Genomic DNA, 72,089 nt, shown 5'->3' with positions numbered 1-72,089 from the left:
CCCCGAACCACCAAACCGAATCACTCGTGACAATTCCGTACATAGATTTCAAAGAACACCAAACAGTTGAGTTAATAATGAAGCGCTTCTCCAAACCTGAGGCGTCCATGAATCTGTTTCTAAGTAGGGAAATTATGAATCCGTTCCCATGCAATAAATCCCAACAAAGCTTAGCCATGAGAGCCAAATTAAAAAGTTTAAGATCTTTTATACCCAGCCCTCCATGCCCAATGTTCATACAGCAGATGCTCCACGGTACCGTGATGAACTTTCGCCGATCCTTATCCCCAGTCCAGAGAAAATTACGGATAGCCTTGTTGACTCTCTTAATTAGTCCACATGGCCATTTGTAGATCATGAACGAGTGAACAAGAGCACCAGTCAATGATGATTTGATTAAGGTAAGCCGTCAGCCATTGATAGAGACTGACCTCTCTAGAGATTGAAAAGGTTGAGGAATTTGTCAGTAAGCGGCTGCAGGTGCCGTGTTCAGGGAGCGCCTTGGAACAACGGAACACCGAGATAAGTGATGGGAAGAGACACAATCTTAATTCCCAGAATTTCAGCCAAGCGACTTTTCCGAGAAGCGGTAGTATGATTTCCAAATATAGCCTGAGATTTGTCCCAGTTAACCGCCTGACCAGACATTGATTCGTATAAATCAAAAAGCTCTTTAATGCACCTCATATTTCTTAGCGAAGCCCTGTAGAATAGCAACATATCGTCAGCATAGAGGAGATGAGAGGGAAAACCAACATCCTTGGTATATCCCATAGGTAGAAGCCTTCCATCTTCAACCAATTTGGAGATCCATCTGCCCAGAAAGTCTTCAGCCAGCCCAAAGAGAGTGGAGGAGAGAGGATCACCCTGCCTGACACCACAAGAGCAGCTAAAGAAACCTTTAATACCACCCCCAATAGAGATTGACATTCTAGCGGATCTTAATATCTCCAGAATCCAGTTCCTGAACTTGAGAGAGAAGCCAAAGAAATCAAGAACAGCTAGCAAGAAGTTTTAGTCTAAGGTGTCAAAGGCCTTCCTGATGTCTATTTTTAGAGCCAAATTACCCCCAAAGCATTTCTTTTTGAGCAAGTTGACACCCTCAGATGCTGCAGCTATGCATTGGTGAATGCTTCTGCCAGAAATGAAGCCAAACTAATTATCAGATGTAATTCTGGCTGTAATAGGTGCAATTCTGTTTGAAAGAATTCTAGAGATGATCTTGTAGTTGAAATTTCCCATTGCTACCGGTCTGAATTGATGAACCTCATTGGCACCCTCAATCTTGGGAATAAGAGAAATGATGCTCGAGTTCATTCCAGGAAGCATGTAACCAGTGTCAAAGAAACTGAGGACCATCCTGCACACATCGGGACCTACAATATCCCAGCAATGTTGGTAGAACACCCCTCCGAACCCATCTGGCCCAGGTGAACTGTCTCTGTTCATATTGAACACTGCATCCCGAATCATAGAAAAGCTCGGCCGCCTTGTGAGATCCTCATTGTCAAGGTCAGTCACACTGCATGGAATGACAGAATCAATTGCATCATAATTTATCTGCCTTACGCTGCTAGTGAAGAGTGTCTCATAGTAATTGACCATATGTTGCCCAATCGTCCTTTCATCATGCACGATGGCGTTGTCAATTAGGAGGCTATCCGGCAAGGATTGAACCTTTCTGATTTTTGCCGAGCGCTGGAAGAAGGAAGAGTTCCGATCCCTGACATTAAGCCATTTTTCTCTACTTTTATCCCTGAGAAGCATTTCTTGTCTGAGCAACTGAATCTCAAGATCACGTTGTGCATCATTCTCCTGAGCAATACGGATGTCGTTTAGGCCTTCTCTGGAAATAAGAGCATGTACTTCTTCCAGCTTCTTCAAAGCAGCGACAATGTTGTTTTCCACTCTCCCAAAGACTTCAAGATTCCAGGTTCTGAGCTTAGGTCGAAGAGATTTGAGCTTATGACAAAGCAGCAGAGCTGGTGGCAGCGAGAGAGAGCAGGAAGCCCAGTGATCAACAACAAGCTTGTGTAATGAATCATAAGTGGTCCACATGGAGTAGAATCAAAATCTTCCCTTACGGGCAGCCCTATTGAAACATGAGAGAAGAATCGGGCAATGATCCGATTTCGTTCGAGGGAGAACCAAGCAAAGAATTCTGTCCCAGCCGCCAATGAAAGCTTTTAGGCTCTGATACCACTTGTTGGTCCCTTATAACGTAACAAGTATAGTTCCAAAGGGGGGGGATAGGAACTATTTTAAAATTTGTTCGTTTAGGCTGACTTCTTTTTCTTTATGAAGAGAATTACACAGCGCGCTGAGTGATTTTAAGACACTAGCTTAGTCAACTAGTGACTAAGTCAGCTTCTTTCCTTAAGTCAGGAGATAGCACTTGAGTCTATTCCTGAACTCATATACTCAATGCACACAACTCAGCGTGACCTCTTTACTTAGTCAGTTTTCAAGCAAGCAATATATATATCAAAGGAGTTTAAGGCTAGAGAGATGTTACTCAGCAGATTTATCCAGGTTCGGCCTCTATGCCTACGTCCTGTCCCCGGAACACGTTTTGAGCTTTCGAATTCTCTACTGAGCTATTTAAAGGTAGAGCACCAAACCTTTTACAACCAGAAGCTGAGTATAACAAGAGTACCTTCCTCTATACCCCTACTCACTCCTATTCTATCACTAAGTACTATAACCGAGTACTCAGCCTTTCCTTTCTATACTTCTAGAAATGATAATGAGATTGTCCTAAACAACAATTGCTAAGACACTTTAGATGATTGGAAATCACTCTAGACTTTTACACAAAAGTATGGAAATTGGTGTAAGGTATTTGCTTTGCTTTTCTCACAGATTCTTCGAGTATGAATTTGGTCAGCGTGATTGCTAGTTGAAGATCTGCATCGATTGAAGCAAATGGATGGCCTTTATATAGTGACACTTGAGACACCTGGTCATTTCGAATTTTGAAATAACCGTTGGAGGGAAACGGCTTCCTATCGTTGTCACTCTGTGCGTGCTCAGCGTCGTTGGCCAATAGAATTCTTGCATCTTCTGTCTTCGTCAGTCTTTGGCAGAATGTTTCACCATTTATGGAAAATTCCACGAGACAGCTTTCTGTGCCTTCTGAACTTTACCCAAAGTAGAAATACTTAGTCTAGAAGTTGAACATTTTCTGCCGCTGTCCTGACTGCTTTGTCGTCCAACTCAGCAGCTTCATCTTGAAGCTTTTGCCACGAAGGCTTCTCGATCCTTCTCTTGCTGAGTCGTCGTTTTAGTTGATACGGCTCCGTTTTGGAATCTTTTGGGCCGAATGATATTGATATGTTGACTTGGACTTGACTTCCACTTAATGGGCCTTTGGTCTTTTTATTCTCAATGTCTTATATACAATTAAACTCAACATTGAACAAACACATTAGTGTAATAAATCAAAGCTTATTAAATTTAATGTGTTAGAATATTTTTACTTAAATAATTTTGTCAAATCAAAATCATGTGGAAAGGTGTTTCAACAAACTCCCCCATTTTGATGTTGGCAAAAATATTCAGTCGAAGAACTCAGTGTTGAGCTCCCCCATGATAGTTGACCTAAAGTAATTAACTCCCCCGTAAGGGTTGAGCTACTGACTTAGTTTTACTCTAAACATTTCAAGGTTTAATTGAATAAGTCTAAGGTCAGTTTTCAGAGATAGGTCAGCTCATGGAACATATTCTATTTAACTCAGTTTTACGCGGAAGGTTTTAACTATCAGAGAGCGCTGAGTATGATTTGTTCAATGAGTTTTAGTTAAATCGACATATAAGAAGTGGTCAACATGCATGATCAACATAGCAGTCATATCATCAAATAATATGGACAGTAAAGCACAAATGATTCAATGAAGATGCGTTTTTAACAAATTATATTAATTACTTAAGTAAGCATCACATATAGGTAGTCATTTCGAAAGAGATAGAGATGCATATAATTTGTTTTAAGTCAGCACAACAGAGTTAACAAAAAGAACAGATATAGAGTTTCAAAAGACAACAGCTAGCTATCCTATTCAATATAAGCTACGCTACTTTTGTTTGCCCTTGCCCTTCTGTTGCTGACTACCTGAAGCTTGCTGAGTTCTTGGGGCTTGATCTTTCTCCCCCTTTTTGCCATCATCAGGTTTGGAAATGAAGGTTGAGTCATTGGCATCTTGAGCGAGACGTTGAGAAAATGCCTTTAGCTTTTTTGAGCTTTCATTCATTCCGTCGAAGATGGGAACGCCATCATCGATAATGTCTCGAGGAATACCGATAGATGCGGCACTCAGCATGCTTAACACAACGGCTTGAGACTTGCCAATCCAGTGCATAGTGTCAGTGAGGATTACAAAAGCTTGATGAAACATCTTGAGGAGAGATGAATCATAATACTCACGCTGATCCTGGATTTTGCGCACATCGCTGTAGATGGCTCGAGAATACTTCAGAATCTCGTTCGTTTTAAGCTCGTCAGTGGCCATCTCTTGCCTATTCAAGTTCAGCAGACGCACAACCTCAGAAATTTGCTCAATGGAGCATTGGGAGGAGGTGGAAAGCTGATGATTCGTTTTCTCTTGCTTAGTGTGAAGTTGGCGAAAAAGATGTTGGACTTCGGCAGAAGTGGCATATGCTGAGTTCGCAGCTGACAGTTGATGAAATTCCTGTTGAAGAGAATTCATATGGTTGACAATGGTCAGCTAGAGTTCGGCCAGTTTCAGTATAGAGTCCTGCCGGGGCTGTTGAGATTGCAGTGTAGTTATAACACTCAGAAGGTCCTTCATACCTTTAATCTCGGTGAGAAGCTGAGTGATAGATGAGAGCGAAGTTGGCTCAACAGAACTGGATTCAGCGGCATTGGTACTTGATTTTTGGAGGTCCTGGATGAGAGCTTGAGTTGAGTCAACAATGCGCCTACCAGACTCAGAGGCAATGTTGTAGTTAAAAGATCCATCCAGTGTTGGCCTTGATGCCGGAAGTGGAGTAGAACCGAGTAGGGGCAATGTTTGGTTCTGCTCGACATTGGTCGGCCCAGCATTGTCAGTTGAGGTTGAATGATTCTGATTCTGCACATTTGCTTGGGGAAGTGGAGGATCGGCAAAAAGAGTTCCTTGCACGGTGTCAGGCTGAAGCTGACTTGGTGATGGAATTGGAGGAAGTTCAGCATCCACCTGGGCAGGAAATTCCTTGTCTTGCTCAACAGTTTGAGGAGCGGAATCTTCGAGCAATTGCTCGGCATTGCTTGGATTTGCGGAGGCATTCAAGTCGGCATGTTCCTTTGGAGAAACAGAGGCTTGATTTTCTAATTGCCCTTGGTCAGACTCAGGAGGGTTGGAGAAGTATTTGAGATGTACCTCAGTAAGGTCAGTGATTTCATCTATCAGCGGGGAGTCTCCCATTAGGTCAATGACCGGTTTTCGAACGACGCTCTTCTTTCTGAGTCTTTTAAGCTTTGGAGGAGTGGGATCACAAGTAATGGACTCGATAGAGTCATTAGGTGAGTTTTCCCCTTGAGCAACATGAGTAGTTTCTGTGTGCTCAGCTTCTTCTTCTTCAACCAACTCAGTGTTGATTGGTTCAAACTGCTCATCCTCAGTAGTTTCTTCAGTGTCATCCTGACCACTGTCTTCCTCATCTGACTCATCATCCAGTGCATCTTCTTCAGACTGGTCATCCAACTCTTCCTCATCAAGCTGATCGCCTACTTGATCTTGATCGTGTTCTTCCTCAGCCTGTTGCTCAGCGTCAATTCCTTGACTTTGTGCATAGTGAGAGTTAGGAGGAACGACGATGTTAGTCGGTATGGCTTTGATGGGTCTTAACTCAAAGTTGAGCTTCCTATTCTTCTTTTTGCTCAGCGGTTGCTCTTCAATGTCGTCCCTTTCCTCTGTCTCAGGCTCAGCTTCCCTAGGTCGTTTCGAAGCTGATCTAGATACACCCGGACTTTGCTGAGTTTGAGGTTGTGTTCCGGTATATACAACTTTGATCCTCTTTGGGGCAGAGGCAGCTCCTTTAGAGGTGCTTTGCACAGCTTTCCTCTTTCGTTGTGTTCTGCTCTTGCGAATCACAACCCCCTCAGTGTTTGCCCCCTCAGCATTCTGTTCAGCTTCCCCCTTTCCTTCCTTCGGCACAATTGGTAGGTCATATGCCAAACCAAACAGGGCAGCAGCTGTTATTTCAGTTCCCTGAATTCGAATCTCTAAAACCGTATCTACCTTGTGATCCTGGAGGATTCGAGTGATGAAGGAGCCCAGCCTAAGGGTTCCTGTACTTCGTAAAAACCCACCGATGATGAAAACAGGTATATTGATCGGCGTGTAGGTCAGCATGTGCCATATGAAGCACTGCTCGAAGTTGGTTGCTGAGTTGGTGCAGTTTATTTTGGGGTAGAGGAAATTTGTCAGTATATAATGGGCCATCTTTTGATGCTGACCCATGGACGTGCTCGAGATTTCACCTTTGTGACCCTCAGGTTTGCAGAAGGTCTTAACGTAGTCGGTTTTGTCATGATCACCTGACTTACGAAGTATAGCTCCTTCGTTCTTTAACTTGAACAGTGAGGCAAGGTACGCTGGGGTGATGGAGATGTTCTTTCCTCGAACATTAGTGGCTAGGTAGTTCCTGTCATCTTTGGCGACCTTCAGGTTGGCGTAAAATTCGCGTACCAACTCAGGGTAAGTATACTCACGAACTGAGAACAGCTCGGTCCAGCCATTTTTCTTGATCCACTCGCAAAAAGGTTGCTCGGCATCCACGAATCCGGGTGAGAACCAACGAGATTGATCAATCTTCCACCCCTCACACTCTCAAAGACTTTAGTGTAGGTGCGTTGTTCGACTTTCTTACCCTTGTCCTTCGTCTGCTATTTCCCTTTGCAAGAAGTAGCTAGGACAGCTTGAGCTTTCTTGCTCGGCGTAGCAGCTGTAGTGGGATTACGCTGGGTAGGAGAAGTGGGATTGTCATCGGAGCGATTTTGGGAGTGACCGGCACCGGAGATGTTCATAGAGATTTTTGTCATATTCTCAGTGAGGTTTTAGAGAGTTTGGGAATATTTTGAGAGAGAAATATAAATGCCAAAGATTTCTAAGCGTAAAGAGATCATAGTGGGAATACATCCACTATTTATAGAGGTATTAAGTCGATCCAAGACGTTGCGTTGTCAATTTGACATCGAGATTCTCAATCGACAAAGATTCTGGCATTTATGACATATACGGCGCATGTCTTTTCTAATTATAGCCTATACGTCATCCTAGGTGGCTATTGAATTCGCGTGTTTTGCATTAAAGTTTGCAACGGCTCTTTACTCAGTGTTAAGAATTTCAAGCGTTTAAAGTTCTGAGTAGTCAGTGTTGTGCAAAGGAATGGTTCTTATGCTTAGTAGGTCAGCTTGATATGATCACTTAGCATATATTTATCTACTTAGCAAGTAATAGCATAAATCATTCAGCATGGTAATTCCCTCAGCATTTTGAATATATATTTATGACTGGAATTTACTGAAGAGGATTAAACATACCAATGGCTTCTCTCAGTATGCTGAATTGCTCACGAGCTAGTGGCTTCGTGAAGATATCCGCAAGCTGCTCATCCGTTGGGACATAGGTCAGCTTGATCTCACCCTTGAGTACATGATCTCTAATGAAGTGATGTCTGATGCTGACATGCTTCATCCTGCTGTGCTGGATTGGGTTCTTTGATAGATCAATTGCACTTTTATTATCACATTTGACCTCAATTGTCTTTGTTAGAACGCCATAGTCTTCAAGCTGTTGCTTAATCCATAGGACTTGAGCAACACAGCTTCCAGCAGCAATGTACTCAGCTTCAGTGGTTGACAGAGCTACTGACGCCTGCTTCTTGCTGAACCAGGATACAAGACAGCTCCCTAAGAAGTGGCATCCTCCAGAGGTGCTTTTTCGTTCAAGCTTGTCTCGTCCATAGTCAGCGTCAGTGTATCCAACGAGTGTGAAATCATGAGTGTTGGGATACCATAAACCTGCATTCACTGAGCTTTGCAAATATCTAAGGATCCTTTTTACAGCTATGTAATGAGATTCCTTAGGGTTAGATTGATATCTAGCACAATAGCATACCGAGAACTGAATGTCCGGTCTACTCGCTGTTAAGTAAAGTAGAGAGCCTATCATATCTCGATACAATTTGCTGTCTACCGACTTACCATTCTCGTCAGCGCATAGGACAGTTGTAGATGAAGCCTACCTCAACAGGCTTTCACCCGCGGGAGGTCCGCCATGACTACTACGGTGCTGTTTGGACTCGAGGTCCACTAGAGAAAACGACTAGCTCGGTAGGGCCGGTGTCGGAGAAAGAGTTGCCACCCGGATTTTAGGTCCGAGAATGTTACTGAGATTCCTTGCGGGAAGCAAGTGGGTTCGGGAAGTTAGGTACACTTGGGGAAGGTTAATATCTCCTCGAAAGGAAATATTAAGCACCCCCAAAATCGCCCGGTGAACCCACCAGCCTCCTACTTAGCATTTCTAAATACAATCAGGCTATTAATAACTCTTTTAAGCTTTTTAAATTCGTTTTGAATATGATTTCTTTGGAAAAAAATCATTTTTTACGTGTCATATTGCACAATTATATACAAAAGAAAATAAACAACAAAATATTACAACTCCAAAAGCAATGAAATAGGTACAAAATTAAATACAATTACATCCGGGCATTCCCGGGTCTTCAATCCGCACCAAAATAATGTTTCTCCATACTCATATCAACCAAAATAAAAGATTAGAAGCAAATAACATAGTTGTACAATTAGTTATGGTGTAAAAATGGACAAAGTACTAAATTGAATAAACTTAAAAAGTTTATTTAAGGGCCTAATTGAAAGAAAGTGGAAAACTTTAAATTAAGGACCTAAGTGAATAAAATATAAAGTTCCAAAATAGGGACTAGAATGAATAAAAGTAAAAGTTCTAAATTAGGGACTAGAGTGAATAAAATGAAAAGTTCTAAATTAGGGATTAGAATGAATAAAATGAAACGTTCTAAATTAGGGACTAGAGTGAATAAAATAAAAGTTATTAGGTTAGAAATAAAAATAAATAGAAAAGAAAGATTTATTATAACTATTGGTGTCTGAACGATCATGAGATAAAATTTATATCGAGTTAATTCGTTTATCCCAAATCATTGTTATGAACGAAAAGAACCAATTAGATCAATAATATTAACTCGTAATATTATTAATATTAGATTCAAAAATAAAAGTAAAAAAAAGCAGATTAATTGAATAAAGGAAGAAAGCTCAAAACAAATGATTTAACTGGTAAATCATTGCTTTAGGGTTAAATTAAATCAATTTAAGGATCAAATATATACAGAAAATATATTTGATAGCCTATTGACAATAAAAATCAACAATGAAAGAATAAAATCAGAAGGGAGGAGAACAATCTACATTTCAGAGTATCAAATATAAAATAATAGACAGGATTTGTCCCTCAGAAACCTTTACCTAGGTTGTGGGATGATTAGAAAAATCACAAATAATGGAACACGGATGATGAACGCAAAAAACTAGAATTTATTCGGAGTGATTCGGTGGAATTTCGGCTATTTTCTGTCTAATTTTCGTCCTCCTATCCCCCCTCCTTAAAGCTGTGTAAAGGCTGCTATTTATAGGCTAGAATTAGGGTTTCGGATCAATTTTGAGATTAATTAAATGAGACAGGGGTTAAAAGGGAATTTTGGGCATTAGGTTTGTGAAAAAACCCTAAAAAGGAGCAAGGGGGCGAGCTGGGCCTGCTGCTGGGCGAGCTGGGCCTGCTGCTGGGCCCTGCGCGCGGCCCAGCGGCCAGCAGCAAGAGTCCAGCCGCACCGACGGATTACCGACGGTATTTCCGTCGGTAATCCGCCCCAGCATTTGTTTTATATGAAAATGATCTTATCGATCTCCGATTTTGACGATTCTTGTTCCGTTGGACTCGTTTTGACGAGACGGACATTTTTGTGTCTAATGGGCTAAGGCTAAAAATGACCCGAACTAAGGTTATTGTCCATTTTATCCCGAATTTCACCTAAAAACTTCAACTAGTCACAGATTCTTCGTTAGACCTCCGAATTGAGTCCGGAAAAGTGCGTTATGACACTCTCGGGGGACATGACTCACTAAGATATCCTAAAATTCAATTTGGTTCTCTGAAAACTTTGGTTTTGGATGAAAGATGGTTGACTTTGACTTTCTAACGAGGGATTTTTCCGTGATCCATTTCTGATCATATTTCCAATCATCTTTAAAAGGTTTTCATCACAGGGCTACGACTCCAGTGTCTACAACAGTATCCGTGCCCATAGGAGTAGATATTGGCTTGCAGTTTTCAAGATCATATTTCTTCAATATCTCCTTGGCATATTTAGTTTGACTTATGAAGATGTCATTTTTCCCTTGTTTGATTTGAAGTCCAAGGAAGAAGTTGAGTTCTCCCATCATTGACATTTCAAACTCAGTTTGCATCTGCTTGCTAAATTCCTTGCACATTGACTCGTTAGTGGCACCAAAAATAATGTCATCCACATAAATCTGAGCCAGCAGGGTATCTTTACCCTTCCTCTTAATGAATAAGGTTGTATCAGCTTTGCCTCTGACGTAATTTCTAGTCAGCAAGAAACTGGTCAGCCTCTCATACCAATCACGTGGTGCTTGCTCGAGGCCGTACAGAGCCTTTTTGAGTTTATAAACGTGGTTTGGAAACTTAGGGTCCTCAAACCCTGGAGGTTGATTAACATAAACTTCCTCGTTTATAACTCCATTAAGAAATGCACTCTTAACATCCATTTGAAATAATTTAAAGTTCATATAAGATGCATATGCACATAAAATTCGAATAGCCTCTAGTCTTGCCATTGGGGTAAAGGTCTCACCGTAGTCAATACCTTCTTGCTGACTGTAGCCCTGAGCTACAAGTCTTGCTTTGTTTCTGACCACGTTCCCTTGTTCATCCAGCTTGTTGCGGAAGACCCATCTTGTTCCTATGGTCTTCTGACTCCTTGGATGTGGCACTAACTCCCATACATCATTTCTTCTGAATTGATCAAGTTCTTCTTGCATTGCACTCATCCAGAATTCATCGTGCTCAGCTTCAGCGAAATTCTTTGGTTCCTGAACTGAGACGAATGCTACGTTGCTGAGGTATCTCCTGAGTTGATTTCTTGTCATCAGGGTATTCTCAACGGCATCAAGAATAGCACTCTCAGTGTCCTCTTGGAATTCTTATCTCCTTTGGTAGGTTGATGTCTTGCGCTGACTGTGTTTCAACAATCTCTGCACGAGTAGACTGGTCAGTGAAAATAATTTTAGGTTCACTTTTACCTTTAGTTAGCCCTTGAGGGAATAACTCAGCGGCTGGTTCTTGACCAGCGGGTACTGAGTGTGGATCATCCTCGGTCAGCGGCTGGTATCTACCTGCAGGGTTAGTTTCGTCGAACTCAACATGTACTGACTCTTCTAGAACTTGAGTTCGTTTATTGAAAACTCTGTATGCTTTGTTGTTTGTTGAGTAGCCTAAAAAGATAGCTTCATCAGCTTTTGACTCAAACTTAGCTAAGCTATCTTTGGTATTTAAGATAAAACATTTACAGCCAAAGACACGAAAGTATCCAATGTTGGGCTTTCGTCCTTTCCAAAGTTCGTAGGGGTTTTTCTTTAGTATAGGTCTAACTAGAGCCCTATTAAGAATGTAGCACGCTGTGTTAACAGCTTCTCCAAAGTACTTTAGAAGCCTATGCTCACTCAGCATTGTCCTGACAATTTCAACCAAGGTTCTGTTCTTCCTTTCAACAACCCCATTTTGTTGAGGCGTTCTAGGAGCAGAGAAATTATGGTCAATGCCGTTGGTTTCACAGAATTCAACAAACTGTTGATTCTTGAATTCTCCACCATTATCACTTCGGATGTGACCTAACTTAAGGTTTTTATCATTTTCAAGTTTTCTTACCAAATTTGAAAATGTCTCAAAGGTTTCATCCTTGCTACTCAGCAAGATGATCCAAGTGTACCGAGAAAAGTCATCTACAATGACCAAGGAAAATCTTCTTCCACCCAAGCTCAGCGGCTGGACTGGACCGAAGAGATCCAAGTGTAGTAACTCTAATGGACGCTTAGTTGAGACAATGTTTTTACTATGAAAAGATTGTTTGGTTTGTTTTCCAGCTTGGCAAGCGTGGCATAGTTGATCTTTTTCAAATTTAAGTTCTGGCAGACCCTCAACCAATTGCTTTCTTGCTAATTTGGCTAGGAGGTCCATGCTTACATGACCAAGTCTCCTGTGCCATAGCCAGGAATTTTCTTCCTTTGACACTAAGCATACAGTTTTTGAAAACTTCTTTTCTAAGTTCAGCATGAAGACATTATCAATACGAGGGGCAGTTAAAATTAACTCATTTGTTTTACCCTCGAATATTTTACATCCAGTGTCATCAAATATAACTTTTCTCCCATTGTCACATAGCTGAGCTACGCTGAGTAAGTTATATTTGAGTCCGCTGACTAGGGAGACAGACTCAATAGTAGGATTACCACCAACGGTTCCTGACCCTACTATCTTACCCTTTTTGTTGTCTCCAAAACTTACGCTTCCTCCTCGTTTACGCTCAAACGTGATGAACTGAGTTTCATCACCAGTCATATACCTCGAGCATGCGCTGTCAATGTACCACATCTTTGACTTCTCAGCACACTTCAGGCTTACCTGCAATATAGCTAGTTGCTTTTAGGTACCCAATTCTTTTTGGGTCCTTGCTTGTTAGGTTCAACAGGTAAAGCATCATATTTTATTTTATGACGACATACTTGGACAGTATGTCCATTCTTTCCACAGAAGTCACAGCTGACCTTCCGTTTAGGATGTCTCACTGACTGGTCAGCACCCCAGTGCTGAGCGTGCCAGCACACCTTTGTGGTGTGTCCTTTCTTCCCACAGAAGTCACACTGGACATTCCGCTGAGGATTCCATCTCTGCTGACTAGTAATTCGGTACTCAGTGTTCAGAGGATTATTTCTTTTATTCGGAACCTTAAGTTGGTTCTGAATTGATGTGACGTCCTTCCTCAGTTTCTTAGAATCTGATTGGACCTCAGAGATAAACTTTTGCATAATGCCTATGTTACTATGCAAATCTGAGTTGTCCTGAAGAAGATATCGAAGGTCACTCAGTTTAACCTCCTCAACCTCGTCACATCGCCTGCTGAGTGCTCTAACCTTTTTATTACACTTTTTGACAAGTGTGTAGATGTCACTCAGGGCATTAACCATTTCATTTCTGAGCAAGGGTAGTGATATTACCTCAATTGAATGTTCCTCATCGTCAGATGCAATGGAGGGGTCAGCATGCTCAGAAACACATGGCTTAGCAAGTTCATCAGCCATGAAACAAATCTTTGCTGACTCAATGGCATCAGCTTCAGATGATGATGAATCATCACTATCACTCCAGGTTGCCACCATTGCCTTCTTGCCGTTCTTCCTTTCTTTCCTCAGCGAGGGACAGCTTGACTTGATATGGCCAGTTTGATGACATTCAAAGCATGTAATGGGCTTTGAGATGTCCTTCTTGTACTTGCTGTCACTGGAGTCAGCTTTGTACTTATCAAACTTCTTGTAAGGCTTCTTAGAATATTTGTCATTCTTTTTTAACAGCCTTTTCATCTTTCTGGTAAACATAGTCATCTCTTCATCGTCTGTTGAGCTCCCATCAGTGGAGTCAGCTTTCATGACAAGAGACTTTTGCTTCTTGTCTTCAGACTTTTCCTTCACCTCGAAATTCTTCATTGAGATCTCATGGGTCAGCAGTGAGCCAATGAGTTCATCGTATTTATAGGTGGTTAAATCTTGAGCTTCCTCAACAGCAGTCTTCTTCGCTTGCCAGCTTTTAGGAAGACTCATAAGAATCTTCTTGACTTGTTCTTCCTCAGTGAAGATCTTCCCAAGTCTCTTGAGCTCGTTGATGATGTTTGTGAATCTTGCATTCATGTCTGAGATCCCTTCATCATCGTTCATTTCGAACAGCTCGTACAATCTCATATGCTGGTTCACCTTGGACTCTTTCACCTTGTTGGTTCCTTCGTAGGTGACCTCCAGCTTCTTCCAGATCTCCTGCGCTGACTCACAACCTGAAATCTTGTTGTATTCTGCAGCATCTAGTGCACAGTGAAACATGTTTATAGCCGAAGCATGATTTTGTAGCTTCTTGAGATCATCCTCTGTCCATCTGGTCTCACATTTGACAACTGTTTGGCCATCAATAGATAGCCATGCACTCATATTTGTAGCCTGAATGAAATTTTTCATCCTATTCTTCTAGAAGGTATAGTTAGACCCGAAGAATAGGGGAGACCGAGTTATGGACAAACCCTCAGGCAAAATCTGAGTTGTCAGATTTCCTGGGAGAAACCGAGTGCTGTTTTCAGCCATAGTGGGGATCAGCTCAAGGTAGTTAAACCTTGCACAGTGAGCTTTTAGGCTCTGATACCACTTGTTGGTCCCTTATAACGTAACAAGTATAGTTCCAAAGGGGGGGGGGATAGGAACTATTTTAAAATTTGTTCGTTTAGGCTAACTTCTTTTTCTTTATGAAGAGAATTACACAGCGCGCTGAGTGATTTTAAGACACTAGCTTAGTCAACCAGTGACTAAGTCAGCTTCTTTCCTTGAGTCAGGAGATAGCACTTGAGTCTATTCCTAAACTCAGATACTCAATGCACACAACTCAGCATGACCTCTTTACTTAGTCAGTTTTCAAGCAAGCAATATATATATCAAAGGAATTTAAGGTTAGAGAGATGTTACTCAGCAGATTTATCCAGGTTCGGCCTCTATGCCTACGTCCTGTCCCCGGAACACGTTCCGAGCTTTCGAATTCTCTACTGAGCTCTTTAAAGGTAGAGCACCAAACCTTTTACAACCAGAAGCTGAGTATAACAAGAGTACCTTCCTCTATACCTCTACTCACTCATATTCTATCACTAAGTACTATAACCGAGTACTCAGCCTTTCCTTTCTATACTTCTAGAAATGATAATGAGATTGTCCTAAACAACAATTGCTAAGACACTTTAGATGATTGGAAATCACTCTAGACTTTTACACAAAAGTATGGAAATTGGTGTAAGGTATTTGCTTTGCTTTTCTCACAGATTCTTCGAGTATGAATTTGGTCAGCGTGATTGCTAGTTGAAGATCTGGATCGATTGAAGCAAATGGATGGCCTTTATATAGTGACATTTGAGACACCTGGTCATTTCGAATTTCAAAATAACCGTTGGAGGGAAACGGCTTCCTGTCATTGTCACTCTGTGCGTGCTCAGCGTCGTTGGCCAATAGAATTCTTGCATCTTCTGTCTTCGTCAGCCTTTGGCAGAATGTTTCGCCATTTATGGAAAAGTCCACGAGACAGCTTTCTGTGCCTTCTGAACTTTACCCAAAGTAGAAATACTTAGTCTAGAAGTTGAACATTCCTGCCGCTGTCCTGACTGCTTTGTCGTCCAACTCAGCAGCTTCATCCTGAAGCTTTTGCCACGAAGGCTTCTCGATCCTTCTCTTACTGAGTCGTCGTTTTAGTTGATACGGCTCCGTTTTGGAATCTTTTGGGCCGAATGATATTGATATGTTGACTTGGGCTTGACTTCCACTTAATAGGCCTTTGGTCTTTTTATTCTCAATGTCTTATATACAATTAAACTCAACATTGAACAAACACATTAGTGTAATAAATCAAAGCTTATTAAATTTAATGTGTTAGAATATTTTTACTTAAATAATTTTGTCAAATCAAAATCATGTGGAAAGGTGTTTCAACACCCCCTACAGTTCCAGTACAGACAGATCATGTAAAAGTGCTATTCGATCGAGCACGACCCTTCAACCGGGCATCGATAGATTTAGCTTTGGATTTTTTCCTGGCAGTAATCCACTGACTTCCTTCAGCAGCGTAGTCAAATTTATTCTGCTTTTAGATCTAAGCAAATGTTCATTCCATTCAAGAGATTCAGAAAGAAAGTTTACCTCCATATCCGGCGATTTAATGCATGTACCCTTAGTTTCAGCGTCAGAGCGCAGCTCATCATCATCTACTGATGCTTTAGAGCCAGAATTATCTACCAGAACTTCCTTCCTTTTGGACGCTGATTTGTGCAGAATAATTTGCAAAGGATTATCCGTCATCGCATTTTCTGCATCACTAGAAACCTCCGTACAACGGTCATCATCCCTCGCTTGATTCTCCTTTGCCATGCCATCCGAGGAGGGCGTGTTCCTTTCAAATGCATTCCCCTGCTTTTTATTTTTTGAGCTCCAACGAGTTTCAGCATTAGAGTTGCGCCGGCACTGGGCAGATGTATGACCAATGGAAGAACACGTACCACAAATCTCAGGCAGATTCTCATAATCCAAATAAACCCACTGCTTGTGATTAGTCGTGTCTAATCTAAGTTCAGATTGAAGCTCACTAGATAAGTCAATATCAACTAAGACCCTTGCATAATGTCCAAATTCACCATTTACAGTATTGTGATCAAATCGAATAGGAACTCCCACCGCTCTAGCAATACTGGCGATAATTCTGGTGTCCCAAAATTCCCAAGGCAAGTTGTAAATACGAACCCATACCTGAGCCGATGTGTTTTTGTGCAGATCAGGGCTGAAACCCGGTGTCCATGGCGAGAATCTAATGATGCCAGGTTTCAGAGCAATGGACCCAAGGCCCCAAATAGATTGGAGGGCACTTTCAGTTGGCATGATAATTTGATAAAATCCTTTCCCCATGGATATCAATTGCCAGTCGAATTTCCGCTTCCGAACTTGATTCAGTTTCTGCTTGAGTTCAGCATGTTTCCATGGACGATCTCCTCTGCTCAGTGTAACACGACCAATCACCGAGTACTGAACCGTCTTAATTCTCTCCTTATAAATATCTTGAGGAATACGAACCGCCTTGAAACCTCCCTCCTCAGAAATGAGTGGCTGCGATGGTGACGGATTCGCGGTATTCTTGACACCTCCCTTTACAGCCTCTGCAAACGATGGTTTTTTCCTGGGAGTCGAAGAGGAGAATTTTGCGAAAGCTTTCCGATCGAATAGATGTGCAATAGCAAACGGCGAGTCGCCGGTTGCCGGAGAAGAAGGCTTCGCCATGGTTTTAGGTCAGAGAAGAAACACCGCCATCCAGAAGAATCATGTCGTTTTCTATACTAATTATGGAAATTAAGAGTTTCAAAAAGTTATAAAATTATACTAAAGTTATAAAATTATACTTTGATTATACTAAAAAATACCTGTACTCGCAAAGCGACCTCCTATGCGCTGGGTCGGCTGTCTAACCGGGGTCGACTGCTCATCGATATCCTCACCCGTGCGATCATGTGCAGCTGCAGACTGTCGCAGTACCTGGGCTACCACATCCAGGTAGTCCTCCACAGAATCGCTATCACGCTATCTGTCACCAAAATCCGTCGCCCCCTCTGATCCATGAATATCGGGCTGATCCACAATCGGCCCCCTCCTCACCTGCTCCGTCGCAGCCCCTCTCCGCCTACGAGTAGATATATCAATACCACGCAATCTCGTATGCCGTGGTGTATCATCCTCGTCGTCCATATCTAGACGACGGGATGGATTTCCCACCCCTAGTAGGCTGTTCCGTCTACAAAAAATTACACTAAGTTAATCTAAAATTGTAACATATAAATTACACTAAATTAATTTAAATGTAAATATAATTTAAAATAAAAAAATAAAACACCCTCGGGCGTATGAACATCACACCCGAACCACTGGTCGGACGTATGAACATCACGTCCGACCTATGGTTCGGGCGTTTGAACATCACGCCCGACCTATGGTGCGGGCATGTGGCTATCACGCCCGCACCACTGGTCGGGCGTGATGTTCTTACGCCGGAACCACAGGTCGGGCGTGATGTTCATACGCCCGACTGCGATTCCGGCGATTTTTGAAAAGATCCCACAGATTTCAAATCGAAGCGAAAATCAACGAAATAAAACCGTAAATCTTACCATTTTCGCTTTCCCTTTACGACCTCTATCACCATCCATGATTTGGTTCAAAAATTAGTCCGGATTTGATCGAAGAGTGTATAGGGTTCTTGAAAGGTTTTGTCTTTTTTCAATTTTTGTGCAAAAGGTAGTTCGGTCAATTCTCGAGGCTAGAGGTAGGAATTTGTGGCTAGATACAGTAATTCACTTTTAAAAACAACAATCATTTACTATTTTTTCTAATTTTTGGTGTTGTAGACAAGTATTGAAAAATATTTTATTTTCCAACAAAAATTTGGCCAAAATTTTTCAAGACACTATTTTTCAGCAAACAAACATGTCCTTAGTATTAGTAAGAAAAAAATTCTAACTGTGTAAAACATTTCTTTAAAAATAAAATAAAATTACATTCATCATGATTTATTTTTATTTACTTTACATTTCCCTAAAAATATATCCAAAATTGCATATTTTATTTTCCTCCCTAATTTATATATATTATTTCCCGCGGGTAGACGAATAGTACATAGGAAGAAAAAAATAAACAAAATGCCAAAAAGTGATATAGCTAGAGAAATACCGAACATAACGACATCCAACCAAGATTGATGGTTTACCGTTGAAAGCCATATGTTTGAATTCGCCCTTATTCTCTCTCTTTTGTCTTCTCCGACTATCCTCTTCACCCGTTTCCGATGGGCAAGAGGCCGCCATATTCAGATATTGAATCGGGGGCCTACCGCAAATGTCCACCGCCACCGCCTCCACCACCACCCCCATCGACGGAGAGATATCGCTCGTGGCTAGTGCCTCTCATATTCGCCGTGAATATAACCATGTTTGTTTACACTATGTATGTCAATGATTGTCCTGCAAAAACAGGACCAGATAGATGTCTTTTCTATGATTATTTAGGCAGATATTCCTTCCAACCACTCACCGAAAATCCAGTTCTTGGGCCCTCCATTACTACGTAATTCATAATTCCCATCCTCAATCATTTTATCAACATTCAGTTTCTTTTCTTTTTTTTTTTTTAAAAACTTGTTGTGTTGACAGGCTGCATAATTTAGGAGCACTTGATCCAATAGCAATAGTGAATGAAGGTGAAACATGGCGATTCTTTTCTTGCGTGTGGCTTCATGCTGGAGTTGCCCATCTTTTTGCAAACATGACCAGTCTTCTGTTTATAGGAATCCGCCTCGAGGAAGAATTTGGATTCTGTAAGAATTTACCATAACTTATGTGTTCAAGGTTTTTGGGGCATTATTTTATCTATTGATACTAAACTACTAAATATGGCAGTGAGAATAGGAGCATTGTATCTGATATCTGGATTTGGGGGAAGCTTGATGTCTTCTTTGAATACAAAGCCAAATATATCAGTCGGAGCATCCGGTGCACTTCTCGGACTTCTCGGATGCATGCTTTCCGAGCTCTTAATCAACTGGACAATCTATGTAAATAAGGTAACGGGCAGCTGCAATTTTACGAGTCTTAAACTATAGATGTTGCAGAAAGGAATTTTTCTAACCTTGTATAATTCAGTGTGCAGCGATTTCCAGCCTGCTCTTGATCATTGCGCTTAATCTGGCACTCGGTCTCGTCCCTCGTGTTGATAATTCAGCTCATATGGGAGGGTTTTTCTCAGGATTTCTTCTTGGTTTCATCCTTCTAATGCGTCCTCAATACGGATATGTAAGCCGCAATAAAGTACCTGCAGGATATTATGTCAAAAGGAAACCTAAGCACAAGTGCTATCAATATATACTGTTTATTGCAGCATTGATTGTTCTAATTACCTGGTAACTAACTCCAAGTTTCTTAGTACTCAAACAATATTTGAATGTGCCAATTTGAGTGAATATTTCTGATTTTTGCAGGTATATATGGGGTTTGATCACCTTATTCAGTGGCCATAGATTTCCTAACCCTACTGGACGCACTAGCTAGTTTTACATGGGATCAACAACAGAATATTAGATGTAGGATTGTAGACATTTATGTGTGTAAGCAATGAATGATAACATATCTCCTTCGCTGGCCAGTCACCCTTTAATTCGAACCAGAAGCTTTTTCAATATTGGCTGGAGAAGCTTTTGTTACCTTTTACATGGAAATATAGTAAATATTTTTCTGGTTTAAACTGCTATTAGCATTCAAAACACCAACTCCGTGATCTTGCTTTGACTTCAATGTGCTAGCTACTCATTATTTACACAATTGAACGGAAGCTTCTTGCAGGCTCAAGCAGCCAAATGTATCATATCTCTTATCCTCAACAAATTTCTCTTCTTCAATAAAAGCCAAATGTAACAGATGCAATACTAGTAAGGGTGTGTCATAATCGTTTTATTTGATCTATGTATCCCACATAATTATATATGATATAAAAGCAACGAAAATGATATTTGTATCAAATGGATCGTCTCTGTAAATTGTGTTGTCATGTGTGAGTTTGGCAGCCCTAACAGTATCCATATCCAAATTTTTCTTCTGCGGTTGTCTATTATCTTTGTTGCAGCAATATATCACAAATTATATTACATATTTTAAGAATTGGAGTTTCCTCCAACAGGATAACGAAACTAACAAAACAAGATCCTATTCTTGTGTACTATACAACATGCACATGAGTGCAATGACCGAGTTTCAATCATAATAAACCTCACATGATTCTGAACGACCAAAAATTGTATAACGGTTGTTGGCAACATTGTCATAAGCAAAATCCCTTATGAACCTGTCACCATCAAAAACATATTAACACATGATTGAACATTGCTTCACATGCTTGTTTTGGACAAAGAAAGGGATAACTTACAGAGGTATGAATTGCAGGAAAAATGCGAGCTGGGGAAAAGGCAAATTAATGTATTCCATTATCTTCAACACAGCATCCGACTTGATATGTGATCTGTGATCCAACACCATGTCTTAGTTTTCCTCATCCTATCCTTTTTGTGAAATAACTAACATCATTTTCAAGGAAACTACAGCCACCAACCAGTTGTGGGAAATTGATAATTTAAGCTCGTGAATAATAGGCGAAAATCGCCATTTTTAATGTCTTATCCCCAAAAGTATAGAAATGCAGAATCCTCAACAACTCAAGATTATAGCACCGGATCCAGATATCATTACAACAGCTTATATTTTCAACATCTCCTTCTGCACTCTATTTCTCCACTTTTTTCCATGATAGATTAAACCAAGGAGATGAAGAATTCTACAACAATAGGAAAAGCTATTTCTCCATATGGCATGCTAGAAAGTAGAGTGATCTAGCTTTTCTCTTAGAGAAAAATATGATAAATAATAGAAATCATTTCACATTTTCTTTTTCTTTGTCAAATACAGTGATCAGGTGGACTTTTTGAAATCGAACTCAAAATAAACAATTAGAATCTATAATTCAAACCTTTCCTTTTCGACAAGCACCACGCTTGATATATCATCAGGAGCTCTCCCCGACCTCTGGAGCAGCTTTTGACCCGCCTCACTCTGGAGAGCTTCATATCTTATTCTCCTGTAATGGAAGAACAAAACAAGAAAGAGGGGAGCTTAGAATTGGGAAAATAAAACCCAAAAAAAAATGTTGCATTACAATATGCAACTATAACAGGGTCCAAACAAAAATCACTGTGCAATTAACAATCTCCTTTTCATTTTATCGAATAAATCACTTGATCGATTCTGTTAAGATAATAAATATTAATTTATTATTGTAAGGAGTTAATTGTTATTAGGAGTTAACTTTGTATTAGTAAGTTAATTGTAAATTCATGGATTCTAAATCCTTCGCTAGGTTCCTTGATTGTATATAAATAGGGATTATTTTATCAATAAAGTAAGTGATGAGGGCATCAATAAGGAAGTTGGGAATTCATTGAAACAGTTCTCACAAACAGCAATCCATTGTGTGACCTCATGAGCATCAGAGGAGAAATGCAGTCAAAGCACCCACGCGACGTGTTAGACATCTACACGATGTGTGGCCATAAAACTGAGATTCAGCTTCTTTTCCATTAACTTACACGAGATGATGTTTCCCACACAGTGTGTGGGTTTTCGGATTTTCAACCACACGGCATGTGGCCTGACTTAATCAACAAGTTCTTCAATTCAGCATGCTGTCCTAATTACAATCCTGCCACCCCTTATTTACAGTTTTTGCCATTATGTTATTTACTATTCTACCATTAGTTTACTTTGTGTCCATTTTAGCTCTATTGCACTTAAGTTATGTTAGTAGTGCTTTAGGGGTTTTAAGGTCTTTTACAGCCTAGGGTTTAAGGGTTTAAGGTCTTAGCATTGAAGGAGGAGTCACAATTGAGTTTGGGAAGTTGGAAGAGCTATCGAAGGATGGGGAGTGAAGGTTCATCAATGAATCGGGAACCACCGAGGCTTTTAAATAAGGGAAAACAAGTGCCGAGTTCAAGTGGGGTTAAGGCTCCTAATGTTGTGAGAGCATCACGGGAGATGTGAACCATTGAGGGGAGCAACACCACCTCCTAAAAACTCTAACACCTATGTCAAACCGGCAAGTGTTTTTGATACAATGAGCCGCGGCATTGTTCTAATGAGTGTCCCAAGAGAATAAATCCTAATGTGGTACAGAGGTATGAAGATGGCTATGATGATGATGATGGAGTGTACTGTGAATCTCTTGAGGATGAGGACAATGGGGAGTTCGATGAGACTCATGTCATACGTCATATATGTTGTGAGGAGATTACTTGTGTTCAACCGGATTGAAGAGGATCAACGGAACCAATTGTTCCAAACTCGATGTTTAGTGTAAGAAGAGAAATGTGATGCCTCTCATTCATGTACTTGTTTGTGTTCCAATTCTGTTTGTAAAGTGATGCCTCCCATTCCTGTACTTGTTTTGCTGCAAAGAAAGTTTATGATTCTCACAATGCTGATCGGTTGGTTCCATTCCGCATGAGCCTCTAGGATGAATATGCTAATGTTAGGCATCAATTATTTTTGTTAGATCTGCTGACAAATATTCATAAAGCTTATTCTATGGTTCAGAATATGGAAAAGCAGAGGGAAGTTCTTTCTGAGAACTCCAATATGGTGATTGCAGTGTTTCTGGTCCTAAGTCAAGCACTACCTATGCTGCCTCTTCTTCTAGCAGAGGCAAGAAACAAGATTCCGAAAATAAATCTGATCGCTTTTGTACTCATTGTGACAAATCTAGTCATGAGAAGTAGACTTGCTTCAAGCTACATGGATATCTTGACAAGTTCCAGGATTTTAAGAAGAAATCACAACCTCATTTATTTCTTCTACTCCCATTTCTACTACTGCTACTCCTACTCCTTCCCTCAAATCTATTCCTTCTCCTACAATCCCTACTTCTACTCCAATATAATTTATACCTTCCCTTTTGTCACCTTCTCTTTCTCCCCTCATTTCTCCACCTAATCCCTTGTCTGTCTCATCCTGTCATGATATTTCTCCTCCCCCGATTCATTCGAATGTTTCATTACCTCTACCTTCTTCCCCAACCCCTCTTCATGTGATCGACCCATTAAAACTCGTATATGGCTTCAAGACTTTGTTGCTCATACTGTTACTACCTCTTCATGGAAAAATTCCGTGGCTAGTGAGTTACAGGCTTTGGAGGATAATTACACTTGGGATTTACTTCCTTCCTAAAGGGAAAAAGGTTATTTCTATTAAATGGGTTTTTTAGTATTAAACGAAAACCTAATGGGTTTGTTGAATGTTATAAAGGGTACACTAAGGCTCAACTGGGTCAAGTTTGTAAACTTTGCAAATCATTATATCGTCTTAAGCAAGCTGGGTGTCAGTGGAATAAAGAGTTTACTACTATGATTATCTCTTTTGGTCATTGTCTTTTTACATGTAGTTACAATGACGTTTTTCTTATTCTCATTCTCATTGTCTACTTAGATGATGTTCTTATCACAGACAGTTCTGAAACTTCTATCATGGATGTTAAAACATATCTTCATGCTCTTTTTACTATTAAAATCTTGATCATGCTAAGTATTTCCTTGAGATTGAGTCACCCAGAGATAAGAATGGTTTATTCTTATCTCAACTGAAATACATTCCTGACTTGTTTTCTAAAGGCTGGCCTTAGTCAGGCTAATTCCTCTCCTTGTCCTATTCAATCCGGTATAAATCTAGATCCGTCTTTCGGCTCGATATGTCCTCAACCTGATCAGTATAGACGATTTGTAGGGAAATTACTCTACCTTAATTCTACACGTCCTGATATTGGCTTCGCTGTTCAACAGCTTAATCAATTTATGCATAATCCTTGTTCTCATTATATGAATGCTGTTTTCTTTCTTATTCGATATCTCAAAGATACAATGCGTTATGATTTATCATGTAGTTCTATTAATGATTTTCGATTATCCGTATATTGCGATGCTGATTAGGGATGTTGTAAAGAAACTCGGTGATCTGTTAGTAGCTATTGTAATTATTTTTTTTTGGATAATTCTCTTATTTTTTGAAAAGACAATAAGCAACCCAATGTGACCCGCTCTTCTGACGAGGCCGAGTACCGCTGAATGGCTACTACTTGTGAGCTTAATTTGATATCTTATTTTTTAAAAGTTTTTAAGGTTTCACTTTCTTTTTCTATACAATTTATTGTGATAGTGAAACTACTATACATATTGTCTCTAATCTAGGTTTTTCATGAACAAACTAAACATTTAGATATTGATTGTCATCTTGTCACTGAACATCTTACATCAGATTTTCTTGCTACTTCACATGTTTCTACTAAGCTACAGTTAGCTGATATTTTAACCAAACATTTATTTGCTCCTCATCTTATTATTTTTTCTTCCAAGATGGGACTTGTTTCTTCCGGGTCTCTATCTTGAAGGGGTATTAAGATCATCAATGTTAATTGTAATTAGAGAATTAACTTTGTATTAGGGAATTAATTGTAAATTCATGAATTCTAGATCTTTCTATGTTACTTAATTGTATCTAAGTTGAGCTTTACAATTTTAATTTTGTACAGATTCAGTCTGGATGGAGTTAAATTACCATATTGAAACCAAATTGCATAAGTATGACGAATACGGATATAATTATGGAAGAAAAGCAAAAATCAAATACTGACCTATTACGATCATTGTCGCGTACAAACCTTACTCCTCCATTGCAGAGGTTGCAAACACCTACCATATCATAAATAAACTCAATTTCAGTAATCCTCAACAGAGGAAATGGAAAAATGTGTTGTTGACAGTGTTTTACCATCGAACAGCATGATGGGCCTGGAATCTCTATCGAAAAAGCTATTAGTTGCCTCGACGGTTTGGAGTGTAGGAGTGTCCACATAATTTCTCGGAGGAGGAGATAGAGTAGCGAACGCAGCCATTCTGCGTGTAACTAGGGGAGTCGGTAATCGCACACATCCGCCTGGCCCTGGAGTAAGAAGCGCCATTGAAGAATACAAATTTGAGCTATTGGTTGGTTAAAATGATAGCTGTGAACTCAAGGGAGGCTTGTTGTGCTTATGTGGAACTGAAGAGACCACTAATATCTCAAAAATCAAAATTGCTAATTTAATTAATCCTTTCTTTTTGCTACATCAAATTCTAGTTTTGGTGTATTTATCATTTGATTTTCATTTCAACACATTCAATATTTTTTTTTTGTCATGTATCAAAGTCTTTTTGCTACATCAAGTCTTTTATAATAGTAATAAAAAAATAGCTTTATCTTTGTTTAAAGGGATAAAAAAATACATCAAATATTTACATCCATAACCAATTTTACTCATAATATATGGTGCAAATTTAGCTCCAAGTTGTCATCTAATAGCAATTGTACCATTAACATTAAATTGGATCAATTTAAGAAATAATTCATCAAACTGTCGTTTTAATCATGAATTTTATTATCCACGCTTTACATATGAGTCATTTTATCACTTATTGATTAGATGTAAAAAAAATTTTAAAAAATTAAAAAATATATTGTCCATTGTACGAGTTGGACAAAAAAATTTAAAATATTTCACCGAATTTATAAATATTAATATCAAATTCTATTAATTTTTGGTTCGTAAGTGTATCCACCGCCGACAGCAGTGGCTATTCACAGAAAATATGATTTTTTTTAAAAACAAACTGATATGCAATTGGTGCAGAATAAAGAACAACAAATCTGTGTTATATAATAATGTCTGAAATTAATCCAATTTGACAACGTTGTGGGTAAAATTGCTCTTTGTTGAAACACATTTCCACATAATTTTGATTTGACAAAATTGTTTAAGTATAATTAAAAACATATTCTAAACACACTAAGTTTAAATGCTTTGATTTATTCTACTAATGTGTTTATTCAATGTTGAGTTAAATTGTTTATAAGACATAAGGATTAAAAGGCCCAAGCCTAATACAACAGTCAAAGCCCAAGTCAAACAGTTCAATACAACTCGGTCCGCGTTTATCAAAACGATGTCGCTGTGTACCAAAACGAAACTCAGCAAGAGAAGGATCTAGAAGACCTTCAGGGAACAACTTCGGAACGAAGCTGCTGAGTTGGTTCGACAAAGCGTACAAGACAGCAGCTGGCTAAGAAAAACTTCCAGACAAAGTATTTCTACTTTGGGTAAAGTTCAAACGACACAGTATGCTGTCCAGTTGACTTTACCATAAAAGGAGAGACATTCTGCCGAGCTGACCAAAAGCTGACCGAGGACAGAAGATACACAAATCTAATTGGCCGAGAGCTCTGAGCAAGTCAGGATGACAACGACAGGAAGCCGTTTCCCTCCAACGGTTATTTCGAATTTCGAAATGACCGATGCCTCAAGACGTCTCTATAAATAGTGCCATCAGAAGCTTCATTCAATACAGAACTTGATCAAGCCATTACGCTGACCAAATTTCTACGCAAGTTCTGCAAGCAAAAAGCAAAGCAAATCTTAAACTACAGTTCATATATTTGTGTAAAAGTCTAGAGTGATTATTCAATCATCTAAGGTGTCTTAGCAATCATTGTTTAGGACAAACACTTATCATTTCTAGAGATTAGAAAGGAGAGGCTGAGTACTCGGTTATAGTACTCAACGAGAGATTAGGATTGAGTAGAGGTATAGAGGAAGGTACTCTTGTTATACTCAGTTGCTAAGATTGTAAAAGGTTTGAGGCTCTACCTTTAAAGAGCTCAGTAGACGATTCGAAATATCGGAACGTGTTCCGGGGACAGGACGTAGGCTTAGAAGAAGCCGAACCTGGATAAATCTGCTGAGTAACGTATTTCTTACCTTAAACTCCTTATATATATTGCTTGCTTAAATAACCAAAAAAACTGACCAAGTAAAGAGGTCAAGCTGAGTTGTGCGCATCAAACATCTGAGCTCAGGAATAGACTTTAAGTGCTATCTCCTGACTCAAGTCAAGAAACTGACCTAGTCATCAGTTGACTAAGCCAGTATCTTACTGATTACTCAGCGCCGCTGTTAAAACCTTTTCTCTTGAGAAAAGAAGTCTGCCCTAAATCTTTAAAAAGTTTAAATAGTTCCTAACCCCCCCTTGGAACTATACTTGTAACGTTATAAGGGACCAACAAGTGGTATCAGAGCCTAAAAGCTCACTGTAAAAGGTTTAACAACCTTGAGCTGATCCACACTATGGGCGAAAACAGTACTCGGTTTCTCCCAGGAAACCAAACAACTCAGATATTGCCTGAGGGGCTGTCCATCACTCGGCCTCCCCTATTCTTCGGGTCTAACTATACCTTCTGGAAGAATAGGATGAAAAATTTCATTCAGGCTACAAATATGAGTGCCTATCTATCTATAGTGCAAGGCTCATTTGTACCTGTCGAAGTTGTGGCTGGCCAAACAGTTGTAAAAGCTGAGGCCAAATGGACAGAGGATGATCTCAAGAAGCTTCAAAATCACGCTTCGGCTATTAATATGCTTCACTGTGCGCTCGATGCTGCAGAATATAATAAAATCTCAGGTTGTGAGTCGGCGCAAGAGATCTGGAAGAAGCTGGAGGTCACCTACGAAGGAACCAATAAAGTAAAGGAGTCCAAGGTGAACCAGCAGATGAGACTGTACGAGCTTTTCGAGATGAACAATGATGAGGCGATATCTGACATGAATGCAAGATTTACCAACATCATAAATGAGCTCAAGAGACTTGGGAAGATCTTCACTGAGGAAGAACAAGTCAAAAAGATACTCAGGAGTCTTCCTAAAGACTGGCAAGCAAAGAAGACCGCTGTTGAAGAAGCTCAGGACTTAACCACCTACAAATACGACGAACTCATCGGCTCGTTGCTGACCCATGAGATATCGATGAAAAACTTCGAGGTGAAGGAAAAGTCTGAAGACAAAAATCAGAAATCTCTTGTCATGAAAGCTGACTCCACTGAAGGGAGCTCAACAAATGATGAGGAGATGGCTATGTTCACAAGGAAGATGAAAAGGCTATTCAGGAAAAATGACAAATATTCTAAGAAGCCTTACAGAAAGTTTGATAAGTATAAAGCTGACTCCAGCGACAGCAAATACAAGAAAGACAACTCAAAGCCTATTACATGCTTTGAATGTCATCAAACTGGCCACATAAAGTCAAGCTGCCCCACGCTGAGGAAAGATAAGAAGAACGGTAAAAAGGCAATGGTGGCTACATGGAGCGACAATGATGAGTCTTCATCAACAGAAGCTGAGGCCACCGAGTCAGCGAAGATATGCTTCATGGCTGACGAACTTGCTGAGCCGTGCGTTTCTGAGCATACTGACCCCTCCGTTGCATCTGAAGATGAGGAGCAATCAAATGAGGTAATACCACTTTCCCAGCTCAAAAACGAAATGGGTAATGCCTTGAGTGATCTCTATACACTTATCAAAAAGTGTAATAAGAAAATTAGAGCACTCAGCAGGCGCTGTGACGAGGTTGAAGAGGTCAAGCTGAGTGACCTCAGATACCTTCTTCAGGATAACTCAATGTTGCATGATAACATGAAGATCATACATGAGTCTGTCTCTGAAGTCCAATCAGTTTCAAAGAAACTGAGAAAGGACGTCACAACTATCCAGAACCAATTAAAGGTTCCAAATAAAAGAAACATTCCTCTGAGAACTCAGTACCAAGGTACTCAGCAGAGATGGAATCCCCAGCGGAATGTCCAGTGTGACTTCTGTGGGAAGAAAGGTCACACCACAAAGGTGTGCTGGCATGCTCAGCACTGGGGTGCTGACCAGTCAGTGAGACAACCTAAACAGAAGGTCAGCTGTGACTTCTGTGGAAAGAATGGCCATACTGTCCATGTATGTCGCCATAAAATAAAGTATGATACTTTACCTGTTGCACCTAACAAGCAAGGACCCAAAAAGAATTGGGTACCTAAAAGTAACTAGTTACACGCAGGTAAGCCTGAGATGTGCTGAGAAGTCAAAGATGTGGTATATTGACAGTGCATGCTCAAGGCATATGACCGATGATGAAACTCAGTTCATCATATTTGAGCGTAAACGAGGAGGAAGTGTAAGTTTTGGAGACAACAAAAAGGGTAAGATAGTAGGGTCAGGAACCATTGGAGGTAACCCCACTATTGAGTCAGTCTCCCTAGTCAGCGGACTCAAATATAACTTACTCAGCGTAGCTCAGCTATGTGACAATGGGAGAAAAGTTATATTTGATGCTACTGGATGTAAAATATACGAGGGTAAAACAAATGAGTTAATCTTAACTGCCCCTCGCATAGATAATGTCTTTATGCTAGACTTAAAGAAAAAGTTTTCAAAAACTGTATGCTTAGTATCAAAGGAAGAAAATACCTGGCTATGGCACATGAGACTTGGTCATGTAAGCATGGACCTCCTGGCCAAATTAGCAAGAAAGCAATTGGTTGAGGGACTGCCTGAACTTAAATTTGAAAAAGATCAATTATGCCACGCTTGCCAAGCTGGAAAACAAACCAAACAATCTTTTCATAGCAAAAACATTGTCTCAACTAAGCGTCCGTTAGAGTTACTACACTTGGATCTCTTCGGTCCAGTCCAGCCGCTGAGTCTGGGTGGAAGAAGATTTTCCTTGGTCATTGTAGATGACTTCTCTCGGTACACTTGGGTCATCTTGCTGAGTAGCAAGGATGAGACCTTTGAGACATTTTCAAATTTGGTTAGAAAAATTGAAAATGATAAAGACCTAAAATTGGCTCACATCCGAAGTGATAATGGTGGAGAATTCAAAAACCAAAAGTTTGTTGAATTCTGTGAAGCCAGCGGCATTGACCATAATTTTTCTGCTCCTAGAACACCTCAACAAAATGGGGTTGTAGAAAGGAAGAACAGAACTCTGGTTGAAATAGCCAGGACAATGCTGGATGAGCATAGGCTTCCAAAGTATTTTTGGGGAGAGGCTGTTAACACAGCGTGCTATATTCTTAATAGGGCTCTAGTTAGACCTATACTCAAGAAAACCCCCTATGAACTTTGGAAAGGAAGAAAGCCCAATATTGGATACTTTCGTGCCTTTGGCTGTAAATGTTTTATTTTAAATACCAAAGATAGCTTAGCAAAGTTTGATTCAAAAGCTGATGAGGCTATCTTTCTAGGCTACTCAACAAACAGCAAAGCATACAGAGTTTTTAATAAACGAACTCAAGTTTTAGAAGAGTCAGTACATGTTGAGTTCGACGAAACTAACCCTGCAGGTAGATACCAGCCACTGACCGAGGATGATCCACACTCAGTAACCGCTGACCAAGAACCAGCTGCTGAGTCATTCACTAAAAGGCTGACCAAGAGTAAGAGTGAACCTAAGATTACTTTCACTGATCGGTCTACTTCTGCAGAGATTGTTGAAACACAGACAGCACAAGACATAAATCTACCGAAAGAGATAAGGATTCCAAGAGGACACTCAGAGAGTGCAATCCTTGATTCTGCTGGGAATACCCTGATGACAAGGAATCAACTCAGGAGGTACCTCAGCAATGTAGCCTTCGTCTCAGTACAGGAACCTAAAAACTTCGCTGATGCTGAGGAAGATGAATTCTGGATGAGCGCAATGCAAGAGGAACTCGATCAATTCAAAAGAAATGATGTATGGGAACTAGTGCCACATCCAAGGAGTCAGAAGACCATTGGAACAAGATGGGTCTTCCGCAACAAAATGGATGAGCAAGGAAATATAGTCAGTAACAAAGTAAGGCTTGTAGCTCAGGGCTACAGTCAGCAAGAAGGTATTGACTACGGTGAGACCTTTGCCCCAGTGGCAAGGCTAGAAGCTATTAGGATCTTATGTGCATATGCATCTTACATGAACTTTAAATTATTCCAAATGGATGTTAAGAGTGCATTTCTTAATGGAGTTATAAACGAGGAAGTTTATGTTAATCAACCTCCAGGGTTTGAGGATCCAAAATTCCCAAACCACCTTTATAAACTCAAAAAGGCTCTGTACGGCCTCAAGCAAGCACCACGTGCTTGGTATGAGAGGCTGACCAGTTTCCTGCTGACTAGAAATTATGTCAGGGGCAAAGCTGATACAACCTTATTCATTAAGAAAAAGGGTAAAGATACCCTGCTGGCTCAAATATATGTTGATGATATAATATTTGGTGCAACTAACGAATCAATGTGCAAGGAATTTAGCAAACAAATGCAGACTGAGTTTGAAATGTCGATGATGGGAGAACTCAACTTCTTCCTCGGACTTCAAATAAAACAAGGAAAGAATGCCATCTTCATCAGTCAAGCTAAATATGCCAAGGAGATATTAAAGAAATATGACTTGGAAAATTGCAAGCCAATATCCACTCCTATGGGCACTGACACTGTCCTCTGCACTGACGAGAATGGTAAGTCAGTAGACAGCAAATTGTATTGAGGTATGATAGGCTCTCTACTTTACTTAACAGCCAGTAGACCGGACATTCAGTTCTCAGTATGCTACTGTGCTAGATATCAATCTAACCCTAAGGAATCTCATTACATAGCTGTAAAAAGAATCCTTAGATACTTGCAAAGCTCAGTGAACGCAGGTTTATGGTATCCCAACACACATGGCTTTACACTCGTTGGATACACTGATGCTGACTATGGTCGAGACAAGCTAGAACGGAAAAGCACCTCTGGAGGATGTCATTTCTTAGGAAGCTGTCTTGTATCTTGGTTCAGCAAGAAGCAGGCGTCAGTAGCCTTGTCTACCACTGAAGCTGAGTACATTGCTGCTGGTCACTGTGTTGCTCAAGTCTTATGGATTAAGCAACAGCTTGAAGACTATGGTGTTCAAACAAAGACAATTGAGGTCAAATGCGACAACAAAAGTGCAATTGATCTATCAAAGAACCCAATTCAACACAGCAGAATGAAGCATATCAGCATAAGGCATCACTTCATTCGAGACCATGTACTCAAAGGTGAGATAAAGCTGATCTACGTCCCAACGGATGAGCAGCTTGCGGATATCTTCACAAAGCCACTGGCTCATGAACAATTCAGCATACTGAGAGAAGCCATTGGTATGTTTAATCCTCTTCAGTAAATACTTGTTCTATAATGTGAATTCATGCTGAGTGAGTTACTATGCTGAATGATTTATGCAAATGCATGCTGAGTGATTGTTATGCTGAGCACTTAACACAAAATACACATCAATACTGAGTCAATATGCACACTGAGTAGTAATCTTAAACTGAGATATCATTCTTTCATACTACTGACCACTCAGAATTCAAAACGCTTAGTATTCTAAACGCTGAGTGTTAGATCCGTTGCACTTAATGCTTAAACACGCGAATAGTCACCTAGGATGACGTATGCGCCGAATGTGTCATAAAAGCCAGGATTTTTGTCGGTTGACAATCCCAAGGCAAAACTGACACATGGATTCGTTAAGATCCACACTTCACCGCTATAAATAATGGGTAAATCCCCATTGTTATCTTCTTTACGTCTACCGAATTTTAAGGCAAAGAGCTTTCTCTCTAAAAAAATCTCAAAGCTTCCCAAACGCATTCTTCAACTATGACTAAAGTTTCATTCAACGTTTCCGGTGCCGGCCATCCTAAGCCCAGCTCCGATGAAACCTCCAGGCAAACCTCTGTGCCGGAATCTACCAAGGTCACTACTCCGAGCAAAGGAAAAACTGGCCAAACCTCCTCTGGTAAAGGAAAGCCTGACAAAGTCAGGACCTATTCAAAGGTCTTCAAAAACGTCCGAGAATGGAAGGTTGAGCCCTCAAGATGGGTATCTGAAGCCTTCATACAATCCGAACAACCCTTCTGTGAGTGGATTTCACAGAATGGATGGACTGGGCTATTTTCGATTAGGGATCCCACCTATCCTAACCTTGTAAAGGAGTTTTACCACAACCTTCGCGTTGCCGATGATAACCAGGACTACTTGGTAACCGTGGTGAAAAAGAAAACCATCTTCATCAACCCTCTCTATCTAGGGAATCTGCTCAAGTTAAAAACTGAGGGAGCAAGGCTAAGGAGATCTGGAGATCAGGATGGTACTGGGTACGAGGTCAACTTCTGTAAACCTGAAGGCCACTCAGGAGAAGTGTCCAGTTCCTCCATGGGTCAGCACCAGAAGATGGCTCATTATCTGCTGAGTTATTTTATCTATCCCAAGATTAACTGCACCACCTCAGCAACAAACTTCGAGCAATGCTTCATCTGGCATATGCTGACGTACAAACCGATCAACATGCCAGTATTCCTCATTGCTGGCTTCCTAAGGAGTTCCGGAACTCTAAGGCTAGGATCACTCATCACCAGGATCCTCATTGATCATCAGATAGACCTGACTGATGAAGTAAAAGCTAAAGGATCCGAGATCACAGCAGCTTCACTGAGAGCGTTGAAGTTCGGTCAGCCTCTGAAGAAAGGAAAAGCTGCTGCTGCTACTGCTGCTGGACAAGCTGAGGAAACAGTTGTTTCGCAGAAAGGGAAAAGAACTAAGGCCCCCGCTTCTCGTAAGAGGAAAGCTGTTGAGACTCCTTCACATGATACTGAGTCTCCAGCTAAGAGGCAAAAGTCAGCTGGTACTAAGGGACAGGAGAGACCTAAGTCAGCTGATAAACGAAGCAGGCAAGATGAGCCTGAAACTGAGGACAGAACTGATCCTGATGTGCAACCTCAGAAGAAGCACAAGTCTTCTACACTGACTCCCCTCGATGCTATCCCTACTGACATTGTTGTGCCTGGTGACTCTCACTACACACAGTGTTTAGGAACTATGTCTGAGGAACAAGAAGAAGAGGTGCATCTGGACGACCAGTTTATTGCACAAGTTGAAGAAGAACTAGATGGTGATAGTTCAGAAGATGACGAAGAAGAAGAGGCCAGCGGTCAGGATGACGCTGAGGATAATGAGGAGACAACCAGTGAGGTTGAAGCTGAGCAAGCCAATACTGTGTTGGCTGCTGGAGAAGAACAAGAACTTGACCAACACAATGTTGATCAAATCCAAGAGCAAGCTGACCAGCTAAATACTGAGCAAGAAGAAACTTCTCCATCTCACTCAGGCGAATCTATTCTGGCTGACAATCCTCCTCGCAAAAGAAGATTGGTTAAAGCAAGTGAAAAGACAGTCAGTGAGCCTCCTGTACAACCACCAACTCTTCCTGACTTCGTTATTCAAAAGCCAACCCAGGACCCTTCTGCAGTTAAGCTAAAAAATTTCAAACGACAACAACCTCCTACTGCATCGGCATCTATAGAAAAGCAATCCTCTGTTTCTTCTCAACAGGAACATGCCGACTTAAGTGCTTCCGCCACCTCAACAAGTCAGGTTGAGGCGATTACTATCAATGCTGTCCATCCAAGCATTGTGCTGACTCCAAATGTATCTGCCCCCGTCAGCACCGACAGTATTCGAATTTCTACTTCTCCACTCAACAACTCTGTCGATCAATCAACCCTACCAGAATCTCAAGTGCAGATTGGAACAACACTACCAGTCACTGACCACGTCATTCCTCTAACTCCTCTTCCCACCGGTCATACTGATGCAACTGGAAAACTGAATGAAGGTTCTTTAAGCTACATGAATGTCACTGAGTCTAGCAAACGCATCATCGACTCAGTACAAACCTTGATCAAAGACCTTCAACAATCGTCTACTCCTGCTGCTGAGTCTTCTAATGTAGAGACTACTCAGCTTTCCCAAGTAACTCAGCTTCTGAACGAAGTTAAGGGATTTAAGGACTTGCTAAGTATCATCATCTCCTATCAAACACAGCAAGCTAAGCAGGATTCCATTGCAAAGCTGGCTGAGATCCAGCTGACAACTGTTCAACACTTACACGCTCTACAACAACAAGTTCAGACCTTGTCAGCTGTGAACACACGCTACGCTACCTCTGATGAAGTCAAGATGCTCTTTGCTCAGCTTCACACCGAGCAAATCAAAACCAACGAGCAAATGGCTTCTTATTCTCAGTGCTCAGTGGAGCAAATTGGTGAAGCTGTTCGATTGCTGAATCTGGACAAGCAAGAGATGGATACTGACGCTATGAAACAGAATGAAATGTTGTCCATCGCCAGACAAACCTTCAATCACATTCGTCACAGCAATGTTCAACGTCAATACTATGACACCTACTTACTCAAGACATTCCATCAAGTCATTGCAGGTCTGACTGATGCACTTACATGGATAGGCAAAGCTGAAGCCTTCACTATTAGCATGATCAGCGCTGCTGAGCTTAAAATACCCACCGAGGTTTCAAAAAGTGGTGTGGCTATTTTTGATGGTGTCAATGAAAGTGCCGAACGACTTAAAGCGCTGTCCACAGAACTGACCAGAGTCGTCTTAACCGACGCCTTTAGGATTCCTCCTCCCGATGCTGACAAAACGGGGGAGAAAGCACAAGCGAGAACACAGCATGAGTCTAGTCAGTTTGAACAGAAGAAAAAGAAATAGACACAGGCTAGCTCAGTATAGGCTAAGTATGTATGTATGTAGTCTCTATGCCTGTCTCAAATTTTTGTCTTGTTGTAAACACTGACTACCTACATTAAATATCAATACTTGCATCTTATGTTCAAACTCTGAGTTATGAATTATTTTTATACGATGCTGTGTATTATGTCATTATGTATCTTCAATTGAATCAGCCTTGTTTAAATGCTTATAAAAATCATTGATTGAACCAAATGCTGATAACATGTTTGACATTGACTTACATGTAGTCTTATTAAACTCATTGAACACAACAAATTACTCAGCGCCCTCTGAATGATAAAACCTTCCGCTCAATACTGAGTAAAATAGAATATGTTCCATGAGCTGACCTATATCTGAAAACTGACCTTAGACTTACTTGGTCAAACCTTTAAATGTTTAGAGTAAAACTAAGTCAGTAGCTCAACCCTTACGAGGGAGTTTGCTAAGTTATATTAGGTCAACTATCATGGGGGAGCTCAACACTGAGTTCCTCACTGAATAGTTTTGCCAACATCAAAATGGGGGAGTTTGTTGAAACACCTTTCCACATAATTTTGATTTGACAAAATTGTTTAAGTATAATTAAAAACATATTCTAAACACACTAAGTTTAAATGCTTTGATTTATTCTACTAATGTGTTTGTTCAATGTTGAGTTAAATTGTTTATAAGACATAAGGATTAAAAGGCCCAAGCCTAATACAACAGTCAAAGCCCAAGTCAAACAGTTCAATACAACTCGGCCCGCGTTTATCAAAACGATGTCGCTGTGTACCAAAACGCAACTCAGCAAGAGAAGGATCTAGAAGACCTTCAGGGAACAACTTCGGAATGAAGCTGCTGAGTTGGTTCGACAAAGCGTACAAGACAGCAGCTGGCTAAGGAAAACTTCCAGACAAAGTATTTCTACTTTGGGTAAAGTTTAGACGACACAGTATGCTGTCCAGTTGACTTTACCATAAAAGGAGAGACATTCTGCCGAGCTGACCAAAAGCTGACCGAGGACAGAAGATACACAAATCTGATTGGCCGAGAGCTCTGAGCAAGTCAGGATGACAACGACAGGAAGCCGTTTCCCTCCAACGGTTATTTCGAATTTCGAAATGACCGATGCCTCAAGACGTCTCTATAAATAGTGCCATCAGAAGCTTCATTCAATACAGAACTTGATCAAGCCATTACGCTGACCAAATTTCTACGCAAGTTCTGCAAGCAAAAAGCAAAGCAAATCTTACACTACAGTTCATATATTTGTGTAAAAGTCTAGAGTGATTATTCAATCATCTAAGGTGTCTTAGCAATCATTGTTTAGGACAAACACTTATCATTTCTAGAGATTAGAAAGGAGAGGCTGAGTACTCGGTTATAGTACTCAACGAGAGATTAAGATTGAGTAGAGGTATAGAGGAAGGTACTCTTGTTATACTCAGTTGCTAAGATTGTAAAAGGTTTGAGGCTCTACCTTTAAAGAGCTCAGTAGAGGATTCGAAATCTCGAAACGTGTTCCGGGGACAGGACGTAGGCTTAGAAGAAGCCGAACCTGGATAAATCTGCTGAGTAACGTATTTCTTACCTTAAACTCCTTATATATATTGCTTGCTTAAATAACCAAAAAAACTGACCAAGTAAAGAGGTCAAGCTGAGTTGTGCGCATCGAACATCTGAGCTCAGGAATAGACTTTAAGTGCTATCTCCTGACTCAAGTCAAGAAACTGACCTAGTCACCAGTTGACTAAGCCAGTATCTTACTGATTACTCAGCGCCGCTGTTAAAACCTTTTCTCTTGAGAAAAGAAGTCTGCCCTAAATCTTTAAAAAGTTTAAATAGTTCCTAACCCCCCCCCCCCTTTGGAACTATACTTGTAACGTTATAAGGGACCAACACTCTTGACTATCAACGTTATGGGTACAATTGCACCATTTTAGACATTATTGGTAAAATTCCTCCTAATTGTAAATGTTAATGGTATTTTTTCACCTTATCCTTTAGAAGTATTTTTACACCTTATCCCTTATTTAAAAGTTGCATCTTTTTTAAAGATTGCAGTTTTCATTTTAAGAGTAGAAAAAAAAATATGTGTAACACGAATTATAAAAAAAATTGTAAAAACATTATTTTAACATGAAATAAGCAATGTTTTTTTTACCTAAAATAGATATTCACATCCAATTAATTTGACAATTAGACATTTAATGTGAATAGTGATAAAAAAAACCTTGAGATTTTATTATTTTGGTGGATTTGGATTATAGGTCTCTTTATCTTTCTTTCAGAAAAAAAAAATCTCTTACCTTTCATTTTAAAACATTAATTTTTTCTTACAAAAAAATACCTCTCAAACTCTCAAACCGACGAGGCATCGACCCCCATCTCGACCTTGGGTATCCATTGGACCCGAACCATCAGGAAAATCTTTTGCAAGAAAGCGCTCACACACAATATTGGCACCAAGATCATCTACCTACTACACTAAGGAACCTATAAATGCCTCTAGAACAGTCCACACAATGGGTAATTTCTTTTCTCTCTAACGCTTACACTTTCTCTCTTTTGGAAATTCTATTTCTAACTTGATCGTCGGAGTGTCTCCAAAGAACCGCTTCCAGCACAGGTGGGACATCCGCAAGTAGTAGGATCGACTCCTCAACAACTGCTTTTCCAATATTTTTATAAAAAGCTATTTTCACGTATAAAAGACAAACAAAATGTATCTAACTAAACATCTAAAACTCTATCTTTTAGAGTGAAAATGCAAACAATAGGAGAAAATTGAGTAAATAAACACCTCTTAAGGTACTGGATATAAAAAAAATCAAATTTGAACATAAGTCTTATATAGTTTGATAAAACTGAAAATTAAATTCTGAAAAAACAAGTACCGAACTTAAAGTGTTTGATATTATAAACGTTGAAAGTATTAAATAGTGTATTTATTTGATAAACATTAGAAATAAATACTAAATTCATAAATAATAGTTGATAATGTTCAATTTAAAATTTTAAGTAAATATTTTTACTTATTGAATTTTAACTTAATCAAATAATTTAAATGGCTATTAAAGTTATCAAATACACTTAAACTAAATAAGTGTTTAATATATTAATTTAAGTAATTTTTTATTTTATCGAACATGGTCTTAATAAATTTTTAGTTTTAACATATTGAAAATAATTTTTTATACATGTGATGTTGTTATAGAAAACTATAAATTTCAGATTGTAAAAATACAATTTTAGAATAGGAAAAATTACAAAATTGGGTCAAATTAGAGACGTATTTACATATTTAGACCATTTACCCAACCCATTATCTATTTAGACTATATGTTTGTGACTTTTCCAAAATACCCTTCATATATATATATAACACTTAGAAATTTTGTAGTCTTTCTTCTTTCTCCCTTCCGTCTGACTTCGCAAATTTCTTTATATGCAAAGTCTGCAAAGACAATATTGATTAAGAACATGAAATTGACTTTGCAAATTTTGCAATATGCGAAATCTGCGAATGTAAAAATACTTAAGGACATGAAATTTACTTTGCATATTTCGCAATATACGAAGCCTGAGGAGGTAATACTAATTCGCATAATTACTTTTACTTCGCATATTTCGCAATATGCAAAGTAAAAGTCATGATTTTAAGCAGTATTATCTTCACAGCCTTCACAAATTACGAAATATGCAAAGTGATATGTAACATTCAAATCATAACAACAAGATTGCAACAATAATTGTAACATTATCAAAATTTACAACAAGATTGCAACAATAATAACGTTAAAATCATAATATTATCAAAATTTACAATAAAATTGCAACAATAATTCAAACCCTAAACCCTAAATCCCAAAAGCAGAAGGAACTAGATAATATTATCAAAATTTACAATAAAATTGCAACAATAATTCAAACCTTAAACCCTAAATCCCAAAAGTAGAAGGAACTAGAAGCAAGAAAAATCGACGGAATAAACGTCCTTTTGGGATGAGAAATAGAACCCAAAGGGTGTCATACAGAATTAATAGCCTTTGAGATGATAATGGTGATTTTTCTTTTCTCTTCAAGAAAGAATCCAAGAAAAATCGGTAGATTCACCATCCCAATCACCCCTCAATGTGATTGATGCTTTTGTATTCAAGCTAAATGAGTACTTGAAGTTGATGTTTTGTATTCAACCACCATCACAAAAATTAAGTCGTGCTAGCAAGAAAATGACGTTTTGACTTCGCGAAAAAAGATTACGCGAAGTCTGCAAAGAGAAAATTAACACAGAAGAACGTTTTCTTTTTTTGCGAAGTCAAAACGTCATTTTCAATCTATTTTTTCTCGCAGACCTTCACAAAACTCATTTCGCGAAGTGATTTTCTGGAAAAAAGATGAAGATTAAACAATAAATATTTACATTATTTCTGCCTTTTACCATTGAAATCGACAATAATTATATTATAAACGCATAAAGACGAAGAATAACGTCGAATAACAATGCATTCGATTGACACAAAAGGAAAGAAACCAAGAGACAAAAAGAAACTGGAAGATGAAGAATCATGGTTTAATTTTCTAGAAACATGAAGATGAAGAATCAAGAGATAAAAAGAGGAAGATGAGACAGAAACGGTGATGAAGAAATTGGTGCAGATTTCGCAATATAAAGGAAGAGATGAAGATGAAAGGTCTGGAGAAGGGGAAAGGGACACCGTAGATAGGAAGAGGAAGGGGAAAGTGAAGATGAAAGGTTTGAGGTATTTTGAAATAGTCACAAAAATATAGTCTACATAGATAGTAGATTGGGTAAGTAGTCTAAATATATAAATAAGTCTCCTATTTGACCCAATTTTATAAATTTCCCTTTAGAATAATATGACTAAAAATAATTAATAATGTTAAGTGTCAAAATAAAATATAAAAAACTTAATCCAACAAAATCGAAATGCTGAGGGAGGTAATGGTATTTTTGCCAAAAGTTTTATTAGAGGGCAGCTGCTTTTGCGCCCATTCTACACAACAAGAGCAGGTAAGAACAAACAAACCCCTGAAAAACCCTTTTGATGTTTTTCTCCCTTGAATTCAAATAGTTGAAATCGAAGTCCACAAATTCATTAAGCCTGAAAAACTCATCTAAACTTGATTTTTCTCATGTCTAAAACTCTCCTTTCTCGCATAAAACCCCTTCACCACCCAGAACCCACTTCTTCTCGCTTTCCCTTTACACCCCAAGTCAAAAAACTCGTCAAAGATACCATTCAAATCATCAGAACCGATCCACAATGGCAAGACTCTCTTGATATACCATATGGGGAGACCGAGACCCTACTTTCAGAGGTTGCGCACTTCCTGTTTGATCAAATTCATGACCCAGAATTGGGTCTAAAGTTCTTCCATTGGGCATCAAAGCAATCGTCCCTTAATGGGTTTGCTTGTTCTTCACTTTTGAAGCTCTTAGGAAGATACAGAGTGTTTGAAGAGATCGATACTTTGTTGAACACAATGAAATCCAAGGATATCATACCTACAACCGAAGCTTTAAGTTTTGTCATTCGCATTTATGCGGATTCTGGGTTGGTCCATAAGGCTCTTGAATTATATCATTATGTTATTGATGCTCATAATTGTGTGCCTGAAGTATTTGCTTGCAATTCGTTGCTTTATATGCTAGTGCAGCAAAAGAAATTTGAGGTTGCACATAAAGTGTATGATGAAATGAATGATAGAAATGGTGGTGTTGATAATTATACTGTCTGTATTATGATAAACGGCTTATGCAAGGAAGGTAGGGTAGAGGAAGGTAGGAAGCTGATCGAGGAGCTATGGGGAAAGGGTTGTGTCCCTAATATTGTGTTTTATAACACTCTAATTGATGGATTTTGCAAGAAAGGTGATACAGAAAGGGCTAATTTGCTTTTCAAGGAATTGAAAATAAAGGGTTTTTTACCTAATGTGAAGACTTTTGGAGCTTTGGTATATGCATTTTGTAAGGTTGGTGATTTTAAGGCAGTTGATACGCTTTTGTTGGAAATGAAGGAGAGAGGTATAGCTAAAACTGTTCATATTTTTAATACTATCATGGATGCTCAAATTAGGCATGGTTGTCAAATGGAACCTGCTCAAGCATTGAGATGGATAAGCGAGAGTGGTTGTGAACCTGATATGGCAACTTTTAATTCTTTGATTAGCCATTCATGTAGAGCTGGGAAAATTAATGAAGCTGAAGAACTTCTACAACAGGCAGTAAAAAGAGGATTAGAACCGAATAATTACAGTTATACCCCTCTAATGCATCTATACTGCAAACATGGGGATCATGCTAAGGCCTCAACTATGCTCGTTGAGATGTCGGAAAGAGGATATACACTTGACTTGGTTACTTATGGATCACTTGTCCATGGGCTTGTTGTTGCAGGGGAAGTTGATGTTGCATTAACAGTTCGAGATAAAATGGTGGAGAGGGGGGTGTTGCCTGATGCACATATATATAATGTTCTGATGAGTGGACTTTGCAAGAAAGGGAGGCTTCCTGCTGCCAAGCTCCTTCTCGTGGAGATGCTTGATGGAAATGTAGCCCCTGATGCATTTGGGATGGCCACATTGATTGATGGATATATAAGGCACGGTCATCTTGATGAGGCCAAGAAACTCTTCCATCTCACTATTGAAAAGGGTAAAGACCCTGGTGTTGTAGGGTATAATACCATGATAAAGGGTTATTGCAAATCTGGAATGATGAATGATGCGCTGTTATTCTTTAAACGAATGACAAGTGAGCTTCGTTCTCCAGATGAGTTTACGTATTCCACTATCATAGATGGCTATATGAAGCAGAAAGACTTGAATGGAGCTCTGAAATTTTTTGGATTGATGGTGAAACGAGCTTGCAAACCAAATCTGGTAACATATACCTGTCTAATTAGTGGATTTTGTCATCACGGAGACTTCAGGATGGCTGAAAAAACTTTGCAAGAGATGCGGTCTTGTGGATTTGAGCCAAATGTAGTAACATACACTATACTTATCGGTTCCTTTTGTAAGCAGGGTAAACTCACAAAAGCTTGCTCCTTTTTTGAGCAAATGTTATTAGACAAATGCGTTCCGAACGATGTTACCTTCAATTATTTGATTAATGGTTTAACAAATAATATTTGGTTTTGTGAAAAATGTAAGTTTGAACAGAATGAGAACTCTATAGTCCTGGAATTTTTCGGAATGATGATATCAGATGGATGGGATCACAGAGCTGCTGCCCATAATTCTATTCTCATCTGCCTCTGCAGACATAACATGGTGAAATCTGCTTTCCGATTACGTGATAAAATGATTAGCAAGGGTTTCCCTCCCGATTCTGTTTCTTTTGTAGCATTGCTACATGGTCTTCGTGTGGAAGGAAGGTTACAGGACTGGAACAATATCATCTCCTGTAATTTGAACGAGCAAGAATTGCGAACTGCTGTCAAGTACTCTGATAAATTAGACCAGTTCCTCTATCAAGGGAAAACTTCAGAGGCCTCTCTTATTGTGCATTCCTTGGTTGAACAGTTCAAGCTCCATATCCAAGATGTGGATGACCTTAAAATCTCATCAAGATAGGATTGAGATGGACGTTTGAAAACCTGACCTTTGCTATAGTCTCGTCAAGAGGTGGGGCTAGTAATGCTTCAGGACACATATCAGTACCTTGACGAGGGTCTACTGGAAAATGCTTCCACATATGGTTCATTTTCCTTATGTACAGTTATCTGTTTCTGAAGATGATGCTACCCAGCATAATGTGGCATGAGCATTTGCAGTTAAATATTTATACAGGGCACGCATATGATGTGTGAGGAGAGATCGACTTTTAGAAGGAATCATTTTTGCGCTATGGTATGGAGTTGAACACCAGGCAAGTGCAGCAGTTACATATATTGTGTACAGAATGTTGTATGTATTAGTCAACAAGGCATAGGGACATGTCTTTCCTTATATGGAGGTATGCAACAGCACCAGAATATCATTTTTGTGCATCTTTGAATTTGATGCAGCTCAGAGAGAGAAGAGATCCCCTGCATCAGTTCCGTACAGAGACACATAATGTGGATTTGCTTTTACTAACATGTAAGTTCATTGACAAATTTGATGTATTCATCCAATAGAATTGGACTAGACTGTAACTGTGCTGAGGAATTTTTGGAATATTGTGACTACCTTTTTCTTCTTTCTACTTTGGCAGGTAAATTGATTTTTCTACCTGTAGGGTGTGAAATGGCAGCAAATGCATCCTTGGACACAAGGGAGAACTTGGAGTTGTCCCATAATCCTTCTCACTGCATTAACATCTTGTTGGCAATTGATCCTCTCTGTTGCCATCATTTGGTAGCTACAAATATTAGCAAGAAAATGAATGAAAAACACTCGAGGAACTATTTGATTTACTCAACACCATTTCTTTGCTGCAGCCATTCTTTTCACTTTTGTATTAAGTTTGGTTTAAGTAATCCAAGCTTAGTTATAATGTTGATTTTAGAATACCTATAGTTTGTATAACTGAAACCAAGTTTCAACTATCTTATTAAGAGCAATATTCATACATATGTACAGAGGATCACAAGATGTTGCAGCGACAATATACACAAATATTTCTCTACTTGTTAAAACCATACAATCTCCTGTACCTACATTCTGATTAGTACGATAGTTTCTTGATGAGTTGCTTACAAGTATACAAGTATACAAATCTGCTTAAGTTTTATTTGAACTAGGAATTGAAGCTTTTCTTTTTCAGATAAATTATAAGAGTTATAATTTGAATTTCTGTCTCTACTAGAGTAATCCAAGAAAAGTTATAGTTTGACGTTGTTTCCTACTTCAACAATTTGCAGCAGTACTTCATACTAGTACCTTCTGTTGACCCAAATCTTCGCAAGGTAACAAGAAATATTCGATATTCCGATACAAAAGAAACTAAAAACACATGGTCAAACCAGTCCAAAACTCAGAAAATTGAGGTTACAATTTGAATTCACAAAAGCAGTCGGGCAAGGCAGATCCTCTTCCCATGACAAAATCTTCTTTATGAGCTGTCCACAAGGCTTTCATTAATTCCTTCCCCTTCAATCCCTGAAAAGTCAACTCTGCAAAAGCTCTTCGGCTTAAGAATAGGGTTTTATATAAACCCTTATAAGCTCGCATGGCAGAAACCATCTTGTCCATGTTACCGAAATATGTAGCCATATACGAATCACTGTTAATAGACACATAATAATCCAAGGCAGCTTTTGTGTTTCCATGCATGCTTGAGAAATCTTCACTGCTAAGAAGGGCAGATTTTTTAAAAACATTGGTATACACAGATGTTAACCCTTCAAGTTCCATCAGGCCATCCCCAGCCGCAAGATATATATTTGTGTTTGTGGGAATAGAAAGTGCCTGAAGTATTAGTGCAGTCTCATTAGGTGTGAGGGGACACTTGCCCCGTTCTCTCCATGTACGGGCCAACTCTCCAGTCCATGGTTTTCTATCTCCCCTTGCAGCTTCAATGGCTTTTATAGAGACAGGAGAAAGGGCCGAGTATTCACATTGGCTGTATGCTACCATATCAGGTTCAAATCGAAGGTGAAGTGACAGGAAGGGTTTTGGTATAGCTTCCAGAAGCTCCGAGGCTTTCTTTTCCAGTGATCTTGTGAGGCGTAATGCACTATAACAAGCTTGACAAAGTGCAGCTTTCGCATACTGAGGATACCTACAAAAACGAATCAAGTATTGGCATTTCAGTATGACCCGTGACATGAACTTCATATCTTGTGAGAATTCCCATACAGTATTATATCATCTGGACATTTATGGCCATCAGAAGCAATCTATGAGACAATAAAATTGGGTAAAGTTCCAAGGAATAATGGCATGGATGTGACATCAAGCATAAACACAAAACCTCAGTGCCCTACCTATCCCGTCTTTGGCTTGCTGCTGGAGTAATTGAAATATAATGATGCTCCAATAGTGATGGAAGAACACTTTCGATGTAATCAAATTGGCCTTTGCGTTTGCTACAGTCTACGTGAAATGGTTCTTTTGATGCAACCACGGGTGGCAATTCTTTGACAACTCTAACAAAGCCCTTTAATTGTTGAATGAAATAATCTACATCAAATACATCTGCAAAACCGCTGAGGTAAAACTAATGAGTTATATATCAAAATGGTTAATAAATAAGAATCAAAACACATCAACGTAACCAAAAGAAAAACGAAAAAGAAAAAAAAAATTAATAAACCTGAACCTTTTTAACTATATAACTTTATATCAAATATATCAGTTTCAGAATATTTCCTTTAAGAGAATACTATCTAAGTTCCAAACGAGCAGTATACAGTAAGCTATAGACAACTTCTGAAAAGCGTAAGCTTTTAAAGATAAGACAACACAAAGGAGTTCTAGTTCATGTTTAAACCTCTGAAACTAGACTTCATTTTGAACCATATAAAAGGAATGAGAAACAGTGAATTCACAGTTACAATCTACTTGGAATCTTTTGACTATTTCATCAAAACAAGAAAAGCAAACTGCTCTGCCTAAAAGTGAAAAATGTTGTGAACTTCTTCTAATAGCAAAAGATATATATATATACTCAAATGACAACAGCATAAACCATGTTCCAATATTCAACCCAAATTATGAAGAGATCAAAGTTTAGGAGGTTAAATATATGAATAGTTACCTCGATTCATTCCAATATGAAGCTACTTCAAACTTTGGCAAAGCAAGAGTTGCATTTAGCAAACGGGCAATACCAACACCATCACAGAACTGCACACATCATCAAAGAGCAGTTTAGCACAACCGTATGTACCATCAAGCATTTCACTAGGACATAAACATCTACAAATACTGACATCTCTTCTCATCTGATTGAGGCCACCATAGCAATCCACACGGATAAATCCATTACTTTTTGCTGGCAAAACTGCAGGATTTCAACAAAAACCAAATGCAATTGTCTGCAATGAAAACCAATTAAAATTTGACTCAGAATAAAAAAGTTAAGGAGCATTATTTTTAACCCAAACCAATTCCTATTTGGCGCCACAAACACAATCTAGATCTCTTCTAAAGCACTAGAGTTGTTCCCAATTGCATAACAGGGCAAAAGATGGATGGATTTGTTACATATACTTACAGTCCTTGGAACTACACAAATTAACTACAGTAAAGCAGGGTACGGAAAAATGAAAAGTTCTCATCAATAACTTGCATCTCCATGGGCAGTGTTGAATTCTTTTATCCAAGTAATAAGATTGTTAGAACCCAGCTAAAGAAAATGAAGCAACAAAAAAGAGATACAGCCGGACAAAACGAACCGCAAAAATAGATATATCGATCAATTTAGTTTAAGCTCATGTTTCAACTCAACCTGTTCTAATTGACGATTCACATACGCACAAAGCCACATAAAAAAGCAATCGAGAGAAACTGAAAAATTGGTACCAGTAAGATGTCCTTGAAGCCACCATTTGCAAGGCCTCCACTCTATAAGCCTTTTAACACTCCATATATGCAAATCCCCTCTACTTTAGAAAAATTGAAAGCGTCTAAGTGACTTCTCCATTACCAAAAAAATAAACCAGATTTGCTACAAAGGAAATGAATTCAATGAAAGTACAACTAAGAAAGATCTAACACAGCAAATATCTGTACTTACGACGAGAAATCTGAAGAAGGAACCAAGGTCGAAGAAAATGAAGAAGGAGAGAGCAAAATGACGGCGAGAAAGAGAGAGAGTGTGAAGACGGCGATGAACAATGGCTTCACGGAGACAGCAATCATTTGAACCAAAAAAATTCGATTATTCAGATACAATGTCTTAATCAAAGGGAAGTTTGTAGTTTATAGGGTTCCTGAGATGTAAGGAATGCTGAATTAGAACGCGCGAAAAAGATATGCAGGAGATTGCTTGCGGGCTGCGCAGTTGGGTCAATCTGGGGAATTTATAAAAGTAAACCTTCAAAAATTCGATCTATGTTTTTTGAACAAAAAAAAAAAAAAAATGTTCTAGCTAAAATTAGTGGTTTTCATGGCTCGCTGGTAACACATCTCCAACCCATTTCATCAAAAATTTTTTTTTTTTTAGAAACAGGAAAGGAAGAAAAAACAAACAAAGAACAACTAACCTCGGATTAGCCTAAAAAAGCTAACCCCAATTCTATCCTCTAAAAGAAGAGAAGAGAGAAAGATAGGGGATCAGAAAGGGTAGTAACATCTAACATCCCCTCATGGTCTGCCGCAGCCAAGCGATCCACAACTCGGTTCTGCTCTCTGAAAATGTGACTGAACTCTAAGATCTCAAAAGAAGAGCACAGCCTTTTAATAGCTTTGATAAGGTTGCAGCTATTAAGACCAATAGCATGATTATCAGAAATCATTTTGATGGCATTCATGTTATTAGACTCCACAGATAGTCTCTTAACGCCCAGTCTTTTAGCAAGCTTGATACAAGAGAGAATACCCCAGAGCTCCGCAGAGAAGGAAGAGCCCAACCCCAAATTCTTGGTGAACCCAGAAAGCCAGGCGCCTCCCGCATCTCTAAGAACACCTCCGGCAGCAATCTTACCATTGATGAGGCAGGAGCCATCAGTATTCAACTTCACAACCCCATCTCTCGGCCTGCTCCATCCCACGAGATGGACGTCACTAGACCTGTCCATGGGCCGGGCTGGGCCGGGCTCGGGCCGGGCCAGTCAGGTTTTTAAGTAAAAATGCTTAGCCCAAGCCCAGCCCAGCCACAATTAATTTAGGCGGGCTCGGGCCGGGCTGGGCTCGGGCTTAAAAATCAAATCTCGAGCCCAACCCATATAAGCCCACCTAAATATATATATATATAATTATTAATTATAAAAAAATAAATATTATACTTAAAAATAAATATTTAATATATAAATATATATTTATTAATTAATATTAATAAGCGGGTCGGGCTGGGCCGGTCCGTGTTATTTTTATTAATCCCAAGCCTGCCCAAAAAATAGGCGGGCTTTGGCGGGCCTGGGCCGCGCTGGGCCGATGAACAATTTTTATTGTCCAAACCCGGTCCAAGGGACACGGGCCTGGGAGGGCCGAGCGGGTACCCGGGCCCGTGGACAGGTCTAGACGTCACTAATCTGGGTAGACTTGGCAAGGGAATCCCCTTTAAAACTCTCAATAATAGAGGGGAGTTTTTTCGAGAAGAATTCAGCAAAGTTTAGAATAAACACAGTTTTATTACCAAAAATCTCCTTGTTTCTCCACTTCCAAATTTGGTGACAGATGATAGCAAAGAAAATGTCACCATGCTCCATGTAAGCCAGTAATTTTCCACTAATACCATCAGAGAACCAGTCATTTACAGAGTGGGCCATGAAGGAAGAGAAAATATGATGTGGGAGAATTTTCTTCCAAACCTCTTTACTCTTAGAGCAATCCCTAAGAGCATGGCATAAGGTCTCATCATAGCCTCTGCATCTACTGCAAGCTCCTGAGTCCGCCAAATGCCGTCTGTGCCTATCCGAATTAGTAAGCAACCTGTCCTTAACTCCCAGCCACAGGAAACTCCTAATACGGTAAGGGACTTTGAGGGCCCAAATGGACTTCCAAACATCCGAGGGAGGATCGGACCTGTTGAGGGTAAAAGCTTCAAAGGCAGATTTGCAAGAATAAACTCCATTATTAGTCAGCGCCCAACAATGCCTATCCATGTCTTCCTCTTGATTACTAACCTTCACTCCCCGAATTCTAAGGAGAGTCTCCAGGCTAAAGAAGGTATCAAACTTTGACCAGATCCAGTCCCCCTCAGAGTCCACCACATCGGCAATCCTCCAGTTACGGATATCACTAGGCGGGGGGGAGTTACTCACCTCTACTAACGGTTTATCCCCAATCCAGGTGTCAAACCAGAAACTAATGGTCTTACCATTACCCACCTCCAGACCAACCCCCAAGCAGAACTCTGCAAACACGGCACTAAGCCCTTTCCAGAGGAAGGAACAATTGACAACTCTCTCCTTTGGGCCCTCGAAGATTTTGTCTTTCCGATACTTACCACAAAGAAGGTGAACTCAAAGAGAGGAGGGGCATTGCCACATACGCCAAAGGAGTTTCATTAATAAAACTTTATTATTGTCCTTAGCTTTCCTAATGCCCAGACCACCATAATCTTTCGGCTGACAAACCTCACTCCAAGGCACTAGATGGATCTTTCTTCCCTCCGCAGCTTCCCCCCACAGGAACCTACGGTTAATCTTATCAAGATCATTAAGCACAGGATCCGGAAGCTGACAAGCCTGCATAATGTGATTGGGAGCTGCACAATTAACTGATTGAATTAACGTGAGGCGGCCAGCGAGAGAAAGAGTCCTAGCTTTCACGTGGCACACTTCGTATTGGCTTTATCCAAAGTATCTTTAAAGGATACTTTAGACACTCTCTCACTGTTGTTTTTTTTTCTATCTGTTTTAATGTTTTTCTCCCATCCATTTCCTAATGTTTTCTCTCCAAACACAAGATTTTTTTAAATAATAATATTATAAAACAAAATATACAATAACTATATTTATATATAAAAAAATAAGCAAAAAAAATAAAAAAAATAAGAAAATAACAATAAAATATTATTGAATGTTGCATCAATTTTTTTGACCTAATATCAAATTTGATGAAAAAAATTGTATTCATCAAAATAAGAATACAGTTTGATGATGGGTTGGAGAATCAACTATAATCAAATCTCATTCTCAATATCAATTTGATGTTGGATTGAAGATGGATGAAAAAGAAGTTTGAAAGAACTTATTGGTTCAAACATGTAATCCTTCGTCTTTGGTTGTGATAATTTTCAAAGCAAGGTCATTTTCTAATGGTGGCTTTCCGGATGCGTCTATTAGCTCTAATTTGAGTTTTATTTAGAAGAGTCTTCATGTGGCGATCCCTATCCTTAAAGCTGGCTGCAGTCTTAAATTGGGAACTGGTAATAGCCTTAACCTCTGGTCTAGTTCCTGGCTACCAGACGTTAGGAACCTGTTCATCGAAACTCCAATTATTGAGGATATGGGGGATGCCTATGTGAGTGACCTTTGGAATGAGTCTCATTCTGGCTGGAATAACAACTACTGAACTTTTTTCTTTTGAGGGATTGAATGACCATCCTCCAAATCCATCCTTCTAATTGCCCTCGTGAAGAAGGGTGGTTCTGATTCCTGGATAAATCTGGCAGGTATTTGATAAAGAGCGGATTTAGACTCATAAACAATTTGTCTTGTTCGTTTGGCCCTGTGCAACCCTAGTGGAAGAATTATGATCGGCCAAGGTTACCGCCAAGATGAAGGACCTCTACTGGATGACCATTTCCAGCTGCTTGCCATCCTGAAGGCTTTTATGTTTAGAGGTGTTGATATTGTTCCTATTTATCCATGTTGTGCCCATTACTCTGAAGACTATCTTCACGCGTTGGTGACGTGCATGACGACAACACATGTCTAGTCTGTCTCTCCTCTTGGCAGGCCTCGGTCTGACTGCTAAACTTAAAAAATTGGGCTGTGAATTTTCTGCTGAAGTCGATAGTCGGGGCTATTGAAATTGTGTTGCCAGTGACTTGGGGGGTTTCAAGAAACATGAAACTTCTAGTGTGGCAGAATTCACCTATTCCCATTATTGTTGTTCTAAACTTGGCGGTGTCTTCAATGATGGACTGGCAGGATGCTCAAATGCATATTTCCCTTATTTACCCAAATGCCACCGCCCCTTAATCATCTGCTTCTTGGTCCCCTCCCCTAGCTGAAATGTAATTTTGATGCCCCTTATTCTCCTTATGCTTACGTTCGAGGAGTTGGGAGTGTGATTCAAGACTCAAGTGGACGTTTTTGGGAGCTTTTTCTTCGTCTCACTCTGGTGGTTGGTATGTTTTTAGGCTGGAGTTTTCAGTTTTAGAGAAGCTCTTAGATGATCCAAGATGCTCCTCCTCGATAAGATTTTGTTCAAATCAAACAACCAACTTATTGTGAATGCTAATCTAGAAAACTTGTTTCTCTTGTCTTATGTCGGTAGCCTTATTGAAGATTGCAGGGAGTTCTCGAAAACTTTTAATTTTGTGTTCATTTCTTTTGCACGTAGATAATTGAACCACGATGCCCACTTGTTAGCCCGAGTAGTTGACAGACCCTTATTGACGTCCGACCAATGCTTTTGATAAAAAAAATAGCAGGGATTTTATCGACTCTAGACGCCTAAGTAGCGACAATGTCGAACATAGATTCCTTCACCTCTCTATAAGACACAGTATCAAAAGTCATCCTTAAATCCTTCCGATTCAGCTGGGGAAAGCAATTAACGGTGACCAGCCCGCTATGAGCCAAGAAACCTAAAAGGAAAAGATTAATTTTTAATGTCATGTTCTTCATCTAACCATGTTCTATGATCATATTTGATGGCCTCAATGTGATTTTGCTGACATCGAATAATGGTAGAGAGGTGAAAGTATCTAGTGTTTGTCACCTTAAGAAATCCAAGTCTTCCTAGACTTCCGATACCAAAAAAGATCCTCATGCAACAGAGTTCTCTCAATCTCGACCTGAAGGGAACACAAGAATATCACTACTAGAAAATTGTCAAACTATGACGGAATATTGACGGAATTATTTCCGTGACAAAGCTTAGACGGATTTCTGTAACTAAGTGTTCCGTCAAAGTTTGAGACGGAAATTTCAGACAGGATGAAATTTTCCGTCAAAATGAACTAGCGGGAGAATTCCCACGGTCATGCGTGACGGAATGCGAGACGAAAATTATTCCGTCATAGTGCGTCGACGTTTTTAGAGACATTTTTATAAAAAAACATAGATTATTAGAATATTATACAAATAACTAGCCTAGTTTTGTAATTATATGATTTTATATTTTTTTATATTAATATATTTTAGTTTAAATTATATTCATATTTAGTATATTTATATGATATATAAAATGAATATTCATTTAAATGCATTATTAGTATTAAAAAACATTGTATTGACGGAATTTCGTTTGAGATTTTTTATTTATGACGGAATAAAAATTCTAACGTTTATTTCCATTTTTGTGATCCGTCATAATTTTGTGACGTAAAAACATTAGTGAATAACGTAAGGATGTCCTAACGTTTATTTCCGTTTTTGTGATCAGTCATAATTTTGTGACGTAAAAGCATTAGTGAATGACGTAACGTTTTTTTCGTCCAGAATTTCGACTCCACTGCTGACGGAATTCCGTCACCGGTCCGTCAGAAAATTCTATCATAAAAAACGTATGCGAAATCTGCGCCGATCGATATAACCACAGTTAATTTCCGTCACTAAAATAATTTAGTGATGGAATTAGGCGATTTATGACGAAATTTTCCATCATAGTTTGATAATTTTTTAGAAGTGTATCAAAGTGTTGTCATCAGAATGGATTACCAAGCTCCACTCCACACCAGCAATAAGATTAAGAAAGAGTCCTTTTCCAGGCAATAATATTATCAAAAACATTCTTATTCCAGGCCGACACCTCAACTTAAAAATTATTGGCCGCATCAATCAGATTAGAAGCAGGGTTCCATCTAATACTGAAAGGTAAAAGGTCGGAATCAATCTCACTTCTTATGGCTCTAGAAAAATGAGACGGCTCTAGTAAGATAGTCTACGCACTCATTCTGTCATATGTTTTGATTGAATTGATTTGTTGAAGTTAATTGCAATAAATGTATACGACTAGTTGCGATAAAAACCTAATGAGTCACACTAAGAATTAATACCGAAGGACAAAATGGTAATTGAAAATTGTTCTAATTTTAAGAAAAGAAAATTAGAGGGGCCGGAAATTACACTATGATAACTTGTGGAAAAATCCTTGATCAGAGCACTTCCCTGTGAGGCGCCGTTGGGATCGGCCGGGGACACTCCGATGCCAAAGTCAGTAATATTTCTGAGAATAAACTGTAAGCACAAAAGTAGAGAATCAGTAAGTGTACCTTTGATCCTAGGAAGCTGGGGTATTTATATAGGTTTTTGTAACCTTCACCATTAATGGGGAAGCAGGTGAAGAGTCGTGTCATTACTCGTCTTTAATTGCTATCAATTCTCCATTAATCCCAGTATTTAGCATTGAAACCCTCAGAGTTGAGGTATTCGAACAGTCAAGTCTTTATTCCCCTTTAATGGCTATTAATTGTCATTTAATTGTATTTATTCCCATTCATGGATGGTAATAAAGGCGCCTTTTCGTATTCTTTGATCCGTCAAGGCGTATGAATGCTTTCCTTGAGAGCTATGGCGGGTCTCCACTACTCGCTCTCATCGGGCGTATCTCGCAATGGTCCACGTGGTGTGGCATAATGATAGAAACTCCTTCCTTTTCTCCATTATTTGCATATTCACCCTTGCATTAATCCTGTAATAATTGTCATTAATTCCATATTAATCATGCATAAATATCTCTTTTAGAAGGAATAATGGTTTGCCATTATTTCTATTAATTTTCCCTTATTTCTTATTCAAGAATAATTTGGGTTGTTATCAGAAGCCCCCCTAAAGGTATAAAAAGCTCTTTAGGGCTGTCTAAATGGTGTTTTATTTTTCTATATTGGAGGAAAGTGGACCCGCCCTAGATGGGGTATCACTTTGTCCTATCTTTGAGGAAAGTGGACCCGCCCTAGATTGGATCATATATAGATATAATGCACTTTTAGGGATTTTTTCTTCTTCGTGGATAGGTGGCCAACCGTATCGATTGTTAGCCTCTAGGGGCTTTTTGAGAGCTATATTTCTTTTAGAAAGGGAATAGCCCGCCCTTTATGGGACCATTTGTTCCTACCGCATAGGATTATGATTCGCCTCAGGGACTTCTTTTCTTCAGTTCTGCCATGTTGAGGAGAATGACCCGCCCTTAGGGATCAGTAAGAATGATCAGCCATTTAGGGACTTTTGTGTATTTTGTGGGGGGTTTTGACACTCTAGGCATTTGCTTTTTTAGCTTTTACTCATTTTCCAAAGTGTTTTACTTTGCATTTGTGAAGGCGAGACTTCGTTATTTCTATGATGAAGATGAGGATTCATTACTTCGATGAAGACGAGGCTTCATTGTTTAGTTGAAGATGAGGCTTCATTATTTGGATGAAGACGAGGCTTCATTACTTGGATGAAGACGAGGCTTCATTATTTGGAGATGAAGACAAGGCTTCATTACTTGGATGAAGACGAGGCTTCATTATTTGGAGATGAAGACGAGGCTTCATTACTTGGAGATGAAGAGGAGGCTTCATTATTTGGATGAAGACGAGGCTTCATTACTTGGAGATGAAGACGAGGCTTCATTATTTGGAGATGAAGACAAGGCTTCATTACTTGGATGAAGACGAGGCTTCATTATTTGGAGATGAAGACGAGGCTTCATTACTTGGATGAAGACGAGGCTTCATTATTTGGAGATGAAGACTAGGCTTCATTACTTGGATGAAGACGAGGCTTCATTATTTGGAGATGAAGACTAGGCTTCATTACTTGGATGAAGACGAGGCTTCATTGATTTGGATGAACCCTTTTCTTTTTAGAACTATTTTTACTAATGCATTATATTTTTTAGCAAGTAACTTTTTAGAATCTGGTTTAGGATTTCTCCGATTGTTTAGGGTAGGTGGCCAACCGTACCCCAATGTGTGAACCTTTGTGAAGGATAGAAGCTTTTATTCCTGGTGAGGAAGTTAAGCTGCCTTAGGCGATCGATTTGCTTCCTATCTTTGAGGTGAATCGATCCGCCGCCAGGTCTTGAGACTCTTCTTTGGGAAGAGTATTTGAGAGTGTAAAGTTCTCATGTCTGAGAAATGTTTTAACTCTGTCTCTGACGGCGACCAATCGTTTCCTATCTTTGAGGTAGATCGATCCGCCGCTGAGATTATTGTTCTCCTATCTTTGAGGAGAAAGTTTAGGGTGTAATTTTCTCATATTTGAGATAATTTTAACCCGCTTTTGATGGTGACCAATATTTTTCCTGTCTTTGAGGAGAGAGTTAAGCTCATTTGAAAGCTTTTGAGGGTCTGTGTTTCTTATCTTTGTGGAAAGGGGATCCGCCCGTGATGGGGATCAATTGTCCTATCTTTGAGGTAATTGATCCGTCTGTGGAAATTTTCATTCGCCAGCCACTGGGCGTATATCACCTCTTTGATTACATCTGCCTTCTTCAGCTTTGCTATTTCTTCTTCTATAGAATTTGGAAAGATATAGAACAAAACTAGGCAAATGAATATAAGAAGTATGGCGAGAAAGAATAAATTATAAAATATAGGATACTATAACAGTTTAATGCACATATAAGAATACGTAAAAATACTGATTTTTAGACCCATGGTTCCGTCTTTGCTGAGCAACTGCATTTGCATCTTCCATGATGTTTAACTTATGAGTAATCACACCTGGGCTTACTCTTGTGAGGATCTCATTCTTCCATGCAAACACGCTTTCAGACTCAATGATAACTTTCGTAACATCCTCCTTGATCTCAGGTTTTAATCCTTTGGCGATCCGCACCCGCTTTCCATCAGCAATAAGGAACATTTTCGTGTCGCCCAAAGTTGTAGTGACAAGTTCATCTTCCTCGCCTTGGTCATCTTTGAATTGTGGGCATATCGATAGCGACGCCAAGTAGGTCTCTTGAACCACCTTTTGGCTCCCGCTAATCATTATTCCTCCTTTGCTGGTGGGAATGTACATTGCCAGACGGCGGATGGAAATTAGGGCTACAACCTCTGAGATGAATGGCCGCCCAAGAATGATGTTATAAGCTAATTGTCCATCCGTAATAGAGAACTCCAGATCACCAATCCACGCTTGATCATCATCCGCTAGCTTGCATTCCAAAGTTACCTGGCCCTTGGTTCGGATAGTGTGACCTGTCACTCCCATGATGTCAACAATGGTTGTTTCTATTTGGATCGGATCAACCTTTAGTTTGGCGAATGCACCTCTGGTGATGACATTGAAAGAATTGCCCGTGTCTACCATTACTCGCTTCATTTCATCTCTCATCCTTCAATCGTCATTGTTACTACCAATGCATATGTATGTGGAGAGATTACTGGACCTATTTCTGCAAAAGGGGCAATTGAGGGATGTTTTATCTAGAGTGGATATTTTTGCTTTTTTCATGGGTGGCTGATACACTAGTCCATCTGCTTGTCATTTTGTTATTTGTTATTCTGGACAAATCTATCTAGTTTTCCAGCTCCCAGCAAGCTTCAAAATTTGGTGGCCATTTCTTCTATGGAACTTGTAATACGTCTTGGCGTTCCTTCCAACGGTTACATGGTCCCCTCCTTTGGGTTCGGGATATGTAATGTCCCGTTTATATTGACTCTTCTCCTTTGTATTATGGCAAGTTGGAAGCTTTAAACATTTTGTCCGCCTCGTACCCCAGGATCCGCACTGTGAATGGCGAATTCCTGTTAACTGGATGGCATATCTTTCCGCATTATTCTCTTGTCTATCTATAGCAGCATACACTCGCCTCTCAATCTCATCATCCGTGTGTTCAATTTTGAATTGTGGTGGTGAAGCCAGCTCTTGATCTTGATCTTGATCATGTTGAGATTATGATTGGAACTACGGTTTGACACAGATGGATATTGTCACAACCGCTGGAGCCATTTTATTTAGCTTCAAATATCTTGTCTCCGCATCCTTCAACATTTTGCTAACATAATAGATGGGGAACTGTTGACCTTCTTCTTCTTGAATAACCACGGTGCACATAGCTTTATCCATGACAGATAGATACAAATGTAGGTCTCCCCTTCAAATTGGTCTGCTCATCAAGGGTGGTTCTGCTAGGAATTGTTTTGTACCTTGAAATGCTTGTTGAAAATCTTCCTAGTACGATGATCCGCCCGTTCAACCTCTGGATCTTTCTCACCCTTTGTGGGGCTTTCATTTAGGCGCTCTTTTCACCTTTCTCCTTGCAGGGCTTTTATTTAGTCGCTCTTTTCGCCATTTGCCTCGTAGGGCTTTTACTTTATCTGGATTTGCTCTAACTCCTCTTTGGCTAATGATGTAGTCAATGAATTTTTCTGAAGTGACTCCGAATATACACTTCTCTGGATTGAGCTTTATTTTTCATGCCAGTGTTTGGCGCTTGTTACAGTATTAGTGATTCCCTTGTACTTATGGGTTAGTACTAAAAGAACTCCAGAAGTGGGGCATATCCTGTCCATTATTAAAAGATTGTGGTAAGGCATAAAAACTATATTCACTTACCTTGGGGATCAATGGCTTGATCCATGGAACTGACTTCATAGTGAAAGACTATTTGCATTGACCTTTGTTGGCAAATATCATGTACGATGCAATGTCTCTTTATGGAATTCTTAGTTCATCTTGGAATCAATTTAGTAATTCCTTTACGTTGGTCCCTGACTCTAGAATGAACTTAGTCAAAGGATAAAACCGAGTAAATATTATATGTCAAACAAATTCAAAATAGAATTTTATTCATGATTGTGTTAATAATACCACATATAACGATCATAACCATAAAGATATCTTACATAGTTGCTATTTACTTGCAATCAATATTGTGCATCCATGCATTAATGACATTCAGAGATTATTAATGCCTTGTTTGGATGAAGTGTAATTAAACTAATATAGTTATATATGAAATTACTCTTATATCATTTCATTTGTATAAATAAAATAAATACAAAGGGTAATTTTGGAAGAAAAATACATGTACCATGATTTTCCTCCAATTTAGGATGTAAGGAAAATTGCTCAAAATTCATCATCATCTACCTTCATATACTACCATCCAAACAATCTCTAAGAAACTTTCATGTATATCCTAAGAATTTTGCATAAATTAGTGTTCTGATCCGAAACTGACTTGCACTATTTTGTAGTTAGTTAAGGACATGAAAATTTTGTTTATCCAATTTGGTAATTCATCAACCCATAATGGCCTTAATAGTTAGGGACAATTATAGGATAATCACAAATAGACTCAATATTTTCAAGTCTCTTATGTTGGTAACAGAAATTCTGACAATGTCAGATAAACAGTTTTTATTATGAATAAACACATCCTTGTAAAAAAGGGAATGAAATAACTGTTTGACAAAACAATATTAAAAAATATGAATTTCTGATATTAAAAGTACTATATATGAGAAAAGCCATACATCGATGGTGAATTGTATAAGAAAAACCAAATATTATTTTTGTAATTTCTTCTAATAGTTATATGCATGTTCATCCAAAAGACTGGTCAAACCTAAATTATCTATAATTACACGAGCCTTTTATGATATCTTAATATTAAGTGATAAAATCACCTTGAATGGATGAAATTTTTTTAAAATTCAAAGATTACGGATCTTATACATGCATCTTGTACTAATTCAATGATAATGACATATTATACTCGTCATGCATAAAAATATAAGGCATATTGAGCATGCAAGATTTAATGAAAGATTTGTGTCTATTACTTTATCTTTCACAATTTATTAGATTTATCATAATAACATGTAATGATATTCATAGCACTTTATAAGAGTGAGGGATCTCAATTTTCTTTAATTAAAAATGGAATAAGAAAGGGGAGGAAACTTATCTTTTTCATCATAAAGTTCCAGATTTAATGTAGAAAACTCTTTCCCACCAATATATGGAGAATTGTATCTTTGGATAAATTTGTTGTACTGATTGAGCCAAGGTTTGAGATTGTGATTTCTATTCCGTTGACTCTATTGTTTTGTTCTTTGTGAAACTCTATACAATCAAGATTTTGTGATCTTCTGTTTGTTAGAGATCCACGTTCACCGCACCAATTGATAACTTGTGGAAAAATCCTTGATCGGAGCACTTCCCTGTGAGGCGCCGTTGGGATCGGCCGGGGACACTCCGATGCCAAAGTCAGTAATATTTCTGAGAATAAACTGTAAGCACAAAAGTAGAGAATCAGTAAGTGTACCTTTGATCCTAGGAAGCTGGGGTATTTATATAGGTTTTTGTAACCTTCAGCATTAATGGGGAAGCAGGTGAAGAGTCGTGTCATTACTCGTCTTTAATTGCTATCAATTCTCCATTAATCCCAGTATTTAGCATTGAAACCCTCAGAGTTGAGGTATTCGAACAATCAAGTCTTTATTCTCCTTTAATGGCTATTAATTACCATTTAATTGTATTTATTCCCATTCATGGATGGTAATAAAGGCGTCTTTTCGTATTCTTTGATCCGTCAAGGCGTATGTACGCTCTCCTTGAGAGCTATGGCGGGTCTCCACTACTCGCTCTCATCGGGCGTATCTCGTTATGGCGTATCTCGCCATGGTCCACGTGGTGTGGCATAATGATAGAAACTCCTTTCTTTTCTCCATTATTTGCATATTCACCCCTGCATTAATCCTGTAATAATTGTCATTAATTCCATATTAATCATGCATAAATATCTCTTTTAGAAGGAATAATGGTTTGCCATTATTGCTATTAATTTTCCCTTATTCCTTATTCAAGAATAATTTGGGTTGTTATCACACTATTAAGTAGGATAGATTATTTGATTGATTTATATTATAACTATAAATAAATCAATTAAATTAATTATAGTCTTAAAAGGAAATATAAATTCTAATGTGATTTAGAATTATAATATTAATATATATATATATATATATATATAAAATAGAATTAGTAATTTTATTTTCTATTAAGTTAACCTAATGTGATTAGAATACTTATTAATTAATTAAATCTAATGGAATTAGAAGTGTAATTAAAAAAATAAAACCTATAAATATCCTATAGGGTATTTCGGCCAACCCTACTCCAAAGGGGTCAACTTTTCTATGATTTTCAACACAAAATTACTTATCTCGTCCATTCATTCATTTCTTAGTTCGTGTGGATACCGTTGGAGGAGTTCTATTCGTGATTGCTAAACAATGTTGATTAGTATGTAGAAAATATTGGGTTGATCTAGTTTGTTGAGTATATTAGAAGATCTTTGAGAGCACGTCGTTTGCAACAATAGATAGATCTTCGTTAAAGTATTTAAGGTTAACATATTTATGATATGAAATAACGATTAACGGGTTCTATGTGATAAGAAAATAGAAAAATTTTAGTTTTTCTGTTGTGCCTACGCATGATTTCAAATTAGTTGGGTACAATGATAATGATTGGGCCGGTGACAAAGATTACTGAAAAAGTACAACTGGTTTTGTATATTTTCTGGGTAACACGATATTCACATAGAGTTCAAAGAAGCAACCGATCGTAGTATTATCTACACGTGAAGCTAAATATGTCGATGCAACATCATGTGTCTGTCATATAATATGTATCCGAAGATTGTTAAAGGAATTTCAAATGGCATAACGAGATTTAATAAAGATTTTTATCGATAATAAGTCTGTTGTCTTGTCTAGCAAAGAATCAAATGAGGTGATACTAAAGTACGTGAACACATAAGATCTAATTACATATATTTTCATGAAGCCGCTGAAATTTGATGCGTTCAGTCAATTGTGAGCTCATATGTGATTCACAGAAAATTAAGTGTAAAAAGGCAATGCTAAAATTAATAAATTTAATTTTATAAAAAAATAATAATATGTGAAGCTTCACGTGATAAGGGTCATGTTCTTTTGACGCATGACAAATTAAATTAATTGAGTTGGTAAGAAAAAAAAACAAAAGTCAATGCATAACTATTGGTAAGAGGTGTAAAATTAAGATTAAGAGAATATAGTCTTGGATTGATGCACGTTGTGGTAGAAGGAATAGTTAGAATATGTGGTTTTTATAAGTTAGTATATGGGCAACAATAATCCTCTATTAGAGCTAGTTGTATTAAGTTTTGTGTTGTCGAAAAAAAAAAACGAGTGTGCTTAATAAAAAGTTTCCACCGAAATTATTATAATGTGAGTTTAAATTTTATTTTTTTATGTTGATATTTTACGCACAAATTATCTTCCAGTACAAATTAAATATATCGATTTCCTATTTCCTCCGATAACTATAGATGTATATTAATTATGTTAACTTCTAAGATTTTCCATTTTCAATGATTTTAATTAGAGTGTATACTAAGAAAGATTTCAATGAAATGGAGATGAAAATTTTGATTTTTGGATAATAAAACAAATAAAAATTCTTGATTTTATTGTATCCATGTTCTCTATTTATAAATAGTTGTTTTTTGAGGTCTTGATATTAAAGTGTTTCTTTCTTTAATTTTTGGTATATCACTTAGCTATGTTAAAATTACTAGTTATGCATGTTTTTTTGTTTGTTTTAATCTCTATTATTATTATTTTTAAATCTCGTTTTTTATATTATATTTCATAGAAATGGCACATTTGACCTTCTTCTTATAATAAGGTCCATGCTACTTCATGTGGCAAGGTTTTCGATGAAAGTAAGTTTCCATATAGGTGGAATGAAAATGCCTAATATGAGTGAGCTCGCCAGCTCAAATCTTCATGCTCCTTCTTTAATTTTTATATGCATCTTCTACTCCCAGCAACCATGTATAGTTTTCAACGTGCTGAATTAATTTGTGAATACACTACTTTATAGTATTTTGGTATCTTTATGTAGAACTTATGTATCGTGATCGCTGCTTTGTGACATTATATTCTATCAAATGCAATGAAATATTTATATTCGAAGTTTTATTCAATACTTTTTTTTTATTAGAGGGATTCTCTTAACCAATAATCCTAATACAAACACGATTTTAATGCTTACCTCTTGTATAGCAGAACCTATTGGGAAGATAAATAACATAAGAATAGAATCAACCACGATCTCGTATCACCGGTCATGAATCACCCCACATAGATATTAGTCACGAGGTGAGAACGATGGATCCATGAACTAAAGCAGACGTTAGAGACAGAGGGAGGGTGGCGCGGGATGAGGGAGAGACACAAGAGAATTGTGTATTGTCTAGGATCAACTCTTCTTAATTATAGTTAAGTGACTATCTATTTATAGCCTTGGTTTAGCTTATAAAAATCTAACTCTAATCCTCCATCTTTTTGGATGGGCTTGGCCTGATTCCATTTTGCTTGGGTTATTTATTCGGTCCATAACCTGAATAAATCATAACATCTCCCACTTGCACGTAATGGAACATATTCTAAACATCGTCTTAATCTCATCCATACTATAACAAATAGTTCATGTGACTAGCATACTATCCAGAGCTCTAGTGCTTTATAGTCGTTGAAACATATAGCTTCTTGATATGCATGTATGAAATTTGGGAATATATACTCGTTGAAGATATATAATCTTTATATTTGAACATGGATTGTCCCTGGTGTATGAATTATCGTAGATTTTACATCACATCCACTATAATGATTTTGATCTGTACAGTTCTTCTGCTCTTCATAAATATGCACATATGCATAAGTGTCAGGACAAAGAAACACAGAAACTCTTAAGATGTGAACTTGATGGATATCTTTCCCTCTTACTTTATCCTTTACATCATAGCTTATCCATTTGGGTTCTTTTATTTTATTAGAAATAGCATAATAGGAAAATGCAAGATCGTCCATTTTCCATCTTGTGATTAGCAAAACACACATGGTATGAAACACAATGTTTTTAAAACCGAATCAGACTGGTCGGTTTAACTTGTTCAATCGGTTCAATCGTGAACCAACCATCTATTCGGTCTGATTATACATATTTGGGATTAATAATATTGACCCACTATAAATATGAATAAACGGGTAAATCAGAACAACCTTGGTTTAGTAACCAAACCAACTACACTATGCCATTTTTGTTTAAGGCAAGCACCCTTTGCTTTTTTATATACAACTTTTTGACCACTTTCTTTCTTTTTAACCAACTTGCGATGTGGGATTCTTTACTATAGCTAAAACATTAAACATTATGAAATCTATATCTATATATAATATAAAACAGTAACGATGGAGCTGAGCTGCCACTTCCTCATTTTTTACTGATAAAAAATAAAATAAAATATACAATATATTAATTTTAACCTATATATAATATAAAACAGTAACGATGGAGCTGAGGTGTCACTTCCTCCTTTTTTTTACTGATAAAAAATAAAATAAAATATATAATATATTAATTTTAATTATATTATTATATTTATCTATAAAAAGATAGATTTTATCCGTACTACATCTAAGAGTTTTACAGAATTTAAATTAATCCCTAAAATCTCTCTAATTCTCTACGTATCTATATATAATACAAAACAGTAACGATGGAGCTGATGTGTCACTTCCTCCTTTTTTGCTGATAAAAAGTAAAATAAAATATATAATATATAGATTTTAATTATATTATTATATTTATCTATAAAAAGATAGATTTTATTCGTACTACATTTAAGAGTTTTACAAAATTTAAATTAATCCTTAAAATCTCTCTAATTTTTTGCATATATATATATATATATATATATATATATATAATATAGAAGGGTAATTAATTTATTAGTCCCTATATTTTGACAAAAGACACTGTTTAGTCCCTGTATTTTCAAAAACACACGGTAAAGTCCCTAACGTTTTTCTCGGTGAATTGTTTAGTCCCTAACGTTTTTCTCGGTGAACTGTTTAGTCCCTACCGTTAGACTCTCATGAAGATTCTGTTAGTCAATTTGGATTTGCATTCTTCTTTTCCTTTATTTTCCTTTCTTTTAAATTCTAATGCATCTGAAATCAACTTTAAGTGTTATTCTTCTTGATTTTCTTCTTAATCGTTCAAGTTCGTAAGCATTGGGTCTGTTCTTTTTATTGTTCTCCATACAAATAGCTTCTTCTTCTAAATTGGATTTCCTCTTCTGAAGTTTGAAGGTAAATAGTAAAGGATAATTTAGTCATTTTCGAAGTTATAAACGATAAAAAAATCTAACAAACAGACGGAAGGACTAAACAGTTCACTGAGAAAAAGGTTATGGACCTTACCATGTGTTTTTAAAAATACATGGACTAAACAATGTGTTTTGTCAAAATATAGGGACTAATAAATTAATTACCCAATATAAAACAGTAACAATTGAGCTGAGGTGTCACTTCCTCATTTTTTGCTGATAAAAAGTAAAATAAAATATATAATATTTTAATTATATTATTATATGTATCTATAAAAAGATAGATTTTATCCGTACTACATCTAAGAGTTTTACATAATTTAAATTAATCCCTAAAATCTCTATAATTCTCTGCATATCTATATATAATATAAAAGAGTAACGATGGAGCTGAGTTGTCACTTCCTCCTTTTTTGCTGATAAAAATATATAATATAATATATAATATATTAATTTTTAATTATATTATTATATTTATCTATAAAAAATATTATTTAAAGTAAATGTGAAAATAAAATAATAAAATTTAATTTATAGAGTATCTTTATATCATTAAATGTTATTATTATATTATATTTTTGAATTTTAAGATGAATCCCTGCATCGCACGGGCTAAAAACTAGTATAATATAAAACACTAACGATGAAGCTGAGGTGTCATTTCCTCCTTTTTTACTGATAAAAAACATAATATAATATATAATATTTTTATTGTAATTATATTATTATATTTATCTATAAAAAGATTATTTTATCCGTACTATATCTAAGAGTTCTACAGAATTTAAATTAATCCATAAAATCTCTCTAATTCTCTACATATCTAAATATAATATAAAACACTAACGATGGAGCTGAGGTGTCACTTCCTCCTTTTTTACTGATAAAAAACATAATATAATATATAATATTTTAATTTTAATTATATTATTATATTTATCTATAAAAAGATTATTTTATCCGTACTATATCTAAGAGTTCTACATAATTTAAATTAATACCTAAAATCTCTCTAATTCTCTGCATATCTATATCTAAAAGTTCTACATAATTTAAATTAATCCCTAAAATCTCTCTAATTCTCTACATAACTATATATAATATAAAACACTAACGATGGAGCTGAGGTGTCACTTCCTCCTTTTTTACTGATAAAAAACATAATATAATATATAATATTTTTATTGTAATTATATTATTATATTTATCTATAAAAAGATTATTTTATCCGTACTATATCTAAGAGTTCTACAAAATTTAAATTAATCCCTAAAATCTCTCTAATTCTCTACATATCTATATATATATAATATAAAACACTAACGATGGAGCTGAGGTGTCACTTACTCCTTTTTTACTGATAAAAAACATAATATAATATATAATATTTTAATTTTAATTATATTATTATATTTATCTATAAAAAGAATATTTTATCCGTACTATATCTAAGAGTTCTACATAATTTAAATTAATACCTAAACTCTCTCTAATTCTCTGCATATCTATATCTAAAAGTTCTACATAATTTAAATTAATCCCTAAAATCTCACTAATTCTCTACATATCTATATATAATATAAAACACTAACGATGGAGCTGAGGTGTCACTTCCTCCTTTTTTACGGATAAAAAACATAATATAAATTATAATATTTTAATTATATTATTATATTTATCTATAAAAAGATTATTTTATCCGTACTATATCTAAGAGTTCTACAGAATTTAAATTAATCGCAAAAATCTCTCTAATTCTCTACATATCTATATATAATATAAAACACTAACGATGGAGCTGAGGTGTCACTTCCTCCTTTTTTACTTATAAAAAACATAATATAATATATAATATTTTAATTTTAATTATATTATTATATTTATCTATAAAAAGATTATTTTATCCGTACTATATCTAAGAGTTCTACAGAATTTAAATTAATCCCTAAAATCTCTCTAATTCTATACATATCTATATCTATATATAATATAAAACACTAACGATGGAGCTGATGTGTCACTTACTCCTTTTTTATTGATAAAAAATATAATATAATATATAATATTTTTATTGTAATTATATTATTTTATTTATCTATAAAAAGATTATTTTATCCGTACTATATCTAAGAGTTCTACAGAATTTAAATTAATCCCTAAAATCTCTCTAATTCTCTACATATCTATATATATATAATATAAAACACTAACGATGGAGCTAGGGGTGTCATTTCCTCCTTTTTTACTGATACAAAACATAATATAATATATAATATTTTAATTTAAATTATATTATTATATTTATCTATAAAAAGATTATTTTATCCGTACTATATCTAAGAGTTCTACATAATTTAAATTAATACCTAAAATCTCTCTAATTCTTTGCATATCTATATCTAAAAGTTCTACATAATTTAATTTAATCCCTAAAATCTCTCTAATTCTCTACATATCTATATATAATATAAAACACTCACGATGGAGCTGAGGTGTCACTTCCTCCTTTTTTACTGATAAAAAACAATATTTTTATTGTAATTATATTATTATATTTATCTATAAAAAGATTATTTTATCCGTACTATATCTAAGAGTTCTACAAAATTTAAATTAATCCCTAAAATCTCTCTAATTCTCTACATATCTATATATATAATATAAAACACTAACGATGGAGCTGAGGTGTCACTTCCTCCTTTTTTACTAATAAAAAACATAATATAATATATAATATTTTAATTTTAATTATATTATTATATTTATATATAAAAAGAATATTTTATCCGTACTATATCTAAGAGTTCTACATAATTTAAATTAATACCTAAACTCTCTCTAATTCTCTGCATATCTATATCTAAAAGTTCTACCTAATTTAAATTAATCCCTAAAATCTCTCTAATTCTCTACATATCTATATATAATATAAAACACTAACGATGGAGCTGAGGTGTCACTTCCTCCTTTTTTACTGATAAAAAACATAATATAATATATAATATTTTTATTGTAATTATATTATTATATTTATCTATAAAAAGATTATTTTATCCGTACTATATCTAAGAGTTCTACAAAATTTAAATTAATCCCTAAAATCTCTCTAATTCTCTACATATCTATATATATAATATAAAACACTAACGATGGAGCTGAGGTGTCACTTCCTCCTTTTTTACTGATAAAAAACATAATATAATATATAATATTTTAATTTTAATTATATTATTATATTTATATATAAAAAGATTATTTTATCCGTACTATATCTAAGAGTTCTACATAATTTAAATTAATACCTAAACTCTCTCTAATTCTCTGCATATCTATATCTAAAAGTTCTACCTAATTTAAATTAATCCCTAAAATCTCTCTAATTCTCTACATATCTATATATAATATAAAACACTAACGATGGAGCTGAGGTGTCACTTCCTCCTTTTTTACTGATAAAAAACATAATATAATATATAATATTTTTATTGTAATTATATTATTATATTTATCTATAAAAAGATTATTTTATCCGTACTATATCTAAGAGTTCTACATAATTTAAATTAATACCTAAACTCTCTCTAATTCTCTGCATATCTATATCTAAAAGTTCTACATAATTTAATTTAATCCCTAAAATCTCTCTAATTCTCTACATATCTATATATAATATAAAACACTCACGATGGAGCTGAGGTGTCACTTCCTCCTTTTTTACTGATAAAAAACAATATTTTTATTGTAATTATATTATTATATTTATCTATAAAAAGATTATTTTATCCGTACTATATCTAAGAGTTCTACAAAATTTAAATTAATCCCTAAAATCTCTCTAATTCTCTACATATCTATATATATAATATAAAACACTAACGATGGAGCTGAGGTGTCACTTCCTCCTTTTTTACTAATAAAAAACATAATATAATATATAATATTTTAATTTTAATTATATTATTATATTTATATATAAAAAGAATATTTTATCCGTACTATATCTAAGAGTTCTACATAATTTAAATTAATACCTAAACTCTCTCTAATTCTCTGCATATCTATATCTAAAAGTTCTACCTAATTTAAATTAATCCCTAAAATCTCTCTAATTCTCTACATATCTATATATAATATAAAACACTAACGATGGAGCTGAGGTGTCACTTCCTCCTTTTTTACTGATAAAAAACATAATATAATATATAATATTTTTATTGTAATTATATTATTATATTTATCTATAAAAAGATTATTTTATCCGTACTATATCTAAGAGTTCTACAAAATTTAAATTAATCCCTAAAATCTCTCTAATTCTCTACATATCTATATATATAATATAAAACACTAACGATGGAGCTGAGGTGTCACTTCCTCCTTTTTTACTGATAAAAAACATAATATAATATATAATATTTTAATTTTAATTATATTATTATATTTATATATAAAAAGATTATTTTATCCGTACTATATCTAAGAGTTCTACATAATTTAAATTAATACCTAAACTCTCTCTAATTCTCTGCATATCTATATCTAAAAGTTCTACCTAATTTAAATTAATCCCTAAAATCTCTCTAATTCTCTACATATCTATATATAATATAAAACACTAACGATGGAGCTGAGGTGTCACTTCCTCCTTTTTTACTGATAAAAAACATAATATAATATATAATATTTTTATTGTAATTATATTATTATATTTATCTATAAAAAGATTATTTTATCCGTACTATATCTAAGAGTTCTACAAAATTTAAATTAATCCCTAAAATCTCTCTAATTCTATACATATCTATATATATATAATATAAAACACTAACGATGGAGCTGAGGTGTCACTTCCTCCTTTTTTACTGATAAAAAACATAATATAATATATAATATTTTAATTTTAATTATATTATTATATTTATCTATAAAAAGAATATTTTATCCGTACTATATCGAAGAGTTCTACATAATTTAAATTAATACCTAAACTCTCTCTAATTCTCTGCATATCTATATCTAAAAGTTCTACCTAATTTAAATTAATCCCTAAAATCTCTCTAATTCTCTACATATCTATATATAATATAAAACACTAACGATGGAGCTGAGGTGTCACTTCCTCCTTTTTTACTGATAAAAAACATAATATAATATATAATATTTTAATTTTAATTATATTACTATATTTATCTATAAAAAGATTATTTTATCCGTACTATATCTAAGAGTTCTACAGAATTTAAATTAATCCCTAAAATCTCTCTAATTCTCTACATATCTATATATAATATAAAACACTAACGATGGAGCTGAGGTGTCACTTACTCCTTTTTTACTGATAAAAAACATAATATAATATATAATATTTTAATTTTAATTATATTATTATATTTATCTATAAAAAGAATATTTTATCCGTACTATATCTAAGAGTTCTACATAATTTAAATTAATACCTAAACTCTCTCTAATTCTCTGCATATCTATATCTAAAAGTTCTACATAATTTAAATTAATCCCTAAAATCTCACTAATTCTCTACATATCTATATATAATATAAAACACTAACGATGGAGCTGAGGTGTCACTTCCTCCTTTTTTACGGATAAAAAACATAATATAAATTATAATATTTTAATTTTAATTATATTATTATATTATTATATTTATCTATAAAAAGATTATTTTATCCGTACTATATCTAAGAGTTCTACAGAATTTAAATTAATCGCAAAAATCTCTCTAATTCTCTACATATCTATATATAATATAAAACACTAACGATGGAGCTGAGGTGTCACTTCCTCCTTTTTTACTTATAAAAACATAATATAATATATAATATTTTAATTTTAATTATATTATTATATTTATCTATAAAAAGATTATTTTATCCGTACTATATCTAAGAGTTCTACAGAATTTAAATTAATCCCTAAAATCTCTCTAATTCTATACATATCTATATCTATATATAATATAAAACACTAACGATGGAGCTGATGTGTCACTTACTCCTTTTTTATTGATAAAAAATATAATATAATATATAATATTTTTATTGTAATTATATTATTTTATTTATCTATAAAAAGATTATTTTATCCGTACTATATCTAAGAGTTCTACATAATTTAAATTAATCCCTAAAATCTCTATAATTCTCTACATATCTATATATATATATAATATAAAACACTAACGATGGAGCTAGGGGTGTCATTTCCTCCTTTTTTACTGATACAAAACATAATATAATATATAATATTTAAATTTAAATTATATTATTATATTTATCTATAAAAAGATTATTTTATCCGTACTATATCTAAGAGTTCTACATAATTTAAATTAATACCTAAAATCTCTCTAATTCTCTGCATATCTATATCTAAAAGTTCTACATAATTCAATTTAATCCCTAAAATCTCTCTAATTCTCTACATATCTATATATAATATAAAACACTCACGATGGAGCTGAGGTGTCACTTCCTCCTTTTTTACTGATAAAAAACAATATTTTTATTGTAATTATATTATTATATTTATCTATAAAAAGATTATTTTATCCGTACTATATCTAAGAGTTCTACAAAATTTAAATTAATCCCTAAAATCTCTCTAATTCTCTACATATCTATATATATAATATAAAACACTAACGATGGAGCTGAGGTGTCACTTCCTCCTTTTTTACTAATAAAAAACATAATATAATATATAATATTTTAATTTTAATTATATTATTATATTTATATATAAAAAGAATATTTTATCCGTACTATATCTAAGAGTTCTACATAATTTAAATTAATACCTAAACTCTCTCTAATTCTCTGCATATCTATATCTAAAAGTTCTACCTAATTTAAATTAATCCCTAAAATCTCTCTAATTCTCTACATATCTATATATAATATAAAACACTAACGATGGAGCTGAGGTGTCACTTCCTCCTTTTTTACTGATAAAAAACATAATATAATATATAATATTTTTATTGTAATTATATTATTATATTTATCTATAAAAAGATTATTTTATCCGTACTATATCTAAGAGTTCTACAAAATTTAAATTAATCCCTAAAATCTCTCTAATTCTCTACATATCTATATATATAATATAAAACACTAACGATGGAGCTGAGGTGTCACTTCCTCCTTTTTTACTGATAAAAAACATAATATAATATATAATATTTTAATTTTAATTATATTATTAT

The 72,089-nt window shown here is 36.7% G+C and overlaps 4 protein-coding genes across 7 annotated transcripts; 2 read left to right on the top strand and 2 right to left on the bottom strand.

Annotated features, from left to right (window-relative positions):
- Positions 1 to 18,631: 18,631 nt before the first annotated feature.
- Positions 18,632 to 20,504, top strand: LOC136224723 (RHOMBOID-like protein 5). The gene is made up of 5 exons (XM_066013136.1): positions 18,632 to 19,015; positions 19,102 to 19,265; positions 19,348 to 19,511; positions 19,591 to 19,847; positions 19,926 to 20,504. The coding sequence occupies exons 1-5, from the start codon at positions 18,738 to 18,740 to the stop codon at positions 19,993 to 19,995; spliced, it is 933 nt and encodes a 310-aa protein (XP_065869208.1). The 5' UTR covers positions 18,632 to 18,737; the 3' UTR covers positions 19,996 to 20,504.
- Positions 20,505 to 20,522: 18 nt separating this feature from the next.
- Positions 20,523 to 25,613, bottom strand: LOC136224724 (DCC family protein At1g52590, chloroplastic). The gene is made up of 5 exons (XM_066013137.1): positions 25,306 to 25,613; positions 25,169 to 25,226; positions 21,464 to 21,571; positions 20,867 to 20,959; positions 20,523 to 20,785 (listed from the first exon to the last, which is right to left on the bottom strand). The coding sequence occupies exons 1-5, from the start codon at positions 25,493 to 25,495 to the stop codon at positions 20,695 to 20,697; spliced, it is 540 nt and encodes a 179-aa protein (XP_065869209.1). The 5' UTR covers positions 25,496 to 25,613; the 3' UTR covers positions 20,523 to 20,694.
- A 15,389-nt stretch (positions 25,614 to 41,002) lies between these two features.
- On the top strand, positions 41,003 to 44,586 carry LOC136222326 (pentatricopeptide repeat-containing protein At1g52620). Of its 2 annotated transcripts, none has more exons than XM_066009971.1 (2): positions 41,003 to 44,071; positions 44,211 to 44,586. In XM_066009971.1, exon 1 carries the CDS (start codon positions 41,120 to 41,122, stop codon positions 43,562 to 43,564), a length of 2,445 nt encoding a protein of 814 aa, XP_065866043.1. In that variant the 5' UTR covers positions 41,003 to 41,119; the 3' UTR covers positions 43,565 to 44,071; positions 44,211 to 44,586. The 2 variants fall into 2 exon arrangements, with proteins under 2 accessions (XP_065866043.1, XP_065866042.1); XM_066009970.1 differs by having other exon boundaries at positions 44,187 to 44,586.
- A 259-nt stretch (positions 44,587 to 44,845) lies between these two features.
- On the bottom strand, positions 44,846 to 48,032 carry LOC136222327 (O-fucosyltransferase 13). Of its 3 annotated transcripts, none has more exons than XM_066009972.1 (6): positions 47,655 to 48,032; positions 47,441 to 47,523; positions 46,849 to 46,919; positions 46,674 to 46,762; positions 45,901 to 46,122; positions 44,846 to 45,695 (listed from the first exon to the last, which is right to left on the bottom strand). In XM_066009972.1, exons 1-6 carry the CDS (start codon positions 47,777 to 47,779, stop codon positions 44,963 to 44,965), a joined length of 1,323 nt encoding a protein of 440 aa, XP_065866044.1. In that variant the 5' UTR covers positions 47,780 to 48,032; the 3' UTR covers positions 44,846 to 44,962. The 3 variants fall into 3 exon arrangements, with proteins under 3 accessions (XP_065866044.1, XP_065866045.1, XP_065866046.1); XM_066009973.1 differs by having other exon boundaries at positions 47,441 to 47,520; XM_066009974.1 differs by lacking the exon at positions 47,655 to 48,032 and having other exon boundaries at positions 46,849 to 46,953; positions 47,441 to 47,520.
- Positions 48,033 to 72,089: the final 24,057 nt, after the last annotated feature.

The sequence above is a fragment of the Euphorbia lathyris genome, chromosome 3, assembly GCF_963576675.1.
Source record: "Euphorbia lathyris chromosome 3, ddEupLath1.1, whole genome shotgun sequence".
NCBI classification, from domain to species: Eukaryota; Viridiplantae; Streptophyta; class Magnoliopsida; order Malpighiales; family Euphorbiaceae; genus Euphorbia; species Euphorbia lathyris.
Note: the sequence above shows the minus strand (reverse complement) of the source record. Positions and strands in the feature narration are given on the sequence as shown.

Coding starts and splice junctions, on each gene's coding strand:
- LOC136224724 (XM_066013137.1), bottom strand. CDS start 25,495: ATGGCGCTTCTTACTCCAGGGCCAGGCGGATGTGTGCGATTACCGACT. Junction 20,960..21,463: donor GTGCTTGTCGAAAAGGAAAG/GTTTGAATTATA, acceptor GTTGGATCACAG/ATCACATATCAAGTCGGATG. Junction 20,786..20,866: donor TTCCTGCAATTCATACCTCT/GTAAGTTATCCC, acceptor TGATGGTGACAG/GTTCATAAGGGATTTTGCTT.
- LOC136224723 (XM_066013136.1), top strand. CDS start 18,738: ATGGGCAAGAGGCCGCCATATTCAGATATTGAATCGGGGGCCTACCGC. Junction 19,512..19,590: donor GGACAATCTATGTAAATAAG/GTAACGGGCAGC, acceptor TGTATAATTCAG/TGTGCAGCGATTTCCAGCCT. Junction 19,848..19,925: donor TTGATTGTTCTAATTACCTG/GTAACTAACTCC, acceptor TGATTTTTGCAG/GTATATATGGGGTTTGATCA.
- LOC136222327 (XM_066009972.1), bottom strand. CDS start 47,779: ATGATTGCTGTCTCCGTGAAGCCATTGTTCATCGCCGTCTTCACACTC. Junction 46,920..47,440: donor GCTTCAAGGACATCTTACTG/GTACCAATTTTT, acceptor GAAATCCTGCAG/TTTTGCCAGCAAAAAGTAAT. Junction 46,763..46,848: donor TCAATCAGATGAGAAGAGAT/GTCAGTATTTGT, acceptor TGATGTGTGCAG/TTCTGTGATGGTGTTGGTAT.
- LOC136222326 (XM_066009971.1), top strand. CDS start 41,120: ATGTCTAAAACTCTCCTTTCTCGCATAAAACCCCTTCACCACCCAGAA.